General features: G+C 51.7%; 1 protein-coding gene and 1 non-coding gene across 5 annotated transcripts; both read right to left on the minus strand.

Moving 5' to 3' along the window:
- Positions 1-1,050: 1,050 nt before the first annotated feature.
- Positions 1,051-47,128, minus strand: FGFR1 (fibroblast growth factor receptor 1). 4 transcript variants are annotated; one of them, XM_074353562.1, is made up of 18 exons: positions 46,996-47,128; positions 39,250-39,428; positions 17,205-17,471; positions 15,785-15,868; positions 15,351-15,523; positions 13,550-13,673; positions 12,193-12,383; positions 10,216-10,360; positions 8,029-8,225; positions 6,909-7,054; positions 6,566-6,687; positions 5,660-5,770; positions 4,953-5,143; positions 4,230-4,352; positions 3,981-4,051; positions 3,555-3,692; positions 3,283-3,388; positions 1,051-3,171 (listed from the first exon to the last, which is right to left on the minus strand). In XM_074353562.1, exons 2-18 carry the CDS (start codon positions 39,338-39,340, stop codon positions 2,995-2,997), a joined length of 2,457 nt encoding a protein of 818 aa, XP_074209663.1. In that variant the 5' UTR covers positions 39,341-39,428; positions 46,996-47,128; the 3' UTR covers positions 1,051-2,994. The 4 variants fall into 4 exon arrangements, with proteins under 4 accessions (XP_074209663.1, XP_074209662.1, XP_074209665.1 ...); XM_074353561.1 differs by having other exon boundaries at positions 15,779-15,868; XM_074353564.1 differs by lacking the exon at positions 17,205-17,471.
- A 5,127-nt stretch (positions 47,129-52,255) lies between these two features.
- TRNAD-GUC (transfer RNA aspartic acid (anticodon GUC)) lies at positions 52,256-52,331 on the minus strand. The gene has a single exon. It is a non-coding gene; the product is annotated as a tRNA-Asp (tRNA).
- Between the last annotated feature and the right edge of the window lie 18,259 nt (positions 52,332-70,590).

Raw genomic sequence — 70,590 nt, forward strand, 5'->3', positions numbered from 1 at the left:
CCCTAGATACTGCTAAGTGCTGAACACCCGGGCTCCTGCTGACCTCCCTCTCCCTGGCTCTCATCCGCGGAGGGGCTAGAGAGGCGCTCTCCCACTCTCCACCCTTCCCTGCAGATGCAGGTGCCTGTACCAGCTGCTAATAGTCTCACTGAGCACAATTTTAGGCATTTTCTACAACCCCACCTCAGTGGTGATGTCAGGCTTGGCCTGTGTTGCACACACTGAGAGGAGTTCTACTACAACAGAAAGGCGTTGGTGGCGCTGGACACATACGGACCTGCACTTGGTCTAATTCTGTATCTCAACCGTTACAAGTCACTCTGGTGATATCGAATCAATGTCCTGTGATGTTAAAACTGAGGCTAAACGTCTCCCAGTCACCACTTGTGCACACCTGGAGGTAAGATCGGACTAAGGGAACCTTAAAGCAGATTGGCATATGACCTAACCTTGACTGAGAGTCTGGCCTGCTGGCTCCTCCCAGTGGCGGCTGATAAACACAGCGACTTCATTGTCATTGAGATCGATTTCTTCATCTGAGGTTCAATCTTACTTACCTGGGGTCGATATAGTACATTAGTGGTGCCTGGGGACTGAAGACGCCCAGCCTATGGCAATTAGAAAGGGCAGGAAGGCAGTATTGATTAACTCAGCGTGATCCCAGGCCCTCGTATTTAACCCTCAGGAAACCAGACAGATTCAGTGCCCTGACAGCACGACATCTTCATTAGATGAACTGGATTCCTTTCCTCAGGAGACCCAATCTGGTCATCTAAGTAAAATGGCCATTTCATTTTCTCTCAGGTCAATTTCACTATCTTTTATTTGACAGCCAGCTCGGTCTCTTGGGAAATTTGTGGGTGATTAGAGTAGTAACAGCAAGGACATCACTGTTACGATAACAGTACCTTAGATTCCCCAGCACCTCTCCTGAAGGCACACGAAGCCCTTTTTAACAGATCCTCCATCCATTCATGCAACATGGCTTCCGGGGAGGGCCAAGGCAGAAATTACCATCACTGTTTTACAAGGAAAGACACCACTCTCAGGTCTCAAGCAAATGGTTTTAAGAGCTAAAATTCATTTCTGGCTCTGTTCACCAACTTAATGCCTTCTTTAAACATAAACATGAATCACACTATGTTGACAGTTGCATATTTACAGAGAGACATAGGAGAAGAGAGAACTTTTACAACAGTGGCCAACACGGCAGCTGCCAAGAAATAGCTAGCTCAGAAAGAAAAGTTCAAGAGCAATCCTGTTCTCCCTCTAGAAAAAAGGAAAGGATTTTTCTTTTGCACTCAGAAGGGGTTCAGCAAAGAGCAAGCTTGAGATGCAGAGGCCGCTGACTAACAGGCTGAGCGCTAAGGTTCCGAGGAGCCAGGACCCACCTCGCGAGGGCAGTGATGGGCCAGGAGGTGGCAGGGGAAGAAAATTTCCAAGCAGCCAAAACACCAACGTTAAGAGAATTTCTACCCTTTCCTGAGGGATGGGGTCTGTACAGAAAGAACTACAGGCCCAACACATGTGGTCTGATCACTCGAATACAGGCAGAATGGGACGGGGAGGAGCATGAACACAGGAAAGTCTGGGAAATGAGAAACCTGAAGCAGGGGGCCTGGAGGTAAAGCTAGTCTCAGGTGACAAGTGCGTGCTCAACAGAACCACACCCACGCCCACACAGAGGGGCAGCTCTGGGCTGGGCTGGAGTGTCTGCAGACTCTTGTCAATCCATCCTTAGCTCTCTGCTTCATCACAGTCTCTCTACCCCTGGGCTCAACTGAGCCTGGCTCAGCCCCCACCTGGCCTCACCATTTCCCCCAGGAAATGGTCAGTCGTGGGGGACTTCGGGACCTGGCCCTGGACCTCCGCTTCCTGCCCATCCTGCACCCACCTTCTGTCCCTGCCTTTCCAAGAGCATCAGAAAGGTAGGAGGCTTGTCCGGAGGCCTGGGGGCAGGACCTAAGGGGAGGAACAGGAGGAGGGGACCCAGGCAGCAAGCTGCGCCCTCCGGACAGACAGCCCCCACCCAAGCCTGTCAGCCTGGCTCCTTCCCAGCTGACGTTCCCTTCCGCGTCACACAGCCCGCAGAGCAATGAAGCAGCAGCAGTTTTTATTGAGGGACCTAAACTGAAAATAGGTTTAGAACATAATTTAAAAAAATAAAACAGCAAAAGTAGCAAAAAATATATGACCTTTTTAAAAACATTTTCCTTTTTTTTTTTTTTTTTTTTTGCTTTTTTCTTTGTTTTTCATATATAGCAACGGATGTCTCCCAGCCGCCAGGAGCATCTTACCCAATGGGTAAACCTCTGGTAACGACCCTTTTAAAAAGACATGTAAATATATACTCAGATTTATACACTTTGTGTTTTCTTCATAGCTATGTACAGAGCCCCCGGGTTGGGGCTGGGCCCCAGGGCCACAACACTGCTCCCAGCCTCTGCGTCCCCATCCTCTGGTACCAGGTATTTGGTCAGCAAAGCAAATTAGTATTGGAATTAATAAGCCACTGGCACCGTCCATCTGGGGCAGAGGTCGCCTTCAACCGAGGCCTGAGCGCCGATTCCCACCCCTCCCCACACCCCACCCCCAACTACCACTGTAGCCGGAGGACCAGGCACCCGCCACCAGAACACCGGCATCGGGGCCACGGTGGAGCAGACAAAACCAACACAGGAAAGCTCGGTGGTCTCTCGCTCGTGTGCTGCTCATCTTCCACTTCCCGACCCTCCAGGCGGCGGGCAGGGGCCTTGGTCCCACATCTGGGAGGCAACGAAGTGGCCTTCAGCGAGTACCTGCTTCCCTGCTCCTCTGTGTCACCAGCAGGCTGAGAGGAGGAGGGGGCGACAGGGGAGCTCAGGGGTGAAGGCCTCAGGTGGGCAGCTGGCTCCTGCCAGCAGGAAGGGGCAGAGGGGAGGCAGTGAGTCCAGCAGGAGTGGGGGCAGGGCCGCAGCTGAGGATGGAGTCCGGACAGGGGTGCTGGGGGGCTAGTCAGCGCCGTTTGAGTCCGCCATTGGCAAGCTGGGCCGGGTGTCGGGGCAGGCAGGGCTCCTCGGGCAAGGGCTCATGAGAGAAGACGGAATCCTCTCCGGAGGAGCAGGTGGAGCTGCGGGTGTCAGGGAAGCTGGGGGAGTATTGGTCCAGGGGCATCGACAGGTCCAGATACTCCTGCGGAAGGAGACAGAAGGACGCTGGCCCCGCGCTCTCCTCTCGGCAGCAGGATTAATTCAGAGAGGACCCGGCTGGTGGTGACTGAAGACCTGGGAAGGGCAGCCTCACCTGGTTGGAGGTCAAGGCCACGATGCGGTCCAGGTCTTCCACCAGCTGCTTGAAGGTAGGTCTTTGCGAGGGGACTGCATGCCAACAGTCCCGCATCATCATGTACCTGGGACAGGACGGGGAGGTCAAGGGAGGAAGGACGAAAGCAGGCTTATGGCAGAGGGACCGTCTGGAGAGGGTGTCTGGCTCGGCACCCCTTCCTTCCTCTCCCTGCCAAGCCCATCCCTCCCCCAGGGCCCAGCCCAGGACTCCGGGCATCTCCTCACGCTTACAGCTCATTGGTGCAGTTACTGGGCTTGTCCATACGATGACCCTCTTTCAGCAGCTTGAAAAGCTCCTCCACAGGTACACCAGGATACGGGGAGCCGCCCAGAGTGAAGATTTCCCATAGGAGCACCCCAAAAGACCACCTGTGGACAGGTGCAGGGCCTCTGGGTGTCATGGGCACAGAGCTAGGCCACCCCAGAGTCCTTGCCCCTCTCCCGCACCAGCACCTGAATCCACCCTCCCCCAACACAAGTCGTTCATCCCAGGGGACGCCAGGGGACAGTGGCCTTTCACCCTCAGGGAACAAAGTGATGGAACACATCCGATTTTTTTTTTTTCCTTTTTCTTTTTCTCTCCACGATGGGATGCAGGACTCCCTGTACTGGAAACTCTCCCCGGATATCCCCGGCAATTGCTCATTTCAGACTCACACATCACTCTGGTGGGTGTAAATCCGGTCAAACAATGCCTCGGGCGCCATCCACTTCACAGGCAGCCGGCCCTGCAAGCAGCACGGGGAGTTTGGGAGTGGCCCGGGACAGGGCGGTGAGAGGATGGAGGGGCACACGCAGGACAGACGCGGGGCGGGCACATTCTCAGCTCCGCCCGCCGTGCCAGTTTCTCAAGGAGGAAGCCCAGCGGGGCAGAGGACAGGCACCCGGTGCGTTGTCAGCACTTACGTTGGTCGTCTTTTTATAGTAGTCGATGTGGTGGATGTCGCGAGCGAGGCCAAAGTCTGCAATCTTCATCACGTTATCCTCTGTCACCAAGACGTTCCTGGCGGCCAGGTCTCGGTGTATGCACTGCAGAGACAGGACAGGGGGAGAGATGAAAGAAAGGAGGGTGGGAGGCAGGGGAGGGTGACCCTCCGCCCCAGTGTCTGCTCTGCAGCTGCCAGGCACTTCCTGAACATTCCAGATTCCTGCTACAATGTTCCTCTCCTCCATGTCAAACCCAGTCATCCAAACGCCTCCAGCTCCAGGCCTCTTCATCACTTTAGCAGACCCTTCATATCTGCCATCCTTTCTTGCTCCTCACAGCTCTTAGCTTTGGATTTGTACCCAGAAAGCTGAATCTTTATGCTCGTGTCTGCACCAGCATCACGCCCTGTCTCCCGGGGTGCATCACGTCCATGCTGGGCTGGGCTTGAACAAAGCAGCACCTAATGAGCACCCAGACTGTGCCGAACTCTCCCACATAGGGCCTGTTCCACCCCCATAACCATTCTACAGCTGAGGTGTCATCATTCTGACTTCCCCTTTGAGGAAATTTAAGTTGGTGGCTGTCTGAGGAAGCTAATCCAGTCTGGCCACAAGGCCACGCTGGCTCTCCTGACACTGAGATGCCCTGAGAGCAGTCCACACGCCCTCCACTCCACCCAGGGGAGCCTTCAGGTGCTGCACCTTCTTGGAGGCGAGATACTCCATGCCTCGGGCCACCTGGTAGGCGCAGGATACCAGGTCCTTGGAGGAGAGCTGCTCCTCCGGGTTGTGGCTGGGGTTGTAGCAGTATTCCAGCCCGGGCGGCCTCCGGGCCTGCAGGTACTCCCGGAGGTTGCCCTTGGAGGCGTACTCCACGATGACATAGAGAGGACCTGGGGGCACGAGGAGGCGGAGGCCATCAGGGCAGGCCGGCCGGCACACAGGCTTAGTTTCACCCCCAGCAGCACACCGCGAGCGTGTTCTCCAACCCTAAGCTCCCCTTTAGGGACCCCGGAAACTCGTTCCACTGCCCAAAGAAAGTCAGGGAAATCATTCCTCCCGGGATAGTCCAGGAAGTTCACAAGCAAAGCTTGGGGCAAGAGCCCTAACCTAGACCACAGTAACTCACCTGTTCCTGTCCACACACTGTGTGTGAATCCAGGTGCTGGTATTTTCAGACAAGCCCCAAAGGGCATCAGCCCAGACACTGAGGAACACATCCCAACTATTGCTAAACTGGGCTCTCCTCCCAACCCGCTTCCCTGAGCGTGGCTGAGAGATGCCCAGCCTGTTGCTGACACCCCAGCTTGGTTATCTTCTCCCTGAGAGACAGCGGGAGGCCCCGGTCCCTGCCCGAGCCCCTCCCGCACTAGCACGCGGGCAGGAAGCCAGCGGGGCTCCGTGCCTACCGTCCTGCGTGCAGGCCCCCAGCAGGTTGATGATGTTCTTGTGTTTCCCGATCATCTTCATCATCTCCATCTCGGAGATCAGGTCTGACAAGTCTTTCTCTGTTGCATCCGCTTTACAGACAAACCAGAGAAGGGGGTGAGACTCATTTGCTTTGGAAGGGAGAACAAGTGAGGGGGAGGACTAAGATGTATGCCCAGGGCGCCTACTTCTCTGGGGTGTGCTTCTCTCCTTCCCTTTTAACCTCCAAATTTACTTTCCTCTCTCCTCTCCTGAGAGCCAGTGTTGCGGTAAGAGGTAGTGAGCAGGGCAGAGGCTATGCAGGAAAGTCAGCTGGCAGTGGGATCTGGAAACATCTGGGGGAGGGTGTAGCTCAGGTGTAGAGCGTGCTTAGCATGCACAAGGTCCTGGGTTCAATCCCCAGTACCTCCATTAAAAAAAAATACATAAACCTAATTATCCGCTTCCCCCACCAAAAAAATTAAAAATAGATAAACAACAGGTTTCTACTGTAAATACAGAGAACTATATGCAATATTGCAATATCTTGTAGTAACCTATAATGAGAAAGAATATGAAAAGGAACATATGTATGTACATGTATCACTGAACCATGATGTGGTACACCAGAATTTGACATGGCATTGTAAACTGACTATACTTCAGTTTAAAAAAAAGTTGACTAAACACCTGACCACAACCCAGGTGGATGCCAAGGAACAAAGTGGGATCACAGTGATTCTGGGGTGCAGAACGCCCCCCACTCCTGGACGGACAACCCTACGCAGGCCACGTAGCAGGTGCAGGCACTGGAAGGGCCCCAGGCAGGGTGTTCTCCTTGGCCCGAGGCCCACACTCTGCTTGGAAAGGGAAAAGATCGTTTCTGCTAGAACAGAAATACCACTCACACTTCAGCATCTTCACAGCCACTTTGGTCACACGGTTGGGTTTGTCCTTGTCCAGCCCAATGGCCTCGGCCAACACCACCTGCCCAAAGCAGCCCTCTCCCAGGGGTTTGCCTAAAACCAGTCTTTTGGGGAAACAAGGGTGGTATAAGCTGGGGGTGTAAAGTTCAAACCCAAGAGGACACCCCATCCCCCCTCCACGCGTCCCCCCAGCCGAGAGCAGGAAGAGGAAGTCATGGTTTCTGGATGCACCTGGTACACAGTCACTTCCTGGGAGGTTCAAGCCCATGCAACTTCCACCATTAGAATGACAAGTGGGGATTCCTCACGAAGGGGAGAGGGTTACCTGTCCCGAGGGAGCTCCCAGCGAGGGTCTTCGGGAAGCTCATATTCAGAGACCCCAGCCAGCATGGGGGTTCCACTGGAGGAGAGCCGGGAGGGCCGAACCAGCAGGACTCCTGAGTTCATGGACGCGCTGGAGTCAGCCGACACCTACAGGGAAGCGTGGGGTCACCCTTCTAGCGGAGATGGGGGAAACGGCAGCAGATTCCTCCCACCCCACTCAGGGCTTTTGGCCACTGGCAGAGGGGTGTCCCTGTCATCTGAGTCCCCTCCCCAACACAGAGAGGCAGAAAGACCACCAGAGGTCGGAAGACCTATGTTCTATTTATTATTTTATTTGGGGTAGGAGGTAATTAGATTTATTTATTTATTTTTTAATGGAGGTACTGGAGATTGAACCCAGGACCTCGTGCATGCTAAGCAGGCACTTTACCACTGAGCTATACCCTCCCCCTGAACTACATTCTAAAACTGACTTATTTTCACCACCAATGAGCCTTTCTGGGCTTCAGTTTACTCACCTTTCTCATAAGCATTCCAGACTGACGTTTTGTAACTTATCACTGCAATAGCAACTCTACTCTTGTCCCAGTTCATTGTGAAAACCCTGCCTTAGATTCTGGATTGCTGATTCCCAAAGCTCTTTCCAGAATTAGCACGGCTCTGGGTGAAGGCTGCCTACTTTCACATGCCTGAACCTTCAGTTCCAATTCCTGGGACAAAGGGAGGTGGGTGCCTGGGAGATGGAATGGCCATCTTTCTCTCCCCTACTCTGTACCTTGGTACCGCTAACCGGCCCTCAGGGGGGCAGTTCAAATGTGCGTGTTCAGCATAGCTAGGACCATCTCCCAGTCCGCGTGCCGGGTGAGCAGGGCACTGCGGGGGGGTGGGGTAAGGTGGGCACAGGGAATCCATAGGCTGGAACAGCTGACAGCCTGGCTCTGAGCACTGAGCACTGAGGTCAGGATGTTCCCCTGCCCCGGCCCAGAGGCCAGGAGCAAAGCCTGGGGTGGTCAGTTGAAGACAGTGCACAGGACAGGGGGTTAGAGGGTCCCGGGGAAGCCCTTGGGGCACAGGGAGCTGGTGCGGCAGGGAGTGCAAATCCCCCATCTACTTTCTGTTACCTGTCTGCGCAGAGGGATGCTCTTGGCCAGCTTGTGCACGGCCATCTGGCTGTGGAAGTCACTCTTTTTGGTGCCGCTCTTCATCTTGTAGATGATGACAGACCCCACCATGCAGGAGATGAGGAAGGCCCCCGTGCAGTAGATGATGATCTCCAGGTACAGGGGCGAGGTCATCACCGCTGGTCGCTCTTCCAGGGCTGGGTCAGTGCGAACAGGGTGTTAGCGAGCTTGCAGGGCCCAGTCCACTAGGGTCCCAGCTCCTTAAGAAACTCAACACCCATCTCCTTTCTTCTGCGAATCTTAAGGGCAGGGAAGAACCAAGCCAGGTCGTAGCTAGGACGGGGTTCTGGTGCTGAGCAGATGACACAATCTGTGATCTTTGAGGCTTCCTGATGCTGACTTGAATCCCAAGAGGGATGGACTAGAACTACTGCTACACCAGGCCCATCCTCATGAACTCAGGGCCCCCCTGTGCTCAGCCGCATTGCTGGGCTGGATGGGTACCGGGTACCCTGTGAGAGACGGCTGGGAACCCACTTCCGCTAGATGCCTTCCTCAGCGTCCCCATGGAAATGTGCCCCTTCTCTGCAGTGCGAGCACCAGGTCAAACACCTATCACTGGGGACAGCCGACCATCCACGAGTCTGTCGTTATAGACAGTCCTCCAGTACCTTGAAGGCCCGGATGGCACCTCACTTGTGTCTGGAGGCCACAGCGCCTGGCATCGGGGGGCACCCACAGAACGAGGACACGTTGGTAGGGGGAGAGAAAACCAGCCTGTGTCCTGACTGAATTCCTCCCCCTCGCCTGTGTCATCTGTGCAGGTCAGACATGTGCACGCCAGACCACAGGCAAGACTAACTTAATTTCCAAACGTGTCTGGGCGGCTAAAGAGGAAAATGTAAGCTTTACTGCACTTCTTAAGAACTCTACTCACAGGCCTAACTCCTAAAACCGAAGAAGGAAGCTGGGGAGGGGGGAACTGTCTGATTCTCTTCTCTACTAAGAGTACACCCTGCTCTCACCCCCATAGAAACCCGTGCAGTTCAAACTCCCTCTCCCTCCCATGCAGAGGCTGGGGGGGGGGGTCCCATCCAGCACCGGCTTCATAGAATGCCCCCTCCCCGACTTGGAGGGGTCCCTCTTTCTCCTAGAGCTCTCCTCCCACTCCTCCCCTTTTAAAGACCCCAGCCAGCCACAGGGGCCAGCACCCCGGGGACCTCCCCTGGGAGGCCCTAAGTGTGACCTCAGATGAGCCCAAAGAGAACTTCCCGAGGCCTGACAAGGGGATGGCAGAGCTGATAACACGGAGAAGTGTTTCTGTTTTTCTCTTTCCCCAGCGTCGAGAAACAGAGACAACGGACTGGGAGCATACACAGGACACTGACAACGACGATGATAAAAACAGAACGCTTCTCTGCCTCCAGTGGGGGCATTATCAGAGGAGGAGATGGGGAGAGAGAAGACAAGAGGTCCGAGTCTGCAGAAAGCAGAGCAGCAGAGCGCCCAGACCACGTGCAGCCCCGCAGCCACCAGCCCGCCACCCTGCACAGGCTGCAGGCTCCTTCCTTCCCGGCCCCGCACACACGCTTCCCCCCCGGAGGGTAAATGGACACCACCAAGCTCGCTGCGCTGCGCTGCCCAGGACAGGCCTTGCTTAAAGCAGCTCAGGTCCGCTCATCTGAGCTCCCCTCCCTCTCCGCTCCGAGGTCAGGGCAGGGCGGCAGCGTGGGAGGATGGAGGATGTTGTTCCTTGCAAGCGGCAACCCCTCCTTCCAGCGGGGGCCTACATTCAGTTAGAAGAGGAGTGCGGCCTTTCTGAGACCTTGCGGGCTGGCCATAAAGGATCAGATGAGAGAAGGGAGGCTGCTGGACCCAAGGATGGAAGGAGCTTGCCCTGGAGGAGAGCCCGGCTGCAGGTTAAATCCAGATCCCATGCATGCATTGCACTGGACAAGGGGAGAGCCAGTCGCAGGCGTGCAGGTGGGGGAGGCCTCCGCCTTCCCGCACCACTAGGAAAAGCTCCCGTGTGAGCTGGGAGGATTCGACCCACAAGGCTGGACAAGCAGCTAGAGCCGCCTGCTGGCCCTTGAAGCCCGGCTCTGTGTCTTCCCCGGCCCCTCAATGCATGCTCCCCCCGTGCCCGTGATGAGGGCGGGACATCGAGAGGAGAAGTCCAGTGTATACCTTCCAGAACGGTCAACCATGCAGAGTGATGGGAGAGTCCGATAGAGTTACCCGCCAAGCATGTATACTCCCCCGCGTCCTCAAAGGAGACATTCCTTAAGTGAAGCACCTCCATCTCTTTGTCGGTGGTATTAACTCCGGCAGTCTAGAAGAGACAACGGAAGCAAAATGGACAAGCCCGGGACATGAGACCTCTCAGAGATGCAGAGAGAGAGGGAAGGAGGAAGAGCAAAGAGGGGATAAAAAAAACCCAGAGGAAGAAATGCTCCCCAGCGTCTCCTTTGCAACAAGGAACAAACAAAAACCACCAGGCAGCGCGAGACCTGTTAGAGGAAGAGAGTGAGACCCTGAGGGAGGAAGGCCGGCAGACCTGAGATGACGGTGGGGTGGCTGGTTATGACCCGTCACCAGACGCTGGCAGCCCCGGCCCATCCCAGCATGCGGCGGCGAGCTGCATGGAGAAATGCGGCCCGGCGTGCGGGCGGCTGTTTGGTTTCCAGTAAAGAAAGTCTCAGAAGGCACACACAGGAGGGATGGAGGGGGCTGCAGCCACACACACACACACACACACACACCCCTGTGGATGCTCTTCCTTTCTCTCCTCCATCACTGAGGAGGCAGCAGGACCATCCCCCATGCAGCCGAGGAACACACACAAGGCACAGAGGGGGCGACACCAACACAGAACCAAACCAAACCAGCCTCCCAGGCCGGGTATTTTTCCATGGCTCCGGGCACTAGGAACACAGCAGGACAACAGGGAGGGCTGGGCGCTGGCCTCCCCACCTGCCCCAGCAGCTAGGGGCCCCCTCCGTATTCCCGTTACCTTTTGCCACAGGTCTGGTGACAGTGAGCCACGCAGACTGGTTAGCTTCACCAATATAGTTGGAAACCTTACACACATACTCCCCGCTCTGGGCCTCTGTCACATTGAACAGGGTCAGCACCTCTGCATCCGAGCTATTTATCCCCGAATGCTGGAACAAACCAACGACATGCCATCAGTTGGGCCAACCCTGAGATGTGGCCAGATTTTGCTCCCAGGCAATGTCACAGGCAGGCCCAGGGAGCTGAGGGAAGGGAGGAGCAAGAGAGACTTAGCACCTTTCCCTTCTGAGCAGGACGCAAGTGGATTTCAAAAGTCCGAAGCCCTTGACTGAAAAATGAACTTCAGAAAGTCACTACCCACCCCAACCAAATGTTCTGTCTGTGTTAAACCCTCTCCTCCAGGACGAGGGCAGGGATTGTGAATGGAGACGTGGCCACGGCCCCACTTCCTACATGGCAGTTTCAGCACCAGGAGTGAGGGTGGCCGGTAAATCTTTGGGGGTAATCAGGCCAGGGAGGACGAGGTCTAACGCTGGGACCAGGAGGGAAACCACTTTCCCAGCTTCTGGTTACTTCCTGTTGTAGGATCCACTGGAGAATTAGGTAATTCTCTTCCCTGGATTAATGGGGCATTCAGGGACAAGGGCTGGGAGTGAGAGGAGAAAGGAATAAAGAGCCATTACTCCTGAAACTCTGAGGGCTGACCTGTGGCCTTTGCCTTTCCAGCCCTACCTAAGTCGTGCCCGGTCGTTCACCCCACGGGCCAGAAAGGACGTGACTCGGGAGCCAGGGCAGAGACTGGGAGACGCCTGCTGGAGAGGCTTTGGTCGCGGGCCATGGGAAGGCAGGAGTGCACACACCTTCCTGGAGCAGCTGCCCCGAAAGCCTGGGCACAGTCACTCTTGAAGCTCTTTAGAAGCCAGCAGTGCCCACCCCCCAGCCCTCTGTGCCCCTCACATCTCCACCTGTGACCTGCCCCTGGTGGTCCTGCAGGATGTGGCTAGGTCCCCATTTAAGTCGGAGCCCGTGCCTGGAGGGAAGGGATGGGTCCCCGTCTTGGGCCCTGAGCTCGACCACAGCAACCTGGACCCCGGGAGACACAGGTCTCCTCCCCAGAGCCCAGCCCACGGAGACTAGGGCCAAGATTACCTTCAAGATCTGGACATAAGGCAGGTTGTCTGGACCAATCTTACTCCCGTTCACCTCGATGTGCTTTAGCCACTGGATGTGGGGCTGTGGGTCACTGTACACCTTACACATGAACTCCACGTTGCTGCCCAGGGCCACTGTCTTGTTGGCGGGCAAGCCTGCCTGCAGGATGGGCCGGTGAGGGGACCGCTCTGCGGAGGAAAGGAGTACAGGATGGAGGCCCATGAGGCTCTGCCGTGGCAGCTCCTGGCTGGGATGCTGACAGAGGGCATCCTGAAGACCTCCGAGAAGCATGCACCCGCCTCGGCTCTCTCGGGGATGGGCAGTGCGCTTCCCAGGCCCTCGGACGGGAGCTGGGAGAAGGGATACCCTTCTCTATTAAGACCCTGTTCCCTGAGGCAATGCATCTACATTCACAGGCATAAGACGTCTCTCTTTGCTTAACGCAGAACCTCATAGCAGAACCTCATACCTTAGTCGCTCCAAGACCTCAGCCCAGCCTACCTGCCCTCAGCTAAAATCAGTCACTTAGACTCGTGCTGTTCAAGTGTGGTCCACGAGCAGCAGCACCAGCATCTCCAGGAGCTTGTTACAAAGGCTGAACCTCAGACCCCACCCCAGACCTCCGCGGCCAGAAGCTTATTTTTACACCATATCCTTCAAGCCGAGGCAGAACGCTGGCTGTGTAACAATTTACCTTAAGGTGCTAGAGAATGAGATGCAGAACCTCTAGAAGGAAGAGGCTGAAGCAGTAGCACCTAGAAGCATGATGTTCTTCCTAGTGTCTCATGCAACACCTGGAGCTCTGCATTAACTAGGTGTCTGACCTCTCTGAGCCTCAGTCTGCTCTTCTGTGCAATGGGAACAACAGCATCTCCCTTGCAGAGGCGCCATGAGAACTGCCTGTGGTGTATTTATAGTACCCAGCAGGGCAGGCTGCTGGCATTGCGGAGTGATAGCTACTATTATCCTAAATTTAACATCAGTACTCCAGTCACCGCCTGCAGGGGAGACTATCAACAGCACCTTTCACTCTACGAGTCTGTGGTACAGGCTGATCCTTGCAGCTCTATTCACAGATAAGAAAAGGGGGTGGGGAGGTTGCAGCTCAGTGACAGAGTGTGTGCTTAGATGCACGAGGTCCTGGGTTCAATCCCCAGTACCTCTGTTAAAAAATAAACAAATGAATAAACACACCTAATTACCTCTCCCTGTAAAAAATTAATTGTACAAAAAATAAATGTTCTAAAAAGAAAAGAAAAGGGAGGCACAAAACAGGAAGGTGATGGAGCTAATAAATGCCACAGCGTCCTGACTGCATCCCTGAGTCAGCCTGGCCCCCGGCTCGCGGTCTTACCCACAACGTCCAGCTGGTAGGTGTGGTTGATGCTACCGTATTCGTTCTCCACAATGCAGGTGTAGTTGCCTTTATCCGAAGGCACCACTGAGTCCATTATGATGCTCCAGGTGGCATAACGGACCTGAGGGGAAACGTGCCAAAGGGCCCCACTGTGGGTCTGGAGGCAAACGTGAGCAAAGCCACATGGCGGCGGTGTTGGGGCCCAGTGGCTGTTACCGTCCCATCAGAGCACAGAGCCGAGTGCGGGCTGCACCTGAGCCAGGACAAGGCGGGCACTGCCACCCAGCCCCTTTACACTCTGCAGGAGAGAAGCAGGCAGACCAGGGTGAGAACTCCGGAGGTCTGCCCACAACGGGCAAGGCCGCCCGTGATCTGGACAAACGTGCCGTCCTCACTCTCCCAAATACACTGGGAACTCTCCCAGCCCTGCACCTCTGTCCACGCTGTTCCTGTGCCGGAACGGCTCCCTGCTTAGAGTCCAGCCCTGTCCGCCCGCCCTTGACATCTCATTTCAAAAACCATCTCCTCCAGCCCCGTCTCCAGCCAGAACTGTCCTCCCGTCCCTCTGTGCCCCACAGATGCTTTCCATGGCAGTGGTCACGGATGCCTGCTGTCCTATTAGTTGGAATTCTTTATGGGCAGGATGCTGCTTTGCAACACTCAGAGCACAGAGTCTTGCATACAGCAAGTGTCTGGTGAATTAACTTTAAAGGTTTCCTTATTTTTTCTGATCACCTCTGCTTTTCTTATACAAGATGCTTGAGAAAAAAGCAGCCAGGTGAGATGGGAAAGAAACAGGGATGACATGTGTGATCAGAGACTCTAAAGGAGGGATTCTGATGTTCTGAAAAGCGTTAAACAGGCAAAGGACACGAACAAACAATTTACACACCAGGAACTGGAAACTGCTTATTAACATGTAAATTCTAACTTTGTTACTAAGCAAAACAGCCCACGAACAATGAGATATTTTCATGTGTCAAATTTGTTAATGAAGGTAGAGTGAGCTTGTCATTTTCATACTCTGCCGTGGGAGAGCGAATTCATTTTCCGTTTTAAGAAAGTAACTGTTACCACAATAAAATAAAATTAAAAAATAAAATCACACCCTCAACTCATGACATCGCCCTCCCTTAAGAGTAATTTATCACAGTAAAATTTTATGTCTTCCCATTGTACTTTGAACTCTGTTGCCTAGTACATTTTCTGGAAAGACATATGTTCAAGAAATGTTCACGTAATAAATGAACAAGTGAATGAATAAATAAAATTACCTAATTATGGGGGAAAAGTAATTGGGTGATGTGCGTCAAGGGCTTAAAAAAATTGCTTGTACTTTGATCTAGTAACTTCTAGCAATCTGTCCTAAGGCAGAATATTTTAAAATATGGTAACAAAGACTTATGTACAAAGATATTCACTGCAACTTTATAGCAGTGAACAACTGGAAATTAACTTGTATCACAAAACAGTTCATTAAATGATGGGATATTGTAATACTGGAACATTATGCAGCCATGAAAAATTATCTTTCAAACACATGGCAAAAGACATATGTTATAATGTTAACAATTGACAAGAAATTATATACACAATGTGATCAACCATGTAAAAACCATATACAAAGAAAAAAAAAGACTGAAAAGATTGAACTTTACTGGCACTTTTTTGTATCTGAAGATTTTCTAATTTTACAGATAGAAAGCATTATTTAAAACAATCAAAGGCATATAAAAAAGGATTTTCTAAGTAGCATCTCCTGCTCCTCTTACTCTGACCTTCATATGAACACATGTACCTTGTAGCCTCCGATCCTGTGGTCAGGTTTGAATTCCTTGCCATTTTTCAGCCAGCGCAGGGTGGGGTTGGGAGTCCCACTGGAGGGGCATTTGAACTTCACTGTCTTGGCAGCTGGCACCGCGTGCAATTTCTTTTCCATCTTTTCTGGGGACGTCCAGTAGGGAGCCACGGCTGCCCGGGGAGAGCCGAGAAAGACGGGCAGGGGCTGGTCAGGCTCAGGAGCGAGGACCCCAGCCTGCTCACCTGCCCACCACCTGGGAACAATGCCTGCACTGATCTGATCCCCCGAGGGATCCCACCGCAAGCATCGTGATGCCACATGTCTTCTCCTCCCCTTCTCCAGACAATCACCAGAGCTTTCCCCCTTGCCGGTTCAAACCCGACACCCAGGCCCGGAGGGCAGTAAGGTAGGAAACAGTGTCTCACGCATACGGTTTGGTTTGGTGTTATCCGTCTCTTTCTCCTCTGAAGAGGAGTCATCATCGTCATCGTCGTCCTCTGAGGAGGGGAGGGCATCTACGGCAAGGAGAAGGGAGCACTGAGGTCCCTCCAAGGGAAAGGGGGCCGGCGAGCTTTCCATCCAACCCACAGCCACCCCATGAACAAAAAGGCCAGTCAGCTGTAGATATACTGACTCCAGTCCCCTCCTCCCTTAGTGACTGTCCCTCTGTGGAATAGAAACCGTTTGTTTAAGAACTGCATGCTCTACGCCTGTGCCCCTCCACCCCCAACCCCAGCACACTGCACCCCTCTGCCCGGAGGCCTTTACCCCAGGCAGTTCCATCACGGGCAGGTGAGTCCTCTTTCGTCTAACTCCACCCTGCATTCAGAGGCTCACTCAACTCATCATGCCCCAGAGGCGCTGAGTCTCAGAACTAGCAGCCAGGGAAACTGTCTCCTCCTCTGGAGACCCAGACAGATCTAGGCACTGCAGCCAGAAGCCAATTCCGAAGCCGCGGGCCAAACTACCTCCAGTCAGAATCTGTCCAGCACGTGTCTGCTGAGGTTTGGAAGCTGCCCTTCTAAACCAGAGCGGGTAGGGAGCCCACCACGCGGTCCGTCCACCAACACCTGCCCCCAGTAAGTATCCATCCCTTTTAAAAGGCTTGACACACATGTGGTCACCAATCAGGGTAATGCCAGATCTTTTCCCAGCCCTTCCTAGTACTTGTGGGGTCTGGAGGGAAATAAAGAAGGCAAGTCCTCAGGGAGGGGCAGGTTCTGGATGATGCCTGGGGGAGGAAGTGCCAGACCTGCACCCTGGGATACACGAGTACAGGAACCTTCAGCTCAACTTCGTTTAATCTAGGGTTTTGTAAAAGTCACATTCGACAAGTGGCAGATCCCCAAAGTCACTGAGTCCCAGGGTTCCCTGGTGGCCCTAACATAGCTCTGGAAGCTGAGGGACAGATGTTTCCCATTGAGCTGTGGCTATGGCGATGCACCTTTGTCACCCCTGGTCACAGGAGGGACCTCACCACATATTCGGGGGCTCTAATCACTAAGCCAAGTCCTAAGTCCAAATGGCAAGGGAATGAGAGGATGGATGCTGTCTGGGCCCTCGGAGCACCCCAGAGACTTCACAGTGTCTCACTGCCCCGGGTTCGTCCGCAATCGCCTGCGGGGTAGGGCCCGGAGGCCCGCGCTCTCTGGCCCGAGGCCCGCACCATTGGTCATGCCCCAAGAGCTAAGCCACGCGGCGGGCGGGGAGCGATGTTAGTGGGCGGCAGCTTCTGAAGCAGAGTGGGGGGCAGATCACGGAATGGGAGGAGATCTGGCTCCCCCTGAAACCAGCAGAGAGGCTTGGAGGGGTGGGGGGTAGGGGAGGGCGAGGGTGGACTTGGCTACCAACCTGAGACGTTGACAGAGAAGTAGGTGGTGTCGCTGCCCGAGGGGCTGCTGGTCACACAGGCGTAGAGGCCGGAGTCGGCGGGCACGGAGTCCCGCACCTCCACCTCCTCCCCTGTGATGCGGGTGCGGTTGCTTTCCACCAGCTGCACCCCGTCCCGCAGCCAGTTGATGCTCTGCACATCGTCCCGCAGCCGACAGCGGAGCTGCAGCAGGTCACCGGGGTGGACCAGGAGGGACTCCACTTCCACGGGGGCTCCCCAGGGCTGGGCTGCAGCCACCACAGGGGCCGGGAAGAGGGGGCGAGGGGCAGGGGAGGAGGAGGGGAAAGACAAAGGGCATTACGCCAGCCGCACTGAGCTGCAACATCCCAGGGGTTACAGAGCTGGGGAAGTGGGAACGGGAACACGGGTCAGTCGGGAGGCGGCTCGCTATCTGGGCACCCCCATCACTGCGTCTCTACCCAACTCCTCCAGAGGGCAAAGGGAGAAAGAGGCAAAGTTAGGAAGCAGCTGCAGCAGCATTAAGCGGTTCACGTTTCATTTCCCTCCATCCAAGGGGTGACTTGTGTGTGTCCAGAGTGCCCCCTCCCCACACACATAGCTCTTTGCCAAGAATGGTGGCTTCCCAGAGGAACACTCCGTTTGCTTCTGGCTGGGGCGGCCTCACCCCTTACCCTAGGAACCCTTGAACAAGCCTCCCCAAACCCAGGAGCCCCCACTCATGTCGAGAGAAGGCAGTTTGTCACTGGGGGGCTCTGGGTTCCAGTGATTCAGCATTGGGGGTGGGACTGAGCCCCGCAGAGTCAGTGCATAGGATGCATATGTGGGAGAGACAGCCCAAGGAGAGGTCAGCTCAGGGGAGCCTCTAGCTAACAGGTGTCGGGCCAGCGGATTCGGAGCTTTTGACTATATTAGGAACGAAGGCCTGCAGCTGCCACAAAACCCACACTTGCTCTGGCAGCAAAAGCCACTGCACACAAAGCTCCTTTCTCCTCACCCGACTGCAGGGCTCCCCCTCTGGGGCCCCCCACCTTCCTCTGCCCTGTCCTCCCCCAACGCACTGGCACTCACAGCCTCTCCCCCTCACCGCTCCTTCCCTGGAGCCCGGGGGGCCACACACCCAACCCTCTTGCCCAGCAAAACCACAGTCAGGCTAACAAGAAGGCCTGAGGCCGGACACACCGGTGAGTCCACTGTCCCGTGCTGACCGGTCCTCTGAGCACCCCTGTCTTCACTAACAAGGGGAAAGGCAGCGCCTAGTAACTCTTGGGACGTGCAAACCTGCAATCCTGCTCCTGGCATCCTCTGCTGCCTGCCCATCCCCCATCAGAAGAACACACCTGTTGAGCTCACGTCCACCACCTGACTAGTCTCTAGCACCTTCTACAGCCTTCTTTCCTTCTCGGGTACCGGTTCACCATCAGAGGCTTGTCGGGGACAAGGTCCCCCGATGCCTGCAGGTCCCCCGATGCCTGAGGCTCTGCTGGGCTCTCTCCACACCCTCCCGCTCTCATCCCTTTCTGACCCCAGTCTGGGTCAGGTGCCCTCCCATTGCGCTGGTCACACTGAAGGACAGTCCCCTTTCTTGACTGAGTTGCGAGGGTGGGGACACGTCACATTTACCTTCAAACCCCAGCACCTGGGACGGCGCTTCCTGAATAACGTGATAACATCATCTCTTCATCACCTCCTTCCGGACTCCCTTTTCTCCTTCACCACCTCATTTTAACCGACTCTTTCTGAGATCCTCAATAGGTTTCTGCTGGAAACCTCACCAATGAAGGAATGAGTTTCCAGGCATTGGCCGGGGCTAGGGACTAAGGGCAGTTTCCCCCAGAGGGGCCGGGATGGGGCTCAGGGGCCAAGAATGCGGGCCCCGGCGCCTTTCCACCTGAGGGCTCTGTCTTAAATTTGGGGTAAATATTGAGTCATCCAAGGGGGTTGCTGCTTGAAAAGGGTTTGGAAACCACTCGGCCAGGACTCATTTATTTTTGTGAATCAGGTCAGGAGGAACACCACAAAGGTGAACAGACCGCACAACTGATTAAAAATAAGCCTTTGTGGATCTTGGGGAAAAAAAAAAGTTATTCTTTCCATTTTTAATGGTTTGTGGTTTTGCCAAAAGGAGGTAGAAGAAAAGCCATTCAGACTTGACCCTGAAGGAAAACAGAAGACGCTCCGAGGGATCAAATCTCACTTCCCCGCAGTGACCTCACTGATTAAATATTTTGCAGCTCGTGATCTGGACCAGCCGTTGGTCCAACAGTAAACTCCGGTAAACTCAAATTCTTAGCCGTTGGCATCACGGCCTATTTTGACAGGTCCCAGAAACAAAAAGGTAGCCAGGAGAACACGGGCGTTTCCCCAGGAAGAAGCAGCGAAGGGAGACGGGCCCTGCCGAGACCAGCCCTGGCGGATCCAGGCTGGAACTTCTGGCTCATCCCAACAAGGATGCGAACACAAAACCCTTCTGCGTGATCTATAAATCTCCTCAAGAGCCAGCTTTCTTCTCCCTGCCCCTGGAGGTCAGAGTCACCCTGAGGCTCCAGGATTTGGTGAGAACGCCTCATTCATTCTCCTGATCAAGGTTCTACACATTTTAAAGGATGAATTCTAACCCCGTGATCACCTCCCCATGCGACCTTCTTCCCCCCACCTTCCACTCCAAGTCTCTTCTCTGCACCAACAGCATTCTGCCCCCACACAGCAAAACCTCTTTCTGCTGGAGGCTGTCAGCCATCTCTCTAGAGCCCCCCACTCTCCTCAAAGTGCACCATCAAAGACGTCCAGGAAGAATTCCACGGGCACAAGTGTCTTTATCCGCGCTTTCTGTCAGTTACTGTCTGAACCACACACATTTGCACTAAGTTCCATACCATCTTGTACTGCTGCTTTTTCAAACATCTTGATTGAGATAGAATTCACATGCCATAAAGTTCACCCATTTAGAGTGTATAATGCAATGTTTTGTTTTGTTTTGCTTTTTAGTATATTCACAGTTATGCAATCCAACCTCAGAGATTTGGATCACCCCCCAAAGAAACCTTGTACCCAGGAGCAGTCACTCAGTATCCCCTCCCCTTCCTCCCAGTCCAGGCAACCATTGATCTCCTCTGTCTCTAGATTTCCCTCTTCTGGCTATTTCACAATGGACTCACACAATATATAGTTTTTCATGTCCTGCTTTCATTTAGCATAATGTTTTCAAGGTTCTCCCATGCTGTACCATGTCTCAGTACTTCATCTCTTTTAATGGCCAAATAATATCCCCTTGTATGGATGTACCATGTTTTATTAATCCATTCATCGGTTGATGGACACGCGGGTGTATTGTTTCCCAATTGTCAAAAGTGTCCATATCTTGCCTCTTCTAGGAAATAGCAAGCAACTCAGGACAGAATTGCCCATTCTAATTTTCCCACAGTGCCTAGGAATGTCAGAAACACAGAAAATGCTCTGCAGGTCTTGAAGTGGATTGAGCATCTGGCAAAGGCTAATTTTTAGAAGAACCAAAAACCAGCCTACGGCTCTTGGGTTATACTGGATTTTCCCTGGTTCTTGAATGTGTGTCAAAGTCTCCATTTACAGAGCAGGGATAATGCCACTTTCTCCTAGGAGGTGATGGAAAGGTAATCGACCATTGCTGGTTTACTGCCGAGAGCAGCGGTCCTGACCTTGGGGAGTTCCATGTAAGGCAGCTGATGTGGGACATCCCTGGATGCCTGCAACAATCAAGTCATTCCCCTACATTTTGGTCTTTCCAGTGTCCTCCATTTATATCCTCATTGGAAAGGCCCTTGTATCTGTGGCTCCATCTCTGCTGAGCTGGTCTTTCTCTGGTCAAGACCAACGGGCCAGGGTGATACTTGTTGGGGATCACTTAGCAAGAAAGGAGCTGAGTGATTTATTATTTTTTTTTATTGGGCTGGTCATGAAAGATGAAGAAAAGAAGGCAGTTTATTGCTCAGCCACTTGAAAAGACATTCCACCTCTTTGAGCCCCTGATGAATTGGAATGGGGACACTGAGGGAGGCAGTAAACCAAAACACTTGCTTTATGTGTCTTGTTTCCTGAGAGACGAGGTGGGGAACGGAGGCTGGAGGACGTTTGGTATCTGGATTCCCTGGTGACCAAGCCTGAGGCTGAAAGCGGCTGGCGTGAGTCTCGCTTGTACGGCCTCGGAAACACGCATTCTGCTTTCACGCCCTCAACACAGTCACTGTTTTCATTACCCTCCGGGAGTGGGGAGGTTGGGGTTAGGGTTGGGTTTGATTTGAACACCCTTGGAGGATTAAGGCTGTCAATGCCTTGGTCATCTCTCCAGAAAACAGGAGAGAACAAAGGCTTCGGCTTAGTGGTCTGAATCGAGACTGAGGAGGACTCTGGACCTGGGGCAGTTCCTGGGACGGTGCAGATGGCAGGTGGACCACGGAAGGCTGTGGATCCTGTATCCCCATTAGTGGGAGTGAAAGGGATTCATACAGCCATCCCTAATCCCACCCTTCTTTCTGATGGAGTCTCTCCATCCCCCAGGGATGCAGACCAGGGACCCACACTTTTGAGTAATCCTCAGGAACACAGCTAGAAAGACAGAGAGGTAAGGGGTGGTGTTGCCAAGTCAAGGAGCATGATTAATGTCAACAGGGCCCTGCTGAGTCCCTCTCCCTTTCCTTCAAAATACCAGGGCTTTGCAATTCCCAACAAGCCCAAAGGTTGTGGCATTTTGCTTATGGCAGGACTGGCCAGAAATCTGCCACTGTCACTGAGGAGGGGGTTCTGCCTGGGTTCGTCAGGTCAGATCCAAGTTCTGGATTCCAGACTCTGAGTCTTCTGCCAGCCGTGGGCACTGCGTGGGGTCGGGCCCAGGCTTGAGGAGGCTCAAATCCATACACACCTTGTCATTCTTATAAGAAGATGAGACCCCAGCTCCCCCAAATCTAGGGAAAAGAGAGGGAACTTTCTTCAAAATAACTATCACTGGAGGACTCTGCGAGCCCTTGTTACTGTGAAAAAAGAGAAGTAATGGGTAAACTAAGGAGCGGAAGACCCGTACCTTGTGCTAACCAGGGTGATACGATGTACGAAGCGCTGTATCATGAGACATGGGGACCGGGAGAAGAATGGCGAGCCCAGGACGGCTGATCCAACACAGGATCTGAGGTTACAGAACGCAAGTACTGGTGCTCAGAGCAGACAGCAGTGTTCACAGCGGAGGTGCTCACAGCGGTAGGGAAAGGGAGCAAAAGTTGGTGGCGGGGGCGGGGGGGACAAAAAAGAATGAGGTGCTTACGAGCAGGGCTGTGCCTCGGGATGAGGGGGAATGAGAGATGCGGTCAGATCGTATGGTTGAAAGCTGGGCATAGACCAGAACCACCAGAGAAGTCCCAGGGAACACATTTCTCTGCAGAGACTATGAATGCAGGCCTTTCATGCCCCAAGGATGAATATACCTGAAAACGTATTTTGAAATACCGCGTTACCGGCCCTGGTCCCATAAGAACCAATTTGGTCTGGAAGTGATTCCTCCCCAAGCCCCACGACTTAACGTGAACCCCGTGAAAAGTTAACAGCTGATATTTGCAGAGCGCTCTGCAATTTACCATGTGCCTTGCCATATATTATCTTGGGATCCTTCCACAAGTCTGAAAACAGTAATGCTAATACTGGCCAATATTGGCAGCATGCTTATGATACATCCCATACAGTGTGAGAGCTTTTTTAACACCGACCATCATTGAATCCTATGAGGTCAATACCAATGTTATCTCTACCCGATGGGCCCGGAGGCTGACAGTGTGCCGAGCACAGCTGCTTCACAATAACCCTATGAAGGAGGTATTATCCTCATTTTATGGCAGGGACACTGAGGCACAAGCAGGTTCAGGGTGTGTCCAAGATGGCCTACCTAGTCAGGAAGTGGCTGGGCAGGGATTCGAACCCAGGTGGCCTGGCTCTCCAGAAGCCACACGCACTCCAGAGCCCTGGTCTACCACTTTGAAAGGCAGCCTCTATTTTCACTGTCTTTGCAACCCATGACTTTCAAAGAGTGACAGAAACCCTTTCTGGTCAGCCCACTGGTCCTGTCCAAAGGCGTCCAGGTTTCCTACCGTCTCACATGAGATTCTGAGGTTGGCAGCTTTGGCCTCATCTTCCCCTTTCATTCCCTCAGCCCCACCACTACTACTTTGTTACTTAGTGTTTTAAAGTCAGAAATGCACTTTCCCGGCCATGCTCACCTGCCCTATAACGCTGAGCAGGTTTGACTGTGCACACTGGCGGATGAGGAAACTGGAGGGTGGCACTGTGACACTGGCGGACTCAGGACTAACCATAATGCTTTCCTTTGGTGTGGCACCTGAAACTTCACCAGGCATGTTGATTCACAATTGTGTTAATTCGTCTTCACTCCCATTTAAACGTGAGAAAATGGAGGCTGAGAGACTTCTCCCAAAGTCACAAAGCGGGGCTCAGCCCTGGCTCTCGGGGCTGGGTCTGCTGGGTCCTGGGCTCCTTACCCAGCACACGGGACAGTGGCAGGGACTTATAGCCCTGCCTTGGCCATGGGTACACGGCCCGGCCCCTCCCTCCCCCCTGGGTCCCTGGCTCAATCCTGGACCAACCAGCCACCTGACACCTTCTCTGGTCCCAAGCCCCTCATCTTGAGTACAGCTTACAGCTGAGCTGATGGCCGCAGATGACCCCTGCCTGACTCCACTGAGAAGATTAAGGACATCAGGCAAAGGAGCTCTCAAACCTTCACTTGGGCCAGCTCGCCTGATCACACATTCTCAGACTGTCCGGTTCTCAAGTGCTGACCCCTCCGCGCAGGCTCTCCACATCCATCCCTGCACACTCCCCAAGAGCCCGGTTCGGTGGTCCTCCTCCTCCTCCTCCAGGACCTGGGCCCACTCAACTACCTCCCCTGCTCTCCCCGCCCCCCAGCTCCCCTGGTTCCATCTCTGCAGCCAAGCTAACATCTTCTCTGTCCCTTTTCTTTTGCTTTCTCCTGAAATGGCTTTCTCCTTCTGTCTCCCCATCACTTCCCCAGATGTGAAAATTCATTCTCTGGAGGAGACTTCCTCAACTCCGTTCTCCATCTCATTCTTAACGGGACTTACAAATTTTCATGGCTTTTATCATGTACTCATTCAAGCTGCTATATATAAGTATATATATAACATATACATTATATGTACATATAGGTATATATAATAGACATGTTTTATATATACACATGTGAATATGTCTTTTCTACCCTCTGATGTCAGGGGCAGCATCATCTATCATTCCACACTCCGAAGGGGAAGGACATAGCGTTTGGATAACCAGCCCCCAACAAAATCCAGGCGTGACGCCTTGGGGTCCCCACTGAGGTCATCCCTAGGAAATCCTTTTGATTTTGCATTTCTGGGCTAAGAAAATTAGGGGAGAGTGGCCATGCTCTTCAGGAACGTGGGGGAACTGGTGGTCCAGGCTTGTTTACAGTCTTGGCACAAACTCCCCAGAGATAAATGAGGGGGCAGTTGTGGGCGGTGTGGAGGAACTCGGGGTGGCTTGGAAAGCAACTTAAAAGGAACACAGAACAGCCCAGCGGGGCTCCGGGAGCCCTCTGCAGAGGTTTTTATTACGTTCTTTTGGCTTTGAAATGGAACTGAAAACTTACTTTAGTCCGGCCAGGCCAGGCCAGGCCAGGCCAGAGGGGGATCTCGCTGAAATCCTGGGGAACAGCTATCATCCGGCAAGGATGGGGGGTACCGAGAAGCCCTCCAGACACATGATTCCCTGAACGTCCCCAGGGGACAGGGAAAGCTGCAGAAATGGGGAGCAGAGGCATGTGTGGCAGGGGACACAGGAACTCCAAATCAATTAGCGGGGTCTGACACCCTGACCCAGCCGCGTTCACCAGGCCCCGACCCAGGGGGCTTGGAGTGTAGGATGGTGTTTTTTTGACAGAAAAGAGGGAAAGAAGTAAGAAGGAGCATTTTGCATGCAAATGGGCCACTGCCAGAAGAGCCCATTAAAATGTAAAAGCTCCACATTCAGCCTGACAAAACGGTGCAAACTGCTGTGTTTGCCAGAGGGGCAGCGATACAGCTCCCGACAAAGGGGCCAGGGAACAATGGGACCTGAATGGCCCCAGTCAGCAGGTCCCCTCTCGCGTTGCCATGGGGACCCCACCGGGGCTTACTAAAGGTATTTCCTGAGGAGAAAGGCAGTGCACACAGGCCCAGGCGGCCCGGCTAATCCTGACAGGAAGCCATCACCATTCAGCAGCCCAGGGGCTTGGGGCCGGGACTTGTGTTTTGTTTTTATTAAAAAAAGCTTTCGGGGCTTTTGTGTGTCCCACCTCGTCACTGTAATTTAGTGCAGAGCTGCCTGCGCTGGCCAAAGCCACAGCCGGGGGCCCTGCGCCCACTCCAAGACCCCCCAAAACCAGCTTCCCCAGGAAGGAATCGGGAGGGGAGGCCAGTTTCGGGCACATCTTCCAACAGATGCGGAGACAGGAAACCCAGCATCAGACTGGAGTCTGGCTTCTACCTGAAGCCTCCGTGGTACCTGGATTTTCTTCCCTCCTAGGCATTGGGTCCCCCAACCCCTGCCTTCCCAATACCTCCCACCACGGGGAGCACGCTTGCAGGCTGGGGGGAAGGCCTGTAATTAAGTGATTAACAAAGGAATGTGCCCAGGAGTTGTTTTAAAAGAAATTTCCCCTCTGCCTCTCTCCCCAGGTGTTTACAGACATGCTCCGGGGCAGAGCCAAAAAGGAAACTCTTCCCGCGCCCAGTTCCCAAAAGGATTTCAAGGATTCCGGGTACCCTTGGCTGCTCTCCTGCCTACCTCTACCAGGAAGAAAGAGCCGCCCTGGGCGGAGGCAAGCTCACCTTGGACGTGCAGGAATCCACTCACCGAGGCCAGCACAGGTAGGTGCCCGGCGGCTACCAGGAAGGGAGGCCCAAGCTCCCGGTTCCTAGAAGTTGGTGTCACTGGCTCACATTTGGCACCAGAGGAATCAGCCTTGGCAGATTCAGGGAAGAAAGCCAACAACACAGCTGGCGGTGAAGACAGAAACTCCTGTGTGACAACTGCCCCCCTCGGACACAGTTTAGGGTCAATGAACATTTCCTGAGTAAACCTGTAAGTGGAAGGAGCCGGCTCCAGTGTCGATGGTAAAACCAGGGAGGCTCTACTCACTCAGGTCCGTGTGTTTGCAAAGCCCACGCTCTTGCCTCTAAATGAACCGCCCACAACACACACAAATGTTTTGAGCCTGGCCATTTTGATAGAATCATAAGGAGTTAAATTGATCATCTTGGCAGCATTAAGACTATCCCGCAACGGCCCTGAACACCTGGGAAGTTTCAAGAGCCACGCATGGTGGGTCCTATTTTGGGAGAAGGAGCTGGAGAGCCTTGTTCAATGATGGAAAACTCCCCCGACTCAAGCCCAGTAGGCACACTTATGTGGATGTAAGCTGAGCAGCTCGGGATGCTCAGGTGGGGGGGTCTTCCCTGCCTTTATTGAAAATCACGTCCTAAACTCAAAGCAAAAGTTATGTTACAACTGTTGCAACTCAGAAGGAACAACACCTTCCACTGAGCTGTCAGGGAAAAGCCGGGCGATTAGCTGAAGTGGGGTGTGAGTGTGTGTGTGCGCGTGCGTGTGCGTGTGCGTGTATGTGCAGGGGTCCCGCTGCTAGAAGGGGAGCTCAGACCCTCCCACCACTGGCCCGCAGCCCAGGCCTCCCAGCCATGTGTCTGCAGCTGTGACCTGTCATGCACTTCCTGGTCTGGGTTCTGTAATGGAAAGATCATTAAGAGTGGGGGGAGGGAGGACAGTGAGGAGGTAGCCCCGCAGCTCCCACTCCACCAGGCTCTGACCTTAAAGTCCGGTCAGGTTCCTTGAAGGAAAGAATGTATGCCCCCCCCCCCAGGGCCTCTGCACAGCCTCCCCTCCCCCAGGCTCAGCGGAGCTGGTTTGGGGAAGGAAACACCAGCAGCTGGGTAGGAAAGAGCTGCCGCTCCTGAAACTTGCTGATAAATTAGTGGAGGCCACAGCTGTTTCAGAACCTGCCTTCTGGCCCCTCCAAACCTCTGTGGATACTTGAGAGCACAATACACCAGAGCTCTCGGCAGCCCAGTGGGTCTGCAATCTGCCCTCCCTGGCCGGTCCGATGTCTGTGATGGTGGGTCTGGGTCACGGGTCACTGCCCACTGCCGTGGGCAAAGGAATGGCTCTTCATAAAGTCCTATTTTCTTTTCCAATGTTAAAGAAATGCCCCTTATTTTTACATTATGAGAATAAAGGTAATAAATATCCTTTTAAAAGGAAGTGGTGTAAAAAAGGTGGTTGCCAGGAGCTGGAGGAGCAGAGACTGGGGAGCTAAGCGTTTAAATGGGTAGAGTTTCAGTTGGGAAGGTGAACCGTTCTGGAGATGGATGGTCGTGATGGTGGCGCAACAACGTGAATGTACTTAATGCCACAGAACTGTGCACTTAAAAATGGTGAATTTTACATTATGTATATTTTACCACAATAAAAATAAAAATGGTAATGGTAGTGGACATGACAGCATTGGGTTTTTAAAAAATGTTCTTAAGTGGCAAAGTAAATTGTCAACCCAAAATACCGGGGGGAAATGTGACCCATGAAACGTAAAAATCTGGAACCAATGGTCTATCCCACAGATTGGCAGAGAGCGGGGACTCCCAGGACCCAGGGACCACATAGGCATTCTCTCCCCATCACGCGCACCGTGAGACTTGGGCGTTCAGCACTATTTTCAGAGGCTGAAAGAGCATGGTTTAGGGATTTTGCTACCTGAGCGGGTAGGGCTGTCAGGCACAGAGCTGGTAGACCAGCCAGGACCAAGGTGGGGGGGGGGGGCAGCATCTGCAGTGGGGACCCCTTCACTCACACAATCGGAGGGGTCTTGAACTATGGGGCTCCTGGGGGAGATTCCCACTCTGGGCAACGTCCACATTCCGGCGCGTCCTAAGGGATGAGAGCCTTGAAATCCTTGGAAAAACCACTTAGTCCCAAACTTTGCTTGAGCCACAGGTGGTTGTAACCGCAGAGTATCTGCATAGAAATGGCGGGGGTGACTGGCCCCACTGCTCACCATGTGACCCTGGGCACGTCATCTCCTCACTCGGCCTCTGTGTCCTCAACAGAAATGGAAGGGCCGACTGGTCCAGCGCGAGGCCCCCTACAGCTGTAACCCACATCTCGGTGCCACTGGGCCTTCAGAGCTGAGTACCACCCACCGCCCTGCCTGCCCCCCAGCCCAGGGCTCTCTCTGGTGTGAGGGGCGGCGAGAGACCAAGAGACCTCGCGTTCACTTTCTTTAAAGAAGAGGGGATGCTCTTTGGTCACAGAGTTCTGGCCACCAGCACCTTCAACAAACATCTCTCGCCATCTTTTACCTCTGGCCAGAGACATTCTCCCCAGAAGAATCCCTCCGCATCTTTTACACATTAAAACAATGGAATTTTATTTTGATGAAGAAGAACAGAGGATACAGAGTTGCTAAGAGGCTGTGACTGGCAGAAGGCTGGGAGCCCACAGATTCTGGGAGGATTTATTCACTGTCCTTTTTTGATGCCCGTGATAAGCCCCAGAATTGGCTAGGCACATCAATGTTAAAAACGGACTGGGAAACTTTACAAATCAACTACACTTAAAAAAAAAACAACAGACTGGGGGTCTGAAGATAGGAGAAAGGGGTAACGTTATAAAACAAATGCTGCTTCCAGCGTACAGGCATTAATGCAGGTTTTTTGGGGGGATGGGTAGGGATCAAATCATTTCATTGAGGGGCTTCAGGGTAGGGTTGAAGGGCTGGGAGGACAATGAGATCCAACCGGGATCTCTCTGGCTTCACAGTTGCTGAAAGCATATAAGTTTTCTTTTTCCCCCTGAAGTTAAAACACCAGATTTTATTCTAAAAGAATAAAAAACTTAAAAATTACTTTACAAGTGATATATGACTTTTTAATGACATTCCAGCCAGAAAAAGAAAAAGAAAAAAAGGAATAATGACTTCAAATCCAAGTAGCTAGAAGTTATTCTTATTAAACAAGTGATCATCAGTCCAGACGTCCCTATCTATATGTGTAAATACAGAGAAATAATGGAGATATGACTATAAAATAGCGTTTGTTCTACGCATGTTTTAAAATCATTTAATCTTTTGCACTTAACAGCAAAACAGAATTGAAATATGAAACATTCTAATTTTAGATAAATGTTTACCGCTAAAGCTGATAAAAATCACAATGGAAAAGAATTGAGTGGTTGGAACTTAATATGGTCTTGAGGTTCACATAACATCAATGAAAGTTTTGGATGCCAAGGGGAGAACTTCATTCAGGAGGTTAGTGAAGGAGCCCGACACTTCTAAGGTTCAAAAGCTAATTCCTAAAACCCAAGGAAAATAAATCTTAATTCCAAAAGTAAACCCTGAAGTTCGACAATCAAGGGGCAGAGATTTCTGAATGCCAAAGGACCCTTCCAAGGGCAGGAGAGGTGATCAGCATTCCAAAGGCGGTGATAATTGACTTAAAGCCCCCAGCAAAGCAGGAGGAGGGCGGGCCAGGAAGAGGGTCTCCTTCCTTCCAGAAAAAGCTTTTAGACAACTTTCTAGCCCTAGTCCTTCCTCCCTCCCAATGCCTCCAGGCAAATGGACTCAGTCCACTTCTGCCAGCCTCACCTCCCCAGTCTTTCCAGAACAGAGGTTAGAGTCCTAGGCACTGATGTCAGGTAGACCTGTGTCCGAACTCTAGCGCCGCCATGTATTTTTGCTGTTTAAACTTGGCAGGTGTTTGCCTGTTTGCCCTCTCTGAGTCAGTTTCATGAACCATTCAATGGAAACAACATCTCCCTCACAGACTTTTGGGGGTGAGAAGTCATTGATATCAGAGATGCTCGAAGCGTGGTCCCCGGACCGGCAGCATCCGCATCCTCTGGGAACTTGATAGAACTCCCCTGCTCGGCCTGGCTTCAGCGTCCAGAACTCTGGGGATGGACAGTGGTGACGGGTTTTAACAAGCTCACCTGGGTGATGTCCCTGCTAGGAAAATATGAGCACCACTGCACCAGGTGGTACAAAGCATTTGTTACGTGGCAGCGATAACTATTTCTCACCTATTTTCCTTATCTTTCTGTTGAAAAGGATTTTATTTCTATCTTTTTTTTTAAAAACTAGAAATCGTAGGTATCTCTTTAAGGAAAGAAAAGGGACAGTTACTTCCCTGTGTGCTCATGCATGCATTCATTTATTCCAAAAGCCTTAATCAGTACCTGATTTGGAGCAGACATTCCTCTAAGGTGTGATGAAAAATCAGAACAAAACCCCTGCCTTCACAATGTCTGTATACACACACATCACAGCCCACAGACGATGGTCAAGTTGACCCTCTCCTGTGGCTTCAGATGTCCTCATAATTTGGGTTTTATGTCCTTATTTGAGGTTGTCTTTGGATGACGCTTCTTCAATGAGTCACTCATTGTTTTTACCTCTACGGAGTAAGAGTTACACTGGCCAGGTTGGGGGCCTGACCGTGACGAGGCTGGGGTAGCGGGTGGCATTTGTCCCGGGCCTCCCATCCAAGCCCGGCCTCCAAGGATTTTCGTGCTTTTTCCCCAAAGGTTACACAGATAGTTACTGACAAAACTGAGAAAATATTTACCAGACAACTCTCCATAAATCTGTGTTCCATTTCTGGGGCCCACGTCAAGACAGTATACCACAAATTAATATATATATTTTAAAATCCTATAATTATTCAGTGACTCGCCCAACTACATTGTAATGTATATTTTTGCTTAAAACATTAAGTTGTTCAATGTAAACACTAAGAAAAACAAAATTTTAGGACTCCTCCCCCACTGTTTTTTTGTATTTCTTCATGTTTTAAAATATACATATGTATTTTATATATATATATAGACACATACATACATACATACATACTGGTAGCCTCAAAACAATGCTAATGCTTCAGGCTTCCTGAACCTTTTATTTTTAATTTTTTTCTTACGGAGACACTGGGGATTGAACCCAGGACCTCATGCGTGCTAAGCATGCGCTCAACCACTGAGCTATGCCCTCCCCTAGGCTTGTTGAACCTTTTAACATGCTTATTTCCACCCATCAGTCATTGCTGGACCACTGTAGAAGCAATCTAGGTGGGTTTCTGTGCCCCGGCAATCTGACTATATTCTAGAATAAGTGTGACCTACAAGGAAAACTCAGGTGGGGCATCTGACACTTCAGAGACCTCTGATGCCAGACCTTCTCCCAGTGGATCTCAGCTACAGTGGAAGAGGCAGCCCCAGTGGGGTTTTTGTTCTAGTGATTATTCTAAGCCAGGGAACCTCTTTCATTAGGGCAGCTCACAGACCTATGACCGATGCACAACCTCGCAGCCAAGAGCAGAGTGTCACACAAGGAAGGACACAAGGCAGGCGTCTCCAGCTGCCCTTACCCCAGTCACACACGTACGTACCATCCCAGAAAGGGACCTGGAGCCTGATTCCTATGAGGTAAAGGCGACTGACCCAGCCATGTTTAAATTCCAGTGTTAGTCTGCCTGAATTCGGGGGAGAAACAGGGACATAGTATAATACACTGGAAAAAAAAATACTGGATTCAGACCTACCTGAGCCTGAATCCCACACCCACCTCTCACCAACTAGATGACCTGAGGCAAATTACTTAACTCCTTGAACCTCAGTTTCCTCATCTGATTATGGGAATAAAACCAATGGCCATGGTATCAGTGTAAAGACGTAAAAATGTGTAAAGCATGTGGAGTGTGCAGATGAAATAAATAATATTTATTATTATTTTAAAAGACCTTTATTGGTATTACCTTTCTAGGGCAGTATGTAATCAAAACTTCTAGAATATAAATATCCTTTGATACATGAACACCTGGACAAATTTTATTTGCAAAAGTATGTTACTTAAGTGCAAATTATTGAAAATAACTTAAATGCCCAATAGTAGAGGACTGAGTACATAAATTTTGCACACCCATACAGTGGCATACTATGCAGTTATTTAACCATGATGGAGACATCTCTGCATGACAGTAAGTACCCACTTAAGGTACAAACCAGTACATAATGTGTAAATTCCATTTTTGAAATGCAATTTTTAAATGCAAGAACAAGACTCTAAAGAAATAGTTGCTGTTAATAGTGATTATTTTGGGAAGAGGGAATGTTAAGAGCTTTCCTTTTTCTCTTTACAAGTCTGTATTTTCTACAATAAACCTAGATTACGTATCAAAATATGCATGTTTTAAAAGAACAAATTAAAGCTGTCTTTTTGATTGCACAGAACTTTGCTCTAGTGGAGGAAACAGCCACATGTTAAAAACTCCATCTAATGTAAGGGAGGGGAAAGTAAAGTGCTGGACTGAAAGTTGCACAGAAAGGGGGAAAAGGAGTGATTAACTTGGAGGCAGAGAAGGGCTTCAAGAGGGAGGTGGCCCTTAAGCTACACCTTAAGCTAAACCCAAGCTAGACTTTAACCTAAGAGCAAGAATTACAAACAGTGAAAGGAGAAAAGGTTAGGGATGGAAAATCCTAGCTAAGAGACTGGAATAAACAATGGTTGTGTATGAATGTGTACGTTGTATTCAACCAGAAAAAAGGAAGTCTTGTTTGGCCGGATGGATGGATGGATGGATGGAAGAGAGGGAAGGAAAGAAGAAAAGAAAAAACTAAATCAGTAAACAAATGAAGGGACCATTAACCAGAGGCTAGTTTTCGATCCTGGAGGACACAGAGGAAAACCTAAGCTCTAAATTCAACTTTCTTGGTTGATTAAGTATTTGAAGCTTCAGTGTTGACAGTTCTGAACCCCTTTCCCCGCCCAAGCGCATCACCACTAATGTCCACTCTCTGCTGAACTCCCTGACCCTCTCACCCACTTGGGGCTCAATGCGCCTACACACCCAGGGCCTGGGAAACACGGCAGGGCCCCGCTGCCCCAGCATTCACCTCCTTTTACACAACCCGCCCCAGGAGGCTTGGCCACCACACAACATGTGAGATCAGGAAGGAGCCCTGGGTTTCCAGCCAACTTTCTCAGTGCTTGGAACAAGCTGGGCAGACCCCTGTGCCCAGCAGCCCTGTCTGCAAGGAGAAAGGCTTTAAATGAAGGCACTGGGCACTTCGTCTAGCAAGGGGATGGGGAGAGTCGATGTGAACTGAGAACAGGACAAGGTACCACCAAGAGGCACCCAGCCCACCCTGGAGGCATCAGGCAATTGTCCCCACTACTTGGCCGTCACCAGCTGTGAGTCAGAGCAAATCCCCAAGTTCAGGAGCAGCCCACACTCCAGAAGGCTTCTCCTAAGAGGAAGCAGCTTGGGATTTACTCCAGGCCTTAGGAGCCCAGGTGGAGCAGTTAACTTTCAGGGGAATCATGTGGGGAGGGGGGCTGCGGCAGGGGAGATGGTAGGCAGAGAAGGGAATGCCTGCAACAAGTCTGCAGATGAGCCGTTGCTCCAGAATGAGCAGGGAGGCCTGGGCGGCTGGATCTGGGAGACCGGCAGTGCCAGAGCAGCTGGACTCTCCCTCCCGGTCAGCAGGGAAACAGTTGTCCCGTGGCCAGGCTTCAGGGAGGGAAGAGGCAGAGGTGGTGTCTATAGACTGAGCTGGAGCCCCCAGTGGCTTCCAAGGAACAAGGCACTGTGAAAACAGGGAGCAGCTGCCGGTCAGGCTCTCTGACCCTGGACCTCGCCCTCCTGGATAATGACTCCCCAGAACTCACTTCTCCCCGGGCCATCCATCACCGCCCCAGACACAAGCCATCACTCACTGCTTCGGCCTGACCAGGAGCAAGTGTCCCAGCCGGGCCCGCAAAGACATCTCTGACCCTCTCTCTCCAGTTCCTGCTCACCCCAGACTACAGGGGGTCCCAGAAACTGGGGTGGGGGGTGGGGAGGAACGGGCGACAGCATCCCAGCCTGATTCTTTGTTTGGGCTCCCTCCCTTCCCCCACCCCGGCCAGGGCTCTGGACAGCCATTTGTTCTTCCCTGAGAAATTCCTCCTCCCTGACTTCGGGGAGCTGGCTGGCAAAGCCAGAGTGGAAAATCGGTGGAGCTAATGGTGTAGCAATGCGGGAGCCGGAGCCAAGAACACGGCCCTGGGGTGGCTCTGCTGCACTCACCCAGCGTGGTCAAGCGGACACGTGAGCCTCTGCCCTCCTCCCTCTCATGCTCTCACAGGCTGGGTCCTCCCTACCCCCGCCCTCTGCAAAGCTCAGCTCCCGGAACACTTGCAAACACACCCTTCCAGAGCCACCTCTCTCTGGGATGTGGCACAGAGCAGATCCCCTGGGAAAACTGGGCAGCCAAGCGCACTGCAGATTCCCACAGACCAGAATCCTCCACCCTGCTTCTCAAGGGGGTCACCCCACACCAGTCTCTGCGCCGTGTAATTCCACTCGCCTTCTGGCAGAGGGTGAAGAAACTTCTCTTAAATGTTCAGTGTGAATTAGAAGTAAACAGGTTCTTTGCACAAGAAGAAATTATGCTGGGGACCGGGTGTGATGGAGGAGCCTTCCTGCATGTTCCCAGGGCAGCCACAGGACACTGGTCCTCCAGACACTGGTCCCCTGGCCTCGCCAATCAGCCACAGCCAGTGGGATCACAGCCTGTGCAAGGCTCGTGGTGGGATGCCCTCTGGTACCTATCTGAGGTCCCCCCGCAGCCAGGCTGCAATGCCTACCCCTTGGGGCCAAAGACAGCTGCAGGACCACCTTGTGGGGGTGCCTTGGGCAGCCAGGGCCCTGGACTAAACTTGAAGCTGGGGCAGTTTCTCTGGCACACTTGCAGCCTCTCCCCCATGGGCCCAGGTTTCTGCAGGATGCAGAGACAAAGGCTTGCTTTGTGGCACCCGGCGTCCAGGGGGCTCGCAGCCAGAAATGGAAACGTGCGGCTTTTCCATTAAGTGTAACCTCTCCCCCTTCAACCGGCCACCAGACTCCTTCAAATCTGGGTAGGTGGGAGGAGCTGTAAAACCCCAGCCATTAAATCGTTTATTAGTTGCAGGTTTCTGAGCATGTAGGCAAGTATTTTGAGGCTGCAAGACTCATACGGTGCCCTCCACCATGGGGCCTGGGGGGTTTAACCCCGGTTACTGCTGAAAAGGGGGGCAGGACCCCCCACCCCCAATTATGAGAAGTGGCCTTGCAAGCAGTTTTGGATTCATCCACTTGCTTTTCTCCAACTCTCAGTCTAAAAGAGAGAAAAATACACAGAAACAAGCCTCTTCAAGCTCAAAGTGTCTTTCAAGCTGGTGCTTATCTTTTTAAAGGGGTAGTCTACCCACACCCTCTGCCCCACCCCCGCCCCAAAGCCTGGTTTGAAACAAGTGGAGCCTCTTTAAGATCCCAAACTAGAGAAGGGGAAGGAGAAGGGAGGGAAGGAGGGAGGCTGGTTTTCCTGGAACCCTTATTAAATCAACTTTCCAAGGACAGCCAGGAACTCCAGGCCCTCCCCACTCCCCGAGGAGCATTTGCAGACTGGGGGAGGGGCTCCCGAGACACACACACACACACACTCACACACTCACACACTCACACACTCACACACACAGCAAAGCCTTTCGAAAGGGGAAAAGCTCTCAGTCAGTGTGATAGAGGTTTTGGGTGGTTGGCTTCAAACTTTTGGGCAAACCTTTTACACCCAAATTGTAGCCTTTTCTGGAGGACAACAGCAGCATTGTTATTTAATAATCAGGGAATACTTTACATTTATGAGATACCTTATAGTTTACAAAGGATGGAGACAGACTTTCCCTTAGGACGGATTTCACAGCAGTTCTCTGAAGATGGTGGGGCCTGAGTTCTGCTCTCACAGAGCTCAGAAGGAATCATCAATGTGAAGAGACCAAACCACCAGAGGGGCTGACAACCAAACAGGGACCTGGGACTCGATCTCCAAGTCCGGTGGATTTCCACCTCTGCATCCTAAGACATTCTGGGTCTATCCAGGAAACAAGCTCCTGACTAGAGCATCCCCTTGTGGGCAAAGGGACCCGCAGGACTCCCACTTACGGCTCATTGACTCTGTCATTTGCATCTGATATTTGCAATGACCTTAGGAGAGATTTTCATGACCAGCACATTTGATGGAGGCGCAGAGAGAAATTTCCCACCAAGAGCCAACAGTCGGTAAGAAATGGGGCCAAAATTAAAACCACGGCAGTGCAGGGAAGACTCACACCCACAGATGTGTACTCGAATGTTCACAGGAGTTTTCGTAATAACAGCCTGAAGTGTTAACAACCCAAAGGGCCACCAACAGGTGAATGGAGACACGTTCACCATGTAATTCCATTCTGGGAAATTCTAGAATAGGCAGAACTAACCAACAGTGGTGGGAAGTAGATTGGTGATAGCCTGAGTCCAGTGCGGCAAAGGGCGCGAGGGAGGTTTTGGGGGTGATGGATGGAAATCTTCCATATTTTGATTGGGGTGGTACTTACATGGGACGTTACATTGATCAAAACACATCGAACTGTACACTGAAAACTGGTGCACTTTGTAGAATGTAAATGCTACCTCAATTAAGTTGAGCTTTTAAAAATAGTAGTCTAACTTCACTCTTCATTGCCACGGAGCCTAATAGCCCCTCCACCTCTCCTGCCCAGTCCTTCCCCTTCCTGGAACCTGTACTTTGTTCTCAGCAAGACCTCCAGCCCCCTGGCTCCACCCTCCATCACTGCCTCAGCTCCCTTCTTGAAGGGCCTGGTTGTGCATCGGGACAGAGACAAGCACAACCAGGCGCTTCAATGTCCATCTCCTCCCCCAACGCCTTACACTTGGACCCTTGGACACCCCCTTCCTGCTTACAGGTGCGCCAGTCCAATACCTACTATTCCCTTTCTCCATCCTCCATTCTCGGGCTGCAAAAGGGATTGTTAGAGAAAGTTTAAAAAAAAAAGTGCTTTAGGGTCCACCATAAATTCATATTCTCAAACGTCATCCAGGCGCTCCGTGCTTTTGGATTCATCACCGCCTTACGCTCTGGCTGACCCAAAGCTTCTGCATCCAGTCCGCACAAGCCTCCCACCCGAACTCACTCCCCTCTGCTCTCATCGGTCCCCCAGAGCTGACATCCAACCTACTCAACCCCACAGATTCCACTTCTACGGCGTCTCTGCCGTTTTTCCTTCCTTTACATCCTTTACCCGAGTCCCTACCCTTTCTTTCTCAAGCTAGACATTCAAAACAACCAGTTAACTGACTCGTCAGTCTAGCAACAGTGGTAGAGGCAGTAATAACTACTAACATTTCCCTTGTAAGTGCTTTATCTGGATTATCTCATTTAATCCGGCATCACTGTCCCTGTTTTAAAGATAAGCAAACTAAGGCTTAGTGTGTTTGAGTCATTTGTCAAAGCAAGTCCCGAGCATGATTCACCCATAGGTCCGTCTGACTTCCTCCTCCCATCCATCCAGACTCAGCTGCCTGGACATCTGAAAGCTGGATCATGTCATTATCGGCTCAGAACTTTTCAAGACTCCCAGTATCTCCCCATTTAAGCACATTTTCCAGAGCAGGGCATTAAGGTCTTGCATATGCTAACTAACTCAATCCAAGCTTTACTTCCTCCCTGCTCACCAGGGAGGTGGTTCTCTATACAGCTTATACATCCTGCCTCAGCACCTTTGCTCATGCTGTTCCACCTGGAACACCCTCCATTTCCCTTTCAGTCCCCTACCCATCCCTCTAGACCATCTCAGATGCCCTCTTCCTTGGCATTCCCACTGCACTGTGTTATAATTCTGCTGTGTGGTTTAAACACAGTCTACTTTGTATTTAGTTGCCCCGGTACTTGTCACCCTCTACCTGATGGTGAACTCCCTGAGGGCAGAGATGCTCCCTCCTACTCTGGTCTTCATCAACTTCTAGGTCAGGCCTTGCCTTCAGTTCTGTCACGGAATGCCACATGCATCTGCCTGCTCCAGCCAGTGCACATTCTAGAGGGTCCACACACCCTTCCCTCCTCCTTCTCCACCACCATTCAAGTGGACAAAAATTCGCACTCCTCATTCGTCATTCAAACACGTCCTGGCAGTGAGGCTGATGGCCCTTTAAATGCAGCCACTACATCACCTGCACACCTGAGCCCCCTACCCACTGCCTGCCTACCTCCTCTGTTTATGTCATCAGCCACTGAGTCACAAGTCACACTACCCTTTGGCAGCAGAAATGCCCAAATATTAGTTCTTAAAGACCTTCGAAAGCCAGCAGGTGTGCTGTACCTGTAATCTCCATGAAGTTATTTTTCCAACTCCAGAAAATCCCATGAGTGGGGGGTGGTGGGGATGGGCAGAGTCCTTCCTGTTACTAATAATTGCTCCGAATTTCCAATAAACTGCAGGCCCCTCCCAGCTCCCACGGCCAATAATGCTCCCCAGTTCTCCATCTCTTCCATTTCCTCCAGCAATACATACCCAAAGCAAACCTCTCATCAGGCCTCCAAACAGCCTATGAGACTCCGTCAACAAAGACACAATGGGGGGCATGTGGCCACGAGATCTGCCCCTCACAGATGTGAGTCTGGAATAATCTTCTAGAAGCCAGAGGTCTTTACGGAGCTCCCACATCCCTCCACGTCCCCTGTAACCCGATTCACGTTCAAAACTCGAGTCCATAGGTCACTCACTCCCCACTGCATCACCCAACCCCGTCTCATACATCATCCAGGTTAGGGAGCTGGCCCTCGGGTCCCAATCAGACTTTCTTTTTTTCAGGAGGAGAAAAGTATAAACCACCCTGGCTGTGTCACTCCTGGCAGATGGGTGTCCTCCATGACCCAACCTCTGATGAAGCTGGTGACGTTTATGGCCAGGCCTCAAGCAGCCCAAGGAACCTGGGAGTCTCTCCTCCAGGCCAGGAGCCCTCTGCTCCACGTGGATTGGAGCCTTCCCAGTCGGCCACATCACGTTTGACCTGGACCACAGACCACCCTGTTTCCGAGGGCGTGGAGCCCAGGCTGACCCGCAGCCCGGGCCCTTACCTTGTTCAGGCAAGGTCGGGGCCGGCCTGGCCGTGCAGAGCGTGGCTGTGACCAGCACAGCCCAGAGGAGGAGGCACTTCCAGCTCCACATCCCAGTTCTGCAGTTAGAGGTCGGGGACAAGGCTCCACATCTCCATGGAGACTCCGCCGTGGGCTTGATTCTCCTGTGCAAGTTGACCCTGGGGAGAGAAAAACCCAAGAAGTGAGGAGGGTCTGCATGGGGGTGGGGAGCCCAGAGAGAAAGAGGTAAAGCGTGTCACAGAGCCACCCTAAGTTAGGATAACTTACTCCTTCAGGCAACAAAGAAGGGAACTGTGGTCCTGCCCTAGTGCTGAATTTGAGGTTATCAGCCTTAATTAGACAAAGGAGTAAGTTAATTCAGTCCTACAACTATTTACTGAGTGGGGACTGTTTCCTTTGTTGGGAAAATCGTCACAGAGATTCCCGAGGCATGAGCCCCAAGATCATTTGTGCTGCTAAAATGAACAGCCTCAGGAAAGTCCCCTAGGAGACGTGGGTGGGCAGATGACTCCCCCAGGAGAAGACTTCACCCCCTCTAGGGCACCCCAACCATTCAGTGAGGGATACAGAGAGAGATGAAGCTTATGGAATAAGCCCCAAACCAGGGAATGGGAACCGGGCGAGATGCGGACCCTCCCTGGACCCGTGTGATGAGGAAGCTGAAATAAGCCATCTCCAAGATTCTTTTCGTCTCTAAATCCGGATGCCTCCCAGGGACCTCTGGTTCTACCAAACACAAGTCTCACCAACTGCTTAAAAAGGATCTCCGAGTGTGGAACCGTGAGGCGGACCCAGTCCTCCCCGATGCTGAGAGGTGACGGCGGACTGTCCAACAGAAATGAATCCAGAAGTGGGGAAAGGTCGCACTGAGGAAGGAGGGCTCCCACGAGCCCTGACTCAGAGGTGGCCCACGCCCGCCCGGGGCGGTGGGGGGTGGGGGAGAGCACAGACTGCAGCCCTTGATCCTTCTCAGACCCTGACTAGTAACATTTAAAACAACCCTCCAGGGTCTCTGGGAACCACAGATCTTTGCTGCTCAGCATGTACCAAGTGATGAGACTTTCTGGGCGCCGTTTGGGCTCCAGTCGGGGTGACCGCCTCCGTCTCCCAGGTGGCTTTTGTCCTAAATACACCAGGGAACCATCCAAGTTATTCAGAGAATCCACTTCCCCGGAACATGCCCTAATGTGGTGCTCGGCCCGGCCTCCCCCCACCCCCCCAGCCAGACAGGGCCCCTCGTGAGTGAGTGAGTCAGTCAGTCCCGGCCGGCCGAAAAGCCCCGGGTTCCTGGCTACGCTCACCGGCCCCTGCCAGTGGGAAGACCCTGCCGGTGGGAAGACGCAGGCACCGCCGCTAGCTCCCTCCCAAGGCTTTCCTAACATTAAAAAAAAAAAAAGAACTTCAAATCAAAGGAGAAGTAAACACTTCTCTCCCATTTTTCTAAATTTAGGAAAGGGACTAGACGAGACATAATTGATCAACGATTTACTGAAGACCTACTATGTGCCGAGCATGGACTAGTCAAACTTCGTTTCTTCCTTGCTATAAACTTATTGGGGGCAGGATAGGCATTTTTCTGGCCCTTTAAGCAGTAGGGAAACTGAGACTCAAAGAGGCTGAGTGCTCTGCCCAAGGACGTGCAGCGAGGAAGCAGCAGCCCTGTGGCTCCATCACCTGGGCCTTCCGATGCTGGAGGCCAGGGTGGAAGCAATGAAGGGGTTGATCAAACCTAGCTCTGTGGGATGTGAACTCATTTCCTCCAAAGGGCGTGTCTGTGCCACAAGGAAACCACATAGATAAGGACAGATCTGAGGCAACTCTGGTGACAGGTGAGCCTTGATTCTCAATTCCTTTGCTTGAGAGAAAAACCCTTGGGAGCAGCTCACGATGTACCATGTAGGACACAGGATGGGGCAGGATCTCTGGCTGGGGACAGACGCAATGCTTGCCAGAGGACATCCTCCTAACCCACATTCCACATCTCATCTCCTCCCAAGGATACACCAAACAGATGCAGGCAGAAAGCGACACCTGACTTAGAACCTAAGCCCAACAGGAGCAGCCAGAGTCATGAATGAATTTTTAGTGTCCAACGAGAAAGGGTGGTATTATCATCCTTAGAGGATGAAGCTTGTTCGCCCAGGCAGACAGGCAGCTTCCACCAGCACTCGGCCACTGTGGCCCCTGAGGCCCCTGAGGCCCCTGAAAAGCCCGCCCACCTCCTCCCAGGTATGGTCTCACTGCCGGCTGACCTCTTTCAGCTCTGAGATTAATGCACTTCAAACTAATCTGGCAGCTTCCCTGCAAAAGTCTCTTCCTCTCTTTCCCCTCTGGGCCCTCAGTCCCACATCTGTAAGACAAACAATGGTCAGAAAACCCAGCCCCCGGGCACCCGCTCCTGGTATGAGCAGCAAGTGGGTACACACCCCATTGCAGGAAACACAGTGACATGAACCCCTAGTCCACATACTCACTGGCTAGGACCCCTGGGACTGCCACCTCCTTCCCATTCTACTAATTAATGAATTCTTCAGATCCCTTAGGAACAGTCCCCTTCCTTCACTGCTTGACAGATGTGACCTGTAGCCTTGCAGGTGCACACAGCAGCTGGCTCCATCAGGCTCCCGGCATCAGTCACATCTCCTGGGATTGGCAGCCTGGCTTCCCCTCTGGGTGCAGAGGTCCTCACTGGGGAACGGCGGGAGATGGGGGACACATGATATCTCAGTTTTCCCACTTGTCCTCAGAAGGACCTAAAATGGTTGCCTTGCCTATATCCCCTGGGGTTATGAGCATCAAATGGGCAGCGTGGGTGACAGTACCTGCTCTCTCGTCTCGAAAGCACTAATCAAATGTAAGGAATTATATATAAATATTGTGCTTCGAGTTACTTCTTGGTAGTACTCTCAGGAGGCTTTAGTACTTGGCACAGGAAGACATGAACCTCCTTCCTTTACAGAGGCATTTCTCATTATCCGCCTTCACACCCTAGTCTCTAGACCTGGCTGTCCCACACGATGGCCACTCGAGGCTACTGAGCACTTAAAACGTGGCTAGTGCGAGCTGGGATACACTAGAAAGGAAAAATACCTGCAAGAATATAAAGTCTTCCAATAATTTTTTAGACCGATTTCATGTTCTAATGATAATATTTCGCATATATGGGGCTAAATCAAATATATGATTAAAATCAAAACAAAGTAATTAATGAAAATGAATATCACCTGTTCCCTTTTATATTTATGTTTTTTTTTCCCCCCAGATTCCACATATGAGCAATCTCATGTGGTATTTTTCTTTCTCTTTCTGGCTTACTTCACTTAAAATGACATTCTCCAGGAACATCCATGTTGCTGCAAATGATGTTAAGTTGTCGTTTTTATGGCTGAATAGTATTTCATTGTATAAATATACCACATCTTCTTTATCCAGTCATCTGCTGATGGACATTTAGGCTGTTTCCATGTCTTGGTTATTGTTAATAGTGCTGCTATGAACATTGGGGTGCAGGTGTCTACCTGTTCCCTTTTAATTTCAAACGCAGCTCCTAGAGAATCTGAGACTCCATGTGGCTTGTATGACATTTTACAGGATGTTGGGTCTTCTGAGGATCCTCTAAATTTCCCAAAACACCACGGGGTCACAAGCTCCTTAAGAGCAAGGACTATACTCTCTCTCTATATATATTATCTCTATATAGGATTCTGATACAGAAACGCTTTCAGAAAAGAAGTTGACAACACTGGAGAAAACCATCACGCACTCCCTGTTAGCTAGCCAAACTCTATTTGAAAGCGTACCAACCCGGACTTTTTCTAAACATCTTGATTCCTGAGCAGTGAAGAAGTAATGCCAAAACTTTAATCCCGTTAGACAGGAATAAAACTTTTTAACAGGAATGGTCGCCTTTCTCCAAAGTGAGCATTCTCTACTCACTGTTGAGAGTAAGGGCAAGTACTTAACAAAAATCTGAAGGAAAAAAAAAAATGTATGCGGCTCAGCTTCCAAAATTCTAGTTGGTCCAAGGGAAATGCTAATTTAAAATTTTTGAGTCCCTGTAAAAATGTGCCCAAATGTCCTCGGGAGTGAGGTATATAAAAATTGAGTGATAATAAGTGAAACAGTTAACTGCTCCACCATAATCCAGGCATCCTCGCTACTGAAAACAGGATGGGCCAGTGGACCACCACCATATTCTTGGAGGTGTTCACCCAGGCAAGGGCTCTTTACTTGGAACCCAAACATAGCTTCTTTCATTGCAAGCAGGGAGAGGTGGTGAGGAGAGAATTTCTGTTTAAGGGAGATGCGGCCTTAGGGGGAAAAGCAAATATCCTGGCCCAAGTCTGGTTTTTAATCCTCTCTGGAAACACCAGAATCTTCTCTAAATCTTCTATGTCTGGACTCCTACCAGCCCCTGGTTGGCTCAGACCTTGCACAAAACTCTTGGGAAGACAAAGGCAGGACGTATTTCCCAAGTGGAAATTAAACTCATCTCAAGTGATGCGAGGCCCTTCCAGAGCAAGATGTTTGAATCACTTCTCTCTACCTCCTCTTCCTCCAGGAGCAACAGGCACAAACTTTCCTAGCCCTGAACTAACAGCCATTTTGATGAGAGACTTAAAACATGGAGGCAAGAAGAAAACGGTCAGAGGCTGCTCCAACCCCAAGCTCTGAGGAGCACATTTCCTCTTTGAAGAGTCTTGTTTCAGGTCAACATCCAAAACAAACAAAAAGCAGACAACAAAAAGCAAACCCATGGCCTTTTTTTGGTCTACCTACTCAATGCTCAACTCAGTTTTCCTGGCCTCTGGGGTCCACCAGGAATAAAGCTGGATCAGGCTTAGGGGTGCCTGGGGATGTTCCAATCCTCTCCCCCTCAAGATGGGTAGGGCCGTAGCATCCGCCATATTCCTTCTCCATCTCATCCCGAGGTTTGCTTCCCTTGCTATTCTGAGGGTGCCTCACGGAACTTTCTCACATCCTCTATGGCGAGGAGCCAAGGAAAAGAAGCACCCAAGACTGCCTACTTTGGAGCCAAAGGAAATGTGCCCACTCTGGCCCACATCCCATTTGTGAAACTGCCTCCAATATGGGCATTTCTACGGGCATGGTCAGAGCACAGGCAATGAAAGCACACCGTCCAAGTGGCTCCCCGCCCCGGATGGCCCTCATTAAAAAGCTGACACCCAGCTATGACTAAGAGTAAATGCAACAGATATTTCAAGGAGCTCGTCACCGATGCAGTACACAGGCATCCCAGCTGGAGCCAGGCCCCCGCAGCCTCCCTGTCCCCAAACACCCAGCGCTCCTCCGGGTGTCAGTGGCAGCCTTGGAGCCTCTCCCGATCAACTGGGGGGAAATATGTAAACAAGCCATTAGGGAGACAGGCCAAGAGGACAGACAGTCAGTAAGGTCGCTAGGTCCTCCACAGTGGCTCTCCCCCGGTCACTGGAAGGAAGGGAGCTGACCCAGGCTTGGGGGTAATTAGCCAGACAGAGGCACGTCCCCCGGGGCCCTGCTACTTAGCTTTTAAACAAGCCTCAGAGAGGAAACTGGGAGCCTGGGCCAAAGTGGGAAATGGCCACTTCTGCTCAACCGTCTCAAGGCTAAGGTTCTACAATTTAGATGGGATTCCAAAAAAAGCCCTGGGCCGGAGGTGCAAAGGGCAGGGCACATCTGTGGAGGAAACAGTCACCTTAATTACCATGTCTAGAGAAAGTGCGATTTCATTACAGCCTCCAAACTACCGCCCAAAGAAGGAAACCAGAGAAGTGTTTTCAATTTGAAAGAGGCTGGGAAGGAGAGGGTGAGAGACCAACTATCCCCACCCTCCCGCAACTTTGGAAGCAGAAGGTGCTTTCCTACCTCAAAGGGTAGAACCAAAAAACCCTCAACAATCCAACCCCTTTCAAACCTGTCCCCAGTATTGACATGGTAAAATGCCCCACTTAAGTTTCCGGGAGCTGCAGCCCAAAGAACCCCTTAAAAACACCCAGGGAAGGCCAGCCCCAGGGCCCCCCTCCCTCGCCCCTGGCTGCTGCGCCCCGAGCTCGCTCCAGGGAGGGTGGAAAAGGGACGTGTGACGCCACTGCCACCGCCGGAGACCTGGCGCGGGCTCCGGACAGGGTCAGACGCTCCCGCTGCTCCAGCTGTAACTGAAGGGACGAAAAAGCAATGCTTTGGTTCCAGAAACGTCCGTCAGGGCCAGTTCCGGGTCAGACCGATGGCCAAAGAGGCCACCTCTAGCAGATGTGCTATTGCCTAAAACCTTGACCCCAATTCCTATGACGCCTCTTTTCTCCACAAGCCAGAAAGCACCACCATCATCAGATCCTTAAGAACCTGGGATCCAGGGTAACTTCTTTTCTCCCCAAATCCCCAGGTCTCATCCCTAAGTCTTGAGAAATTTTAAAGAGCGAGGTGGTAAGGACAAGTTGAAGGATCTCAGCTTTAATCTGGGGGAGGGGGAAGGGAGAAGAGCTAATGTGGCTGCGGTGTACTCTGGTGGGGTGAAGCGGAACCAGATGCGGCGGCTACATCTGGAAAATAGGGGGGAAAGTGTTGGGGGAGAAAGACACCGCAGAAACTTTTAAAAGGGCTAAAGCTTCTGGGCCCAGAAAGGAGAAGCAGGCTTCACCGCTCCCCCCCCCCAACCCCAAAGGCGTCTGGCTGCCTTCAAAGGATATGTGTTAAATGAACTCCATCCACAACGTCAATAAATTCCTCTGCAAATGAGGGTGCCAGCCCCTCTTCTCCCAACCACAAACATAACGGGAAAGGGGAGCGAGGGCAGAGGGTTCTGGGCCAGAGAAGCAACATGCATCGCTCCTGAGTGAACCGCACCGGACAAAACCCTCATCCCTTCCCCCACCTCCCAGAACCCGCTTGGAATTGAACATTCCCCTCCCCCCCGACCCCATAATGGGGCTTAACATCACCCGCTGGGCGCCCTCCCCTTCCCCAAACTTCCGACCCTTTCAGAGATGGACTAAGTAGAAGATAACCGCCTCTGGAAAAGGGAATTTCTTTCTCGCTCTCCACTAAAGCAGATTCAGCCATTTGGTGACGACACCTCCTTAAAACCTATTCGAAGCGAAGCTAACCTACCCCTCCACTTCCTTCCCTCTTCAGGCCCCCAGCCTCCCTCCCACCCGTAAACGCGACTCCAGATTTTCCCAGAGGTGGAAAAGGGCTTAGAAACACCCCGGGATTTTAACGTTCCACCCGAAGCTACCTGCTGGATTGGGCTGAGTCCCCACGAGTGGACTAAAAAGAGGAGTGGAATGCAACACACGCATACACACACACACAACCCCATCTCACTGCCCGCTCCCGCCTGCCTCCCCAGTCCCAGGAAACCGAGGGCCGCCACCGCCTCGGCCCCGGCCCCGGCCCTCCCAGGACTCACCGCCGAGCCGCCGCCGCCTCGCCAGCTCCCCGGCGCGAGTTGGCGGAAAAGTTGGGCGGCAGGAGGAGCGGCGGGACAAGCGCGGGGAGGGGGCGCAGAAGGCGACGCGAGCGGAGGGAAGGGAGGGGAGACAAAAGGGGGGCGCCGAGCGCTGGGGAGGGAGTCGGAGGTGGGGGGGGGGGGCGTGTAACGAGCGGAGGGAGGCGCCGGACCCGACCGGGCTGCTGCAGGGAGAGCGCGCAGCCGGGAGGCTCGGGCGCCGGGGGCCGCTCGGGACGCCGAACCCGCCCCGGATCTGGGGCCGCCGCGGCTCTTACCTCACTCGGCGCTGCGGTTCCGCCTCTGGAGAGTCCGCCGTGGCTCGTGCGGGCGGGCGAGCGCCCGTGCCCCCGGCTCCGGCCCGCCGCCCCCGGGCTCCGCTCGGGTCCTGGCGGGGCCGCGACAGCCCCGCGGCCGGCGCTCGACTCCCGGTGGCGCTCGGGGCTCGGCGCCTCCAGCCCGGGCGGGAACAATGGAGCCGAAGCTGGTGCCCCGGAGGCGGGGCGGGTGGGAGGGCTCCTGTCCGCCGCCCGGGGTCTCCAGACTCGGTGGCCCCCCTCTCCAGCACCGGGCGGCGGCCCTCACGCTTCTGGCAGACCGGGCTCCATGGCCCCGCGGGGGCCCCGGCGCCGAGGCGTGCCCGACTGCCTCACTGGTCCCGTGCGCCCCGCGGGGCGCCCCTCGGACCGGAGAAAAGTCCTCGGGCTCCGCCGCTCTTCCAGCTGCGGCGCGCGCTCACGGCCAGGGAAGGCGAGGTCGCCGCAATGCGCTAAGCTGAGTGTCGGTCCGGTCCGGACGTCGCCGCCCAGCTCCGGGCACAGCCCGGGCTCCTTCTCGCGCTGCGGCTGGACCAGAGTTCGCACTCCCGCTCGCCGTCGCCCGCTGCCGAGGCCGCCGCACCAGTGCCCGCAGGAGCGCTCCGAGCGCTGTGCGCCGGCGAGGCGCGAGGGCTTGCTCTCTCACTCCCAGCCCGCGCTGGTCCCACCTCCTCCTCCTCCCCCTGCAGCTGCCTGCTGGGCCTTGTAGTTCCCGAGCTGCGGCCCCCGAGAAGAGGGAGCGGGCTGAGCGGCCCCGCGCTCCGCTGCTCCTTTTCTGCGGCCTGACCTCCTCTGGCGCGCATGTCTCCCATCTGAGCACCCCCAGAGGGGCGCCCGAATTTCGGGCGGGGACAGATGAGCAACTGGGGGTGAGGTGGGGAGACGCTGTGTCCTGGGGTTGCCCATGGTAGCACGGGCTTTGGAGTCTGACTCTCTGCCTCGGGGAAACGATGTTCTCTCTTTACATCTCAGTTTTCTCATCTGTAAAAGGGAGCTAATAATACTTTCCATATAGAGTTGAGAATTAAATGAGGGCCTGGTACATAGTTACTCAATAAATCCAAGCTGTTTTTATTCATGAGAAGCTGTATTTATTCTCCTCCTGAGACCCTTCTCTTCCATCTCACTTCTCCCAGCCAAACAGTCCGGGTTTTGTGGTCCTGCGGGAGCTTGGTCTTGTAAATTCTACAGCACCGTTCTTGGCCTCCAGAAGCCTTCAGCCATCAGGGAAGGTTCTGGAAGCAACAAGGGAGCAAGAGAAGTTGGGAGGTGCTATTGGTTTGGAAATTAATCAGAGCCCATCCAGCTCACACGCCAGTACTCTCTGGAACCCAAGAAAAAGTGGCTAAAATGCCCTTTCCCCTGGTCCTCCCGCAGAGAGGTATAATTTAGTGGTTCCCTCTGGGGAACTTCTGAAAGATACAAATTTTTGGACCTGCTCAGACTTAAGGAATCAGGCTGTCCCAGGAAGGAGCAAAGAGTCTATTTTTTTTCTCCAGCACGCATGGTGCCAGGTTGGAGACCACCAGTAGGTTGAGAAGTATGCCACCCTCAGTATGAAAGATACCACCATTCTGGTCCTTTACTTATATACTGTGTGATATTAGACAAGTCATATATCTGAAGAAAATTACGACTTGTTTACACATTTCCCGCCAGTTGGTTGGGACTCCCTCACAAGGTTGTCACCAGAATCAAATAAAATAACAGACGTCAGTGCACCAAAAGTGTTACTTTTTGGTATAAATAAAGTTGCTGTGTATGTTCACAGTAGCACCTGCTCCCCGATCCTCACCCTACTTAAACCTACGAGGTCGTGGAAGCTCAAAAACCAATTTAAGAAAAGGATCTCCAAGTTATTTCTTTATCTGACTAGCAGGTAAAAGAATAGTGACACCACATAGTAGTGTCATGTACATAGTAGGAGCTCAATAAATGTTTATTGACTGAAGAGTAAATAAATACATATATGTGAATGAATGAAAAATTTGAAATGAAATAAAAAGCAGGGACTCACATATTTGTGGAATAAATGAGCTTCAGTCATTGCTTATAGGGTTAATTCCCCTATGAGCCTGTCCCTTCATCTTTCAACCCCTCAGCTCCTGATGAAACTCTATTTAACCTTTCATATAAGCTGCCCAGCCATAGGCCGCCTTCATTTTAAATAATGCTCATTCCAGGCCTGTAAGGAGGCCAAACTCGCACCTCTCCCCCTCTTGGAGGGGCCTTCCCAGCCAATCCCAGCTCTCCCAGTGCCTGGGGCCCCTACTGACCTTCTGGTCTATCCCACTGATTTGATACTTAACTTTGTTAGTTGTCATTTTCACCTTTTCTCGGTAACCAGCTCCTAAACTGTCCTAGGGCCAGGAGGCCAGGATCGCATCTGTGGATCTGACCCAGCTCAGGGGTCCACTCAGGAGGTGTTCCATCATGCTTCTTGTTGGTGGACTTGGTTTCAAACCTAAGAGAAATACAATTCGAGGGGATATGGCTGGGATGACAAGCCATGGACAGTCCAGCATTTAATGTTAACACCCAACTGTTTTCCCACTTTGTGACTGGAAGAGAATAGTTCACCATTCCTCTCTCTGATTCTTCAGAATAGGATTTTTGTGTTTGTTTGTTTTAAATCCAGCCCCTTTGCCTTTTGATTTGGAAGCATTTTAGGAGTATCTTGAACCCAAAAGACGAGGCTGAAGAACATGTCCTGGATTTAAGCAGAAAAACAATGGGATCTCAATGCCTGTCTATTTGGCGTCCAGTGGCATTGACCTGGTACCGAACGACTTTCTCTGTAGATGTAGCAAGAAACCAGAACGAGAGCCAGTGGTCAACTTGTGAGTTCTCTCTCCCCCTGGTCTCAGGGAAACAGCCAAAGACAGCGCCACAGAGAAGGTGAGAAACCCAGGGAAGGAAAGGGCCGTCCACAGACCACAGACAGGCCTTCTCCACTGAGAGCTCGCGGCTTCTCTCCTCCCAGCCCAGCTCCCCTTCTGTGCTGCTCTCCGCTCCCTCCTCCTGAAATGCAGACCATCCACTTCAGGACAGGCCCCGGGCCAGTGGAGGGAGAGCCTCCCCAGGGCAACCATGAGCCGCTCCAGGCCGAGGGGGTCAGACAGCCACTCTGCTGCCTCCGTCCTGCTCCGTCCTGCCTCCGTCCTGGCACCTTGCCTCTCCACCCAGAAATGTGATCTGCCCTCTGAGATAACAAAGCGCTGGGAGGGTCAGGGACGATGTGTAGGCCCCTTGCCCTGCCAGCTAGATGTCTGAGGGGGACAAAGGCCCTCACGGCTCGAGGACCTGATAACCAGCTGGGGGCCTGTCGCCTCCCGCGCGTCTGAGTGAGGAGGGGAGTGGTGCTGAATGAAACCCAGGGAAACAGAACTCTCCCCAAAGATCGGGTCTCTTTGTTTGGGAACACTGCAGAAAATCCCTTCCCTCTTCCTCCAGGTCCCTCAGCATTCTTCCACGGAGAAGGCTGCCCTCCTCTCCCAGGGCTCCCCTGCTCCATCTGAGTTAGGTTATTTTGGGGCTCAGCTGTTCCTAACAGGAATGAGCGCCCCTCACTACCCTGGGTTGGTCCTGCCGGGTTAACACCTCTTCGTTGTGGGAAAAGTGGGGGGAGGCAAGCATCTGGGGCAAGGGTGGGCCAGAAGGCTGCTCCAGCCTGCTGTGGGGGTCCCTCAGGCTGGTGGGGATCACCAGAGGCTAGGCACTGAGGACTGGCTGCAGGGGGCAGGTCGGGGAACTCAGGAGGAGGGAACTGCCTGGGTTTCTCCCTCCAGAGTGGAGGTTCCCAGGTCCCTGGGAGCAGGTGGGCCTTTTGCCCCAGGCCCCTGGAGTTAGGGAGTGGCAGTCACCATCTGGCTGCCATTTGGTGACCCCTGGCTGTTCTCAGCACAGCTTCAGCCTATCAGGGGGGAGGGAGGGTCTTGTTTGGCTTGGTGTTTCTGTAAATAACATTTCACTCTCTCCTACCAACTGGGGGTGGGACAGGGAGCTGGCGGGAGTGGTAGCGCACCTCCTCTGGCCCTAGTGCAACACTGACTCATCGAGCACTGGGGCGGGAGGCAGGGGACATGGCTCGTGGGGCAGACACTGTGCCGGGCAGCGTGGACCCCAAGATGAAAGAGACGAGGCTGCAGCCTCTGGGAGCTGACAGTCTTGCGGGGGGGAGACCAGGGGCACCTGCAGGGTGTTTGGGGAGAAGGCATCAGGAGAGGAGACGACTCAGGGGAGTAGTGCCCAAGAATCGTGAAAACTGACAGCATGTGAAACTCCACAAACTCCTCCAGGATAATTGAGGAAGGCAAGACTGGAGAGAACGTGCGGGGGTGTTGAAGCTTCCGTATTATCTTGCACTGAAGAGATGAACCCACTGCTTGGCATGGAGTAAGTGCTCAGTAAGTGCCCTGTTCTTATATTTTAGCCCAGGAACACCCCTTTTGGAGTCTTTTTTCTCCAGGTATCTTTGTGGTGTTGCCGTCAGTCATCACCATGCTCAGATTCTCTATCCCCTGGTATCTACAGGAAAGGATATATTTTTCCCACAAATCTCCCCCTTCCTTGTTGAACCGTTAAAGATAAGCAGCCCTCTTTCTTACAGATCTAACTGCGAAACAAGAAGAAAAATAACATGAACACGCGTGGAGAAGTAAACGTGGCTTATAAAATCTTGGCAGTCACAACAGCCATGGTCCCTGGTCTAGGTTTCAGACTCCTTTCAGGACACTGACAGCAAACTGGCTGGCCTTTCGTCCTCTGCTCTTCTTCAGAGCTCCCTAAACTCTCCCCTTTTTCTGACCCGGACTCACAAACCCTCACTTGCCCAGTAAAAGCTGCCCATCCAAAGCACGGTGCAGGGGGCTGGAGAGGTGACAGAGGAGACAGTGGCCCAACAGTGGACAATTTGCATTTCTGAGGACTCCCCAGGAGTAGAGAACCCCCCGTTCCTGAGGCTTCTGCCCTGCCCAGGGACAGAGATCAAAGTTGCAGGGTTAGACTGGGAGCCTCAAGAGTTCCACTTTGAAATGGATTCCATCCAGGGATATGCAAACAAAGTTGCAGATGACCCCTCCTGGGTTGTTAAGAACTTTTGGTGATATCGGGATGGATGAGGTCAGAGAGGAAGAGAATTTAAAAATAGTGTTCTCCCAGGTAGGTTAGGAAAGATAGATATGCATTTTATTATTTAAAAAAATTTTAATTTTTCCCTTAATGGAGGCATTGGGGATTGAACCCAGGTCCTCGTGCATGACGAGCACATAGGTGCTCTACCACTAAGCTATACCCCCACCCCCTAGCTGTGCATTTTAAAAGCTGGGAAGATAAAGGTGTTGGTGAGGGTGTGGGGAAATGGGCACCCCAAACCCTTGTTGGCAGGAGTGCTGATTGGTTACCCTTGGGGGCCATGTCATATTTATCAACATTTAATAAGTATATACTTTACATACTCTTTGACCTAACAATTCTTCTTCTAGGAATTAATATACAGATGTCCTTGCATACATGTAGAAAGACTATGTATAAAATACATATATATATATATACAATGATAATCATTGCAGCCTTGTGGCTGCAGAACACTGACAACAATGTACTAATTCACCACCGGACTCTTCCACAGGGGACCGGGTGAAATAAATCATGGTACATCTGTAAATGCAAAGTTGTTCATCTGTTAAAAGGAATAAGATGGATCCATATGGAAAGGAACGAGCACTATAAATGTAACAGATCACTTGGGTGAAAAAAAACCAGAGGGGCACACACACACTTACACATGCCGATACCTACTTTATGTGTAGATTACGTGGAAGGAATCTCACACACACACACACACACGCATAACAGGTGAATTGAATGCCTAGGAGGTCAGATATGTGAAGGGGACTTTCAAGCTATCCTTTTTGGCCCTGTTTAAAAATTTCGTCATGTGCCTGTTTTCCTCCCTAGTTGGATGTCACTATTCTGTTTAAAACGAAACAAATTTCTGTTCACCAAACAGCTAATAGTGGTTTTCTCTGCAATGTGATGACAGGAGGCTTACACTCTCTTTTTTACATACCTCTGGAGCGTTTGAAGTTTCTGCAAGGAGTGTGTTTACAGGGTCATCTGTGTGGTTGAGCAGGTTGCGTCCAGGGCGTGTGTTTCAGTGACTGAAATTCTGTGCAATGCTGCCGTTATATCTGCCCAGAGGAGGCAGCACCTTCTCCCGCCCCTGACTGTGTACCACTTTTATGATCAGCAAAATGACTGTAATAATAATAAATATTACCATAATAAAATTATTATTATTGCATATGTAGGAAATGCAAACTTACAGTGAGCACTATGATTTCATCTTAAGGGAGGAAAAGCGATCAGGAAGACACGTCTTGCCAACGCATGTCCATTTGGACACCACTTAAGTGGCCGTTCACTCTCAGGCTGTCACAGACGCTCTTAATCCCTCACCCGCAGTGGCCACAATCCCAGCCACCCTGCAAAATGGCCCCTCACGAAAGCCAATTTCTGACATCACAGTTGACCAGACAATGCATTGGTTTCAGGAAGTTCTGGAGATCCCTCTGGCCCTGAGTCTTTCCTGAAACCTGCTCTCCCTGATGCCAGCCAGCGCAGGGCCCCGGGGAGGCCTGCCAGAGTCAGAAGCCAGGTGTCGCCCGCAGCGCCCTGCAGCTCATCCGAGCCTTTGGTCAGCAGCGGGGGTGGATTTCTGAAGCCGAACTAGGAAGCAATCTGGGTCGGTGTTCCATCTTTCAGGAAGTTTCTCTCTCAGGCTAGGTAGAGGCTAAAAAATTCACCACTGGGTTCCTAAAGCCACTTGTTTGATTGGTCTCCAAGCATGTCAGCTTATTTCCTAAGAGGTGTTAGAAAATGCAAATAGCAGTGTTAGGTTCCATCTCTCTGCTTAAGGCTTTAAACAAATGTTTTGTTTGGAGGCCCCAACAGCTAGGATTTAATGAATGCTTGCCATGCAGACACCTTGCTAAATGCTTTTACGTTTGCTAAATGATGTCAGTGCCTTTAAACCCCACAACAATGAGATGAGCATTGTTAGCTCATTGTTGACTCTTAGCGCTCATTTCATAGATGAGAAGACTGAGACTTGGGGAGGCCAGCTCCACCTAGGAAAGCAAGGTTACTGATCCAGACAGTCTGACTCCAGAGTCTTCACTGCCAGCCATCCCATCTTGGGAAAAGAAGCTGCTCCTGATTCAGCAGTGTCTCCAGAAGGGACTTGAAAATCGCTCTTTCTTTAAAAATTCAATTATTAAGAAAAAAAGTTTAAACCACACCAAACATAATTGTAACAGCCTGAGTATGTATTTTAAAGAGAACTTGTTACTAATCTGCTTGAAGCAATACCAGGCCATTTTTTTTTCCTAAAACAGTTTTGCCTTGTGGGATCTCGTGACTGTGTGTGTGTGTCAGGGGCAGGGAGTAGGGTGGTAGGAAAAAAAAGAGCTGAAATCTGACACCTGTGGGCCCAAGTCTCCGTGTCACGTAGGGGTGTCACTAGGTTTCAGAATCGCTCTGCTTAAGTTCAGCTGGTCCTGCGGGAGGTGTTCAGGAATTATGAATTAATGCTGAAGCAGGAGCTAGGGGAGAACATGGAGGCATTTTAAAAGAGACTCAACCAGCCAGGGCAGAAACTGTATTTTAAGTAACCATATCTCTGTTATGAATAGGCCCACAGAGAATTGAGATGGAAAGAATCTTTCAAATCAAATGCACTTTCTGCTAGGTATGTTTCAAGTTTATTTTTCATTTTAATCTTTTCCCATACCCCCACCCCCAACCACTTATAATCCTGTCTCCGTCAGTCTTTCAGAGTTTTGAGAAGAGGAGCAGGGGACAGTGTTCTGATTAGAGAAATGATCTGGTCTTTTACTTTGCTGCCAGTGTCAGAAACTCTTGTTTGACCGGAGAGTTTTCTCACTTCTATAAAAGATCCCAGAAGCGTATCCCCTGCCTCCCACCTCCCACCCTCCCAAGGGTTACTAGTTGTCCCAATGAGAGCTGTGCTTAACAGTGTGATTCCAAACCCAAGTCTTACGTGCAGTCAGCGTCATGAAAACAACCAGTAAGACGGTCTGTCATGGCAAACAGCTGAATCTGGGGGGAAGGAAGGGAACATCAGGAACATGAGTCCCCAACTCAGACTGTGTGTCCCTGTCTGTCACCGAGCCTGTCCCCCTGCCAGGAGGGCCGCCTTCCTTGGCAGCACCCTGGCCATCCACGTTGACGCTACAAAGTCCTCTCTTAATGACTTAATGGAGACTCAGGGAGACTAGCCACTGCGGGGCTCAGCTCTGTGATTTCTTCCTTCCTGCATTTTTATTGAAGTGCCGGGAAGGGAGCCAGGACATTTGATGATGTTTGTTTCTACAGATACTCCACTCCCTTTTTTCCCTTCCAGATCAGATTATCATGTGTTGGTGGCAGCAAAAAACCTAGAGGATTGATGACAGGTAGAGAATTGCTGGGAACACACTGGGACGGGGGACCAACACCCGGCTTGATCCAGACAGCAGGTTGAGTCGCCCCTGCCCTGGATGAAGGCGCTTTGTCCTGCGACTGCTGAGCTGTCAGGCCCCCTCCCTGCCCTCCTTTTCCTGTTTCTGCTTCAGGTGGCCTTTTATTAAAACTCTTAAAGCCCGTTGGAGGATCTCAATGAGACTTTCTGTAGCCTTAATCAAAACTACAGGAGAAACAGAGCTCTCCTAGGCTTTTGCTTCGCTGACTTTCCAATATTCCCCTGGGGCGAGGGAAGCATTGGTGTATCCGGTATACAGATGTTTTGTTTTGTCACCTTGGCAAGCTTAGCAGCCTCTCTGGGCCTCTATTTTCCCAACTGTAAAATGGGTGTATAGGGTTGTGAGGATGTTAAAAAAATTTCATCTAAAATCCTGCACATGGAGCCTGACACATAGTAGGTGTTCATTAGATGTGGACAGCCTTTACCTGAGCTACTGTACAGGGTATCAGGAGTATCACTGAGCCAGGAGGGCTGAACAAGGCTCTAGCTCAAAATTCAGACAGGTGGCGGGTAGAAATCAAGCCACCCCACTGAGGGATGCTAAAGCCATCACCCAGATTTGTCCCATTTTTGGGTCTAAAGAGGCAGGGGCTTCCTGCTCCCTTTGCCTTCCTTCCTCTCGCTGACCACCATCAGGGGTCTTCATCTGCCCCAGCCCCGCTCAGCACTTCATCCTGAAATTACCCACAGCGCCCAGGTTTCATAAAGACGGATGTCAAAGAGGAAGCGATTGTAGCTGAGAATAAAAAGGTGAGCGATTAAGGAGAAGGAAACAGACTGGTGATTCTCAGATTCCTTTTTCTCAGTAAACTCCTTGGCCATCACTCTCTCTCTCTCTCTCTCTCTCTCTCTCTCTGGCCTCACAGTCTCCATCTCTCTGTGCCTGACAGCCAGGTTTCCAATGAATGAGGTCAAGCTGAAGATTTATGGAGTGTCCACAATGTTCCCAGCCCCGGCTCCTGCCCTCTGCCTCACTTCTCTCCTCCTGGACAGGACCTGCCGACCTTCGTCTTTCAGGAGGTCCCTTTCAATCCCTCCTCAATTGTATTATCCTTCTCAAGGGAATCAGTCCACTTGCAAACTAAGGAGGACCCTCAGCATTTCCTGACCACGTCTTGCAAAACACAGAACTCAGTCCTCCCTATTCATCAAGGCTGATTTTTCCTAGGGTCTATTTCCTATGGGGAGTAGGGGAGGGTGGGGCGTGCAGGGGGAGGGTGAAAGGTGAATGAAAGCCAGCAGGGGCAGGGGCTGACCCTCCCCAGCAGTGGGGCATCTTATAGACTCATTGGAAGCCCCAAGCCCCCCAGCCAGGCTTCGGGGATGGCACCCAGGGGATGCCCTGATGGGATCTCGTGCCCAGGGCTGGGTCGGCTGTGGCTGTATGTAGCCTCTTTCAATGCAGATAGAGGAAGTGGGAGCAAGAAGACACTTTCTGGATCAGATCTTTCCGATTCTCCTTCATGGCAAAGAAAAGAAGCTGTTTGGCTCGTGCAGGGCGGAGGGGGAGGGGGACGACTTTGTTGGGAGGGGTGGCAGTGCTTACAATTCACTTACATTTCAGGTGCTTTTTCTTTTCAATCACTAAACCTTGCTGACTCCCCCACACTCCCAGCGGCAAAAGCAGGAGAAAACAGCCTCCTTAGGGTGGAGGTGCAGGGAAGGAAGTAAGGTCTGTGCCAGGAAGAGCAGCCGTCCAGCTGTGAGATCCAGGAGCGGCCACGTGGCATGGGGAAGGGTGATCTTGTGTCTAAGAGGACAGAACGGAAGACAGAACGGAAGTAGGGGGTGTGGAGGGGAAGGAAGAGGTCCGAAGGGAACAGGAGAATTAAAGTAGCTCCAAGACAAGCACAGCAAGGAAGGAAGAGAGGGGAGAGAAATGTGGGGGGTGGGGGGGGCGAGGGAGGAGGTTGCTGCTCAGCTGCTGTCACTGCCGGGAGAAGACAGAGAGCCTGGCTGCGGGGCCATTGTGGGACTCCAGAAGGGGCTCGTCAGGGGCCATCACATGGGCCACGTGGTCTCCAGACAAGGGTTCCACCAGATCGTCCGTATGGCTCAGGCTCCTGTCCTTCTGCGGGTCCAGGCTCCTGGGGCCACGTGGGGAGCTGTTCCCCAAATTCTTTCTGTTACTAGGATGACACTTCCAGGGAAGAGCACCTTCCTGCCTCCTGGCTGATCTGGTGCTCGCCTCCTCGGGGGTCGGTTTATTAACACTGCTCAAAACCAACCAGTGGAATCTCTGGACCTCGGAGTGCAAACATTAAATCCAGTGTCCATTAATAGGAAGACTTTACATACAGGTACTGCAAGGGCGTCCAGGTTGAGTGAGATGCAGCTTACGCTGCCGAGTGACTTCCTCTCTGCGGTGGATGAAGGAAGGAGGCTCCTCCCACCTTTCTGCTGGCAGCACCCGCCAGGCCCTGTCACAGTGACAGAACCTCCAGAGGAGGCTTCCTTTGCTCATCAGGGGACAGGAGGAAAAGGATGGTTAAATGAGTGCAATGGTCCTCGCATCCCAGGTATCAGGGGTCACCCACCGGGAGGTAGCAGCCATCATCCGCTAGCATCACTGTTCTTCATGCTTTGGAAAGCGCCAAGCATGGGTCAAAGGGAGGCTGGGTGATTTGCCCAGCTGGGTTTCAGATCATGGGATCTTAGGAGCTCGGAAGCTAGGAAGTTCCCAGTTTCTTGAGTTGGTTTCCCTCTGTGATGAAGCTTTCAAGAGTCTGCACTGAAATGAGAAAAGAAAGATCAATAGAAGATTTTTCCATCTTTCTTTAAAGGACTCTCCTTCATAGCCTAAGATGGTGTCTCTCCTCCTTTTTTAGTACTGAAATGTGCTTTTCTTTTTTTAACTGATAGTGAGAGGAGATGGTGGTGTTTTAAAAATATTCTGCTTTGGCAATGTAAAACGTTTTTGTCAACTTTTAGTAAATTGGGCTGGACCAAAATTGGGGATCAGATCCAACCTTTTCCTAGTGGAAGTTGGGAAACTGAGGCCCAAGAAGCTCAAGGGACCTGTCTGAGGTCACACGGCAGGTAGGTGTTGGTTCTCAAAACTGCTTCCTGCTACCTACGTGGGCCCTGGAAGGTGTGACGAACGCTGTGAGGTCCCTGCAAGTCTGATGACCTCCCCATCTCCGGTTGTGGCATTAGAGCCTCAGCCCCTCTCTTATAACCAATTGCCACCAACCCTGCATTTGCTCCTTTGCATGGAGTCCCTCCTCCCCGCTTATGAAGCAGACAGCAGCCCGGCCCTCCCCTTCGTATGGCTGAGACCAGCCTCCTCCATAAAGTCATCCTTAAAAGGCAGAAATCAAATGCACCCGTAGCCGTGCTGCCAGGTCCGACCCATGGACCTGTGTGAGGGGTGCGCTGAGCGGCTCACTGGCTCATAAATTCTGTATTTACCTGGCTTCCCCTTGTACTCACCTGACCTCAATGAAACTTCCTGAGGGGAAAACGCAGTTTCTCCTCTTTGCTCTGTGACTCTCCACCCCTTTGGGTCTATTATTGATAACAATGCAACACACTCTGTTCTGAGTTCCTGGAAGGTCAGATCGCTTGAATAATGAGGCAGACTGGAACTGGGAGGTGGGGGAGGGGAGGGGAGGATCGGACGGAAGGATGCTTAAAGCCAAGCTTGAGATGAGAGAGGATACCCTAGTTCGAGGAAACCCTGGAGCTTAAAGAGGCTCCATCAGTCCCAGGACAAGGCTACCCTGGGAAGGACTTAGGTTCTGATGCTTCCAGACATGGAGGAAGGAGCTTGAAGCCCCTGGAAGTTGGAAAAAGTCTTGTATGGAATGGGAAGGCTCCTTCCTGTTCTGGAAACTTCCAGCTTCCTCTCCTTAGCAGACTCCTGAATTGGGGAGTGGGTTCCCTCCAGCTCCTAGGCAGAAACAAGAATCCATATCCCCTCGCTCGCGTTGTTAGTCTCTGGGGGGACCACGGCCAGCTTTCTGTTTATTTGTCTTGACCAAGGAGGGTGGGGCTCAGATGAACACAGAAGTTGCATTTTGCCTTGGGGTTTAAAAAAAAAAAAGTAGAAAAGAAGAGCGCTCCCTATTCCGGCTGCCTCCTTCGCCGCCAGCTTAAAGGGCTCTCAGCCCAGTTTGCAGATCAATAAGGACTGAATAGATCATTCAGCTTGAAATGGGCCCATTCAGGTCTTTGTGCGGTGGCTGTGGCCGGTGGTACAGCCTTCCCTGGGGAGAGATTCTGCCGGAAGTGGGACTTTTACCACCTCCCGGAATTAAAGCGTTCAGAGAGGGAAGAAGGCGAGAACACTCACTGCAGAAGGAAAGCCTCAATAAGTCAGGCGAGAACTTCATTACAGAGGAGCACCCACTCTACCCGAGGCCGACAGTGTCCCTTGTCCAATCAGAGAATCCGAAGAAGTGCCCGCCCCCCGCCCCCTGGCATATAAGTGCTATTCAAGACAACTTGTTTTTCCTGGGTTTGGTACTCAAAGGCGATAGTCTGGAGTTACAGAAATAAAATGTCATTTTTTTGCATTCCGATACCCATTAGGTTACAAGATGTGATGGATTTTGGAATCGGGCAGGCTTTGGCTCTAATACGGACGTGGGGAACTTGGTCAAGGTCATGGCTGTGATTTAGCTTTGTGGATTTGGTCAGTGGCCCAGCCTCTTTGGGGACTCAGCTTCCACATCTGTAAAGTGGAGAGGAAGAATGATAATACAGCTGGAGCTGATGTCAAGATGACGTAAGGATAAAGGCACACGAAAGCACTAGTGCTTAGTTGGTTCTCAGAACTGCTTCCTGCTACCTACCGGGCCGGAATCAAGACTTCTGAAAAGGGGAACGTGAGTAAGTGAGGAATTCTGTCATTTCAGAAGCTGTAGACTCCCTGTGGCTGTGTCCTGTCCCCAGGCTGCTCCGTGAAGGCTCTCATCCTTAGAACTCATTTGTCCAGCCACTAATCTGTTTAGAGGCATCTTGGCTTGCTGGAAAGACTGGAGAATCAGAATCCAGAAGACAGGCTCTCTTTCTGGTCCATCACCTGGTCTCAGAGACATCACTGACCCTCTGGACGAGATGGACCTTCAAAGTCATGTCCTCCAACCGCACACCTGAAGCTTGATCCTCACTCCGCCCCCCTCCATCCCTCATAAAATGGTTGTCCAGCTTCTGCGGGAACAACTCACTACATTTAAAACTTCTTGCTGCATCTTTAAGACAATTCCAACTGTGATAATGTTTTTCTTTCTGTTCAAGTGCAGTTTGCTTTCCTGATGTTTCTTCCTATTCATTGTATTTCTACCCCTTAGGGCCGTAAAGAAAAATGGACTTCCGCCTCCCACATGACAGTCCTTTTGTATTTAAAGAGGAGGATCTCATCTGCCTGAGTCTTCTCTGGCCCCTCACATGCTGTCTTGAGTTCCTTGGCCGTTCTGGTTGTCCCCTCTGTGCTCACCCAGATTCGGTGACTTCAGTTCCCTCATTTTAAAGCCAGGGATCGTTATTCCTGACTCGAAAGATGGCAGGGAGGATTTATCAATGAAGTGTGCCCTCAGACCAAGGATGTGCTCCATCAATATTTGATGATAAATGAGTGAATGAAATAGAATGTGAAAGCACTGTGTGAATGTAGTGCGTTCACTGTGTTAGCCTGCTCGGGCTGCCAGGACCAGGTACCACAGACCGGGTGGTTAAAACAACAGAAATGAATTATTTTCTCACCATCCTGGAGGCTGGAAGCCCAGGGTCAACATGCTGGCAGGTTTGATCCTTCTGAGGCCTCTCTCCTTGGCTGGGTGCCCCAGCGGTCATCCCTTGGTCTGTGTCGTTTGTGTCTTAATCTCCTTTTCTCATAAGGACATAAGTCATATTGGACTAGGCTGCATTTTATAGACTTCGTTTTAACATAATCACCTCCTTAAAGACCTTATCTCCAAATACGGTTACATTTTAAGGTACTGGGAGTTAGGGCTTCAATATATGAATTTTGGGGGGTTTACAATTTAGCCCGTAACACTCACCATATATCGTTAACAACTTTATTTATTGTGACACTTTTCAGAGATAGTATTTGCATGCTTTGGGGGGAGAGTCATGGAGTCCTTTGCATAGGAGAGATGAGATAGTGCAGGCCCATTTTAATAAATATATCTTTTTGAATAGGTAATGTTTTCCCATGGTTCAAAATTCAGAAAGTCCAGGGATGGCATAGCTCAGTGGTAGAGTGCGTGCTTAGCCTGAGTTCAATCCCCAGTCCCTCCATTAAAATAAATAAACAAATAAAGCTAATTACCTTTCCCCCAAAAAAGAAATAAGCACACACACACAAAAATCAGAAAGTCATGGAAGAGGAAACGTGCATGGACAGTTACCATAAGATGCTCTCAGTGTCGCCAGTAACCAGGGAGATGTAAATTAAGATCATACTATGGTGCCATTTTACATACACTAGATTGGCAAAAAAAAAATTAATCTGTTAATACCAAGTGCCGGTGAGAATGCAGAGACACAAAAACCCTTTATGCTGCAGGTGACACTGTAAATCGGTATAATTCTGTTGGAAACCATTTGGTAAATGGTCACTGAGTTGAAGGTATATCTACCTGTTGACCCAGCAGCACCACCGCCAGGATCAAAGACTAGATTACTGTTGCACGTGTGCACACGAGACAGGCGTAGAAAGTTCATAGCTGCAAACGGGAAATAATTCAACACCTAACACTAGGAAAAAGGATAAATAAAGTGGGCGTATTCACTCAGTGGAATGGTAACTAACAACGAAAACCTGTGAATCAAGCATCAGGCTGGATGAATCACAGAACTTGGTGGTGAGAGAAATTTGCTCATCACAGAAAAATACATACGGTTTGACACCATCTTTATAAAGTTCCAAACAAGTCGAGTGAAGGCAGATACCACGTAGGGGTATGTGCATTTATGATGAAACTCTGGAGGTAGACACAGTTGAGGGTAAGGGGATGGCAGTTACCTCTGTGGAATCAGGGAAGTGAAGGAGGACGTTTCAGCCTTATTGTAATGTTCCATTTTTTGCCATGGATGATATTCTACCCACCAGGCAGAATTATTTAATGTCGTACCTCAATATATACATTGATTTCACATGTTCTTTGAACATATGAAATGACTCATTACAAAAAAAGTTTGAAAAGTTCAAAAGGTAGAAAAAGGTATATAATGAAAATCTCTCTCCGATGGCAATGGATGTTTTAAGATTTTTGTGCCTCATTCAGAGATGGTGTTACCTAGAGACATTTATCCTTACATCATTCAGCGGTAAGTTATGTTTGTCTGTACTCTACTTCCCCTCCATTTATGCGCTGGTAGGAATTCTGCAGCCTCCTTTTAAACAACACTATCATTAGATAGTAAAAGGTCAAGAAAGTAGAAAGTCTGAGGGAGAAAATGATGGATTTGACTGTATGTCCAGTAGTTTGGATTTGCAAAAAAAAAATCAGAGACAGATTTGCACTCATGAGTAAAGAGACTGGCTAGCAGGATTTCAGCTTTGTGGCTTAGACTGATGGGACATGGAATTCAGACCTGTTTAAAGCACGAAGTCACCTCCTGATTGAATCAAAGAGCGGAGACCAGCAATTCTTGCTCCTTAATAATGAGATCCCCTGTGTTGTCAGTGTCTCAGACCAACAACACAGATGTGAAGAAATAAGGAGAGGGCAGGCTTGTGACCAAATAAAAGCAGGAGGCGAATACATCGAGAGATAACACGGTATCAACATCAAATATATGTCAAGTGCATGCCTGGGATTAAGGCAGTTTGGGGAGCGGCAGGGACCGGGAAGCGTTCTTGCATGGAAGCCAGGAGAGGAGGCGAGAGCTTGGCCCAGCGGCTGGGAGCAGAGGGCAAGGCTAAGTGCCCACTGAGATGGAAGGTGGGTGAGTGACACTCAGGGAAGTTGCTAGGTTCAGACAGGGCCAACTCACGGAAGCTGCCAGTAGCTTAGTTGATCTGGGAAGACTTCCCAGAGAGGCTTTCAGGAGCAGCTTGAATGGGGAGAGAAACAGGTTGGTGAACAGATTGAGGGTGGGAGTTTCAGGCATCCCGCCCTGGCAGAGCTCCCGAGGGACACTTGCTTATCATCTTTCTGTTGTGTCTTTCACTCTTCTGTATTTCCTTAAAGATCCCAGAATCTGGCATGGGTGTCTGCTTATAGGATAAGCTGTTGAGAGTGGGTGTGCAAATGACGGCGATCGGGACGGGTTCTTGGTGTGGAGGTGGGGTGTGGATGTTCAGCGCTGGAGGAATGGGTCCTGGCAGAGAGGCAGCGCCGTCCGATGCACTGGTCCCCGCTGGGAGTCAGGAGCCTGGGGCTGCAGGCTCAGCTCAGATACTAAATTGTTTCGGGACCTTGGAAGGTCACAGAACCATCTAGCTTTTCTCAAGGACGAGATGGGTGTCCTAAATGACCCGTAAAATCTAACCAACTCAGTGATTGCCAGCCAGAAGAAGCCAAGTCTACCATTTCAGTGGAGCTGAGTATCTCCACAGCCTTGAAGCTTCCGATAGAAACATCACTCGTGATTGTCGCGCTTGCCAAGCACTTTACACAAGTCTTTCCCCATCTGTCATTTCACCTGCACCTCAGAATGACCCCCAAAGCGGGTAGAGCAGGTGGATGACTAGCGCCGTTTTACAAACGGGGAATCTGAGAGAAGGGCTAAGTCGTGCAAGGTCGTGGTGCTGGACCCTGGCTGGCTCTCTGCTCCCCGCACTCTCCCCGCTTGGATGTCAGGGGGTGTTCAGTGCATACCCACTACTGGCTCTGGGATGAGAGCCTGAAGCCCTGGTGCCGGGTCCACTCTCCCCACCCCAGCCTCAAGGTCAGGGTGGACAGCTTTCACCTGAGCATCTCTGACTGTACATCCGCTCCACCTGGCACACCCCTGCTGCCCTTGTGCTGGGACAAGGCACGCCGTTCACTTCCACAGGGTTGTGTGGGGAGCTGGCACTCGGGCCCCCGGGGACCTGTCCTCTGAGCTCCCGCCCGGCCGCCTCCAGGCTCTAGCCTGAGGGGCGTGGCCTTGCTTTTCTCCCAGCCTGGCTTCCTGTCTAGACATCTCGAATGGTCCACTGGATTTAGCACGCTGTGTCTGCCTGCCAGCTCTGTCAAACCCACACATTTCAGTGCCCAGTGGTGGCCTCCTTTTCACCGGAGCTGAGTCCTAGGAGTGGCTGGAACCGAGGCTTGAGGCTAAGAAGCGGCATAATGAAGGGGCCCGAGGGAGGATAAAGATGACAACACCCTTAGAGGCAGCTCAGCTAGAATCCTGTCCTTTTTGGAACTCGCACAGGCACTCACCCTCTCTCCCCCACACCTGGAAGGATGGGTTGTCAAGGCAACTTCTCATAAGCCCCAGGATCCTCAGTCCCATTGGTTCCCATGGACCCACTGTAGCTGGCTTGGAGCAGAAGCCTGTCCCTCAGACTGGCTCCGGGGGAATGAGAGCAGAGCTAGTCCTCTGGAGTATCCAATCCCAAGCTAAGATTCTCTCCTTCTTGGACCCATCCTTGCTGGAGGCTGAACCTCCTACAAGAGGCAAAGCTGAGAGAAACATCAGGCCAGCACTTCCAGAGCGAGGATGCCAGGGCTGGTTTCTGAACAGCCCATGTGATCCCCCAACGTACGGCTTAACCCACCTGCCCCGGCTCCTCACTTGCCCTGGACACAGACTCCCTCTCTTACCTGCCCAGGTGGTTCTAAAGGGCTTGAAATCAAGTTGAGAGACAAAAACATCCTGATCGAGGGACATTCTACAGAACGCCTGACCAGTCCTCCTCAAAATCACCAAAGTCATCAAAAGCAAGGACAGTCTGAGAAACTGTCACAACCAAGAGGAAATTAAAGAGCCATTAATATGTCCAACAACTGTGTGGTGGGGAGGGTAAGCCCTGGACTGAGTCTGTTATTAATACTAATAGACACCAATATAGGCAGTGCGTTTTTACAATTTCAAAGCAAAAATTTATTACTATTATTATTATTATTAATTATTATTATTATTATTATTATTATTTTAGTTGAAGTACAGTTACAATGTGTCAATTTCTGGTGTACAGTGCAATGTCCCAGGGATTCTATTCTTTACATCAGGGACTCATCATGAAAACTCACTGTGTACCGAACTGGTATAAATCTGGGACCACAAGAAATTACATGTGTGCTGGACTCTGAGGAGAGAGAGATTTTGGGTGGCTTCCTGGAGGAAGTGAGCCTGGAAGCATGGCTGAATGATAAGCAGAGGCCTTTCTCCTTCCTCAGATGAGGCAGGGGTGGGTTTAAAACCAGGCTCCTAACCTTAGTGCAACCCAGGGACCAGACCCTTCACATCCAACTCTTCAGGACTGGCTCCTTGCACCCTTGCCTCCTCCTGTGCTGTCCACAGTCCTGCCTTTAGGTCTTAGTCCACCCCAGTTCCCCCACCTGCCATGTTCTCCCTTCTCCTTCTTCCTGGATCACTCCAGCCCATGGCGACTTTGCCGCTCTGTCCAGACTGGCACTTTTGGTTCGAAAGCCCTTGTTTGGCATAGCACAGACTGCCCTGGATGGTGGGTTATCTTTTGTGGACTGGCTTGATGTCCCCTGACAAGCCGACTCTGGGTCTCACAGCTCCCCAGCTCAGCCCTGGCACGTAGCAGACGGTCGGTCAGCATTGGCTGATGAGTTTACTGGTTTCACGTTCTTCGGGGGCCGGAAACCTACCCCCCACCCCAGCACTTGATCGTACCTCTGATGCCCAGTTGATTCTTCCTGTCGAGTTTCCTGTGCCTCGTTGCCCACCTGCCTTTCCGTGGGTGGGAAGACAGGGTGGAAGAGAACATGGCTCCCACTTCCCCGATCACTGCTCCCTGGGAGCCTGGGAACTCGTGGACCAGTGCTCCAATAACACCCACAGAGTCTGTATCCTAGCGACTCTGCAAAGTTGCATCCGTGCCTTTTGTGAGTGAAGAAAAGCTCGCCTCTGTCTCCTACGGCCTCAGAGGTAACACTGGATGTGAGTGAGTGTGTGTGTGTGGGGGTGTGTGTGTGTGTGTTGTGGGTGGGGGTGGGATATGTGTTGTATGGATGTGATTGTGTGTGTGTATGTAGGTGTGTATGGATGTCCGCACGTGTGTGCTGTGTGAGTGGGGTGTGTGAGGGTATGGGTGTGTGTGTTGCGTGTGTTTGTGTGGGTATGAGAATGTGGGGGCACATGGGTATGTGTGAGCTTGTGCTTGTGTGAGCCTGGAGTGCTGTGTGTGTCCATGTGTTCACTGTACGTATGTGAGCGAGTGGGAGCGTGTGTGTGTTGTATGTGTGAACGGTGGGGTATGGATGGGCTGTATGTGTGCGTGTGTGCATGTAAGGGAGGTAGGGTCTTCGTAATCCTGTTAGAAAACTCAGGACTGTGCGCCCCGCTCCATGGGTAGAAGCCTGTGTGGTCCTGACCCGCCCTGACTGAGGTCTGGGCCCTTCACTCCCTCTTCCTTCCCAGTCCAAGCCACTCCCTCAAGTCACCCGCATCCCGTGGATGCAGCGTCCTTGGACATGTTCCTCCAGCCCCCACTGCAGAGGGTCCTGACTGCCGGCCAGGCCCCTCCTTCCCACCTTGGCCCCGTCCCCTTCTAGTAAGGACTGGACAACCTCGGAGGATGCTGGGAAGTGGTTTGGCGATCCACCATGTTCCACATTCCATGTTCCAAACCTTTGGTGTCCCCCGGCACCCCCCTCTGTGGGGGAGATGAATTTGGCATCAGATACCAGATGACAAGAGACTGCTGACACAGGCCTGAGGATGTGTGGGTCCTGCCGGGGTGATGGATGATGAGTTTCCAAGTGAAATTGAATAGAACGACCATGCATAATACATCTTTATGGGAGCAAATTCCAATTTGCATCCCATTAGGCCGCTGAAGTCTCAGAGGCCCAGCGGTGCTGCTCGAATCTTCTGTCGGAAGGAACCCAGAGCCTGTGCCAGCAGAGGTGGGACCCGATGGGAACTGACGTCACCGGAGGGGCCATGCTCTGTTCTCCCACGAGCTGTCTCTTGGTGCTTTCCCCCCCGGGCCTGGCTCTGGGCAGCTCCTCTCATGTCCTGGGCCCCCACGTGCTCTTTCCAAGCAGGATTCAAGGAGAGCCCGGCTCCCCAAGGCTGCTGTAACTTACATTCACCCTCCTGCTGTAGGTCATGACTCTGGAGGAAAAGAATGTGTGTGCCAGTTTGCAAAGAGGTAAACGGCAGCGAGAGGAGGAACGTGGTTAAAGTCTGTTAGGTCGCAGAGAGCTCTGAGCTGGGGACCTGGGAATGGGGCTCAGTCCCTGCTCCATGAATCACTGCTCCAGCTACCATTCCAGCCCCAGCACTGAACTCCACTAGGAAACCCCTGGTTTCCTTATCTGCGGAAGACATAGCATCCCCTGCCCCACCGGGCTTTTGTGAGTGTGAGCATTTGAGACTTTACAGTGATGCTCAACTAGGGGTGATCTCTGGACCCCAAATGCGGTGAGGGTGGGAGGCGGAGGGGGTGTGAGACTTCGTGTTAGGGGTGCAGAGGGGAAGGGGAAGATGGAGTATAGTTCCCTGTCCTGGAGCCCAGAAACCTCGGTCCGCTGATTCCTCCTCCTTCCATCAGCCCTGCCTTCCTCTGACAGCTGGGCCCAGGTTAGGTGCAGGCAGTAGGGATCTAAGGGCTGGAGACTTAGTCTGAGAAGGTAGAGCTTTAGGTTTCCTCCCAGGGACAGAGGAGGAGCATGGGAGGGGGTGGCAGTGCAGTTTTACTGGAGCTCTTGATATTTTAAGAGCAGAAAAGAATTCTGGAGAAACTGGGAGAGGAGCCAGGCTTGGAGGTGGGTGGGGTGAAGTCTGGTCCAGTAGAGGGAGGCCCAAGCTCTGTGGCTGTGGGTGATTCCTCCTGACAGTAACTGGGGACTCCCCAGACCCCTCTAAAACCCATCAGAGGCTTAGGAGACAGGCCACACCCATCATTCTGCCAAGAGGTCTCCCCCTGGTTCTCAACTGAGCCAGGGATGTGCCTGAGTGAGGGGTGGAGGAGCTCTGGGTCATAGGACGGAACCCTCTGTGAGCCCCGCCCAATTCCTGTCTGGCCCCCTGCCCGGCTGGCCGCTGGCCTTTCCTCCTCTGCTCTGCAGCTACTGCTGTCCTGATCCAAGGCCTCAGTGCTTCTGCAGGGCTGTCCCTCCCTGCGGCCAGATTGATTGGCACTTGACAGGCCCAAACTCCTAAATTACTCCCTGGAGTTCACGGAGGGGTGCAAGGCTGTGATTAGGTGAGTCAGTGCCCAGGGCCAAGTCCTCCTGGAGGGATATGCATGCTGCTGGTGATGTGGTGGGGGGGGCTGTAGGGTGGGAGGGGGGCCTGTCCTCCCAGCTCTCAGAGCCACTCAGAGCTCTCAGCTTACATGGCACTAAGTGAGGGAGAGGTTTGACAATTGCCTTAGGACCCCTAACATTTCTGTTTTCCCCTCTCGGTTATTGGGGTAACACAGGGGGAGCATGTAAAGTGTCAGAGGGTATCATTTGGAGGCTGCGCCCTGACCTGTAGGGACGTGTCTGCAAGGGCATGAACGTCCCACTATAGCTACAGTGATGGACCAGACAGCAAAGACCGGCCCGGGCTTTAGTTTTTTTACCCCTGCAAAATGCTACTTCAACTAGTCCCCTGGTTTTCTTGGGGTAGTAAAATGAAAGAGAAATAACAAAAGTACAAATTTGATCAAAGGTCTATTTGTGCCTTGGAAGTACCCTATGTACTGCAAAATGTTAAGGTGTAACATTATGGGGTTTATAGAGCTGACTGTAACAGTCCTTGCTATATTAGCCAAGAACGTGAAAATAATCTGTTGTGGGGACAGGAATGTCACACGGATATGTAATCGTTTGATGTCCTGCCTTTTGAACAGGTGCCAAAGCAGGTTAGAACCTGATGCCCATAGGATGGGTAGCGAGTGTCCAAATACCTTACCTCTCCGGTTTCCAAAGAGGCAGCAGGTTTGACTCTACGAATTTCTCAGGTTCCGTGGTCCCCCTCGAGCCATTCTGCCTGGGACACACCTTGTTTTATTTTTCTAAACAGGTTTTGTGATGTTTCTACCCAGACTTTTATGCTTCGGTCAATCACTTCCCCAGTAATTATTCACTTTCTCCACCAGACAGACTGCTCAGTTGGACAAGATTTGTGGTTGTGCCATTGCAGCTGAATCCCATTTTGTGGGGCATCTTTTCCAAAGCAGCCTCAGGTATGAGCTGTCATGGTGCACGAGCCTTCGAGCAGCCCACACCGGCGGGCTGACTGCTGCCGCGAAATTGTTCTAGACCTGTTGCGTGATCTGCCGTGGACAGGACGCACACCCTCCAATTATGCCTTCCATCACTTCCTCCCTCGGTTATTCCTGGGTAAGTTTTCACTTCTCATGTACCTTTCATAATGGTTAGCGGTGAACGGGTGATCCTGGATCCACTAAACAGATTTTCAGTCCAGACCCAACACCTCCCTTGATTTCAGTCACAAGTCAGACATCACTTCATCTGGCTGGTTTTGGCTAAGCTGTCAACAGGGACCTGAAGTTTCTTCAAGTCGTCCTGTTTACATTTGCTCCTGGTCTTTCTCTTCCCCATTTTTTTTTTTTGTTTTTTTTTTTTTTTTGCAGTAAAATACACATAACATAAAATTTCCCATCCTAATCATTTTTAAGCATACAGTCCCGTGGTATCAAAGATATTTGTCATGTTGTACAACCATCACCACTGTCCACCTCTAGAACTCATTTCTTTGTATAAAACTGAAGCTCTCTATACCCATTCAGCAATAACTTCCCCGTTCCTCTCTGCCTCCAGCCCCTGGCAACCACCGTTCTCCTTTCTGTCTTTATGAATTTGACCACTCCAGGTGCCCCATATAAGTGACATCCTACAGTATTTGTCTTCCGGTAGCTGGCTTATTTCACTGTGGGTAATGTCTTCAAATTTCATCTGTGTTGTAGCACGCGTCAG

This window comes from Camelus bactrianus, chromosome 26, assembly GCF_048773025.1.
Source record: "Camelus bactrianus isolate YW-2024 breed Bactrian camel chromosome 26, ASM4877302v1, whole genome shotgun sequence".
Taxonomy (NCBI): domain Eukaryota; kingdom Metazoa; phylum Chordata; class Mammalia; order Artiodactyla; family Camelidae; genus Camelus; species Camelus bactrianus.

What these genes read in the sequence shown, in the direction of transcription:
- FGFR1 (XM_074353561.1), bottom strand. Translation starts at nt 39,340, where the DNA reads ATGTGGAGCTGGAAGTGCCTCCTCCTCTGGGCTGTGCTGGTCACAGCC. An exon ending in CACCAAACCAAACCGTATGC is followed by an intron (nt 15,524 to 15,778) that starts GTGAGACACTGT and finishes CTCCCCGGGCAG; the next exon opens with CCGTGGCTCCCTACTGGACG. An exon ending in ATGGTTGACCGTTCTGGAAG is followed by an intron (nt 8,226 to 10,215) that starts GTATACACTGGA and finishes GCACTGACCCAG; the next exon opens with CCCTGGAAGAGCGACCAGCG.